Raw genomic sequence first — 61,303 nt, 5'->3', positions numbered from 1 at the left:
ATTTTAAATTCTGATTCCTTTAGTAACGAGGATTCAGCACATCATACCTTGATTAATTAAAGAGAGATTTAACACATGAAAGAAAGATCAAGATCAAATCTTTAGGACGCTTCTTTTCTTCCAACGGAAGGAACATAGATAAATCTTACTACATTTTACCAAGAAATAGCTCACGTGTTTGCTTGACAAGAGATGGAAACATAACTTCCCTTCGTACGATATGTTATTAACTTTTTTGATGAAAAACTTGCCTTGTGTCAACAAACTGTCAGACTCAAAACTAACACAGCCTATAATAGATTTTGGAGGATAGAAAATTTGAGCATATTATATTTTGAATTAAGAAGCTATTTATTTTTTCTTTTGGTAAAGGTTAATGTCTTTAATAATTGTTTTTTTAGCTTTTGAAAGTATTTTATGATTTATGATTTCCTTCAAGTGGTCACTTTACTAAAAATCCACCATTGGAGATCCTCTAAGACAATGTAGTTGCAGCCATAAAGTTAGACCTGGAAACAAATTGAATGAAACGTTGTTCCTATTTGTTTTGTTAGTTTAACCTTAATTGCAGTAACTATTTGTTCATGAATATGCAAACAAACATGAAAGCATATTAATTAAAAAAAAAAAAAATGGATTGCTCTTGTTCCTTAGCATATTGGTAAACAAATTGGCCACAATAACAAAACTGTATTTGCAATTATGAATGAACCCCAGAAAATGTACTGGATCTAAAAAAACAAAATGACTAATAATTACTGACATGGGGTTCATACTCTTGTAAAGAAACATATAACAGCATGATGAACCAACACTCACATACTGCTTACGTCTTCTTCCATATCCTCAAGAATAACGTACTTTGCAGGGACGTTATTTCGAGATTCTTCGGCTTCATCTCCACTTGCTTTTCTGTTCTGAAACTTTTGGTACCTGATATGTGTCATTCAAAGAACATGAAGTTAAAAAGTAATATAGCCATGAAAAACGGAAAGCACTCAAAGATGCATACTGAGTATATCATTAATGACAGTATAGATTAAGCAAACCATAATTAGCGGCAACAAACTTATAGAATAAAAAAGGTCCGTCCAGATGACAAAAAAAGCAAAGGAGAAAAGGGGCCCAGTCACTTACTTGTACCAGTTGAATAGGCTCACGCCGAACATAATTGTAACGAGACCAGCTCCTTTCAGCCATGTAAATTCATCATGGAAATAAAATACAGCTACCTGAAAATATATAAATAGATGTTAGTAGTATAATAATAAGATGAAAGCATACATCAAGATTTCTGATTAGTTAGAAATATTTATTCAAATACTAAATTCAAGACTTAAATATCTGTCGTACCAGTATTGTGACAGCTTCCTTCACAACTCCAGCAATAGTCACTGTTACTGCACTTGTTATTGATACAAGAATGTATTCTGTCAACACCTGTAACAAATGAGACACAAATAAAAGTTAGGATAATAATAATAATTAATAATACTGTAATAATAGAACACTTGAATGTTAGATACAATTTTAGATTCAAAATCCCAATCTTTTTACATAGTAACTGATAATTTTAGCCACCGATTACCATAAAAAAGGCAAGAGTTCCCCCAAAAAGCATCAGGAGGCCACTACGGGTGATATGCCATGAGCTATCAAAATAACTACTCTTTCTAAACTCATCCCAGGGATCCAATATGAAAGAGAACAAAGCAGTTGCAACTGCCATTACTGGAGTTACATAGCTCATAAGCTTCAGGGGATTCTTCAAACCTGTTTACAAGATGATAAATAATATATGAATACGAATATATATTATGTATAAAAGTTGAACTTGTAAAAACTTAATAGCAAGAAAGGTACTTACCATACACTTCTTTCTGTAGATTTGATAGGCGTCAGCGTTAAGTAATTAGTTTTTTAACAAAGAAAAGAAAGATAAATATCAATTGAAAATGATTGATAATAAAGCAGAAGCTAAATAATTGCAAACAATAACTGGAACTGAAAACATACAATACCTGAAGAAGAATTTGAGTCATGCTCCAGCGGAAACCAGACATAACAGCAGCAAGCATGACAAATATGAAACCCCAAAATTCAAATGCAGTCTCTTTCGCAACTGCAACAACAATGATGTAATCAAGGTGATGACAGATTATTAAAAGTATACACGTATAATCATGATAATGAAATGGAGAATAGGATCAATTGGGATTCAAACGTATTAAAGAAACACTAATCGTGTACAACAACAAATAAGAACTTGCACCACAAAGTTTTTCAAAAAAAACAGGTCACATATACTTGTTTAAAGGATATTACCTGTTAACAGGATCCCAACAGATATTATCAAAATGATGCCTAAAAGTTTGACACTTGGAGTCTCCAACCTACAAAGTAAATTTCATGTTAGTTGCCACAAGGTAGATCACTAGTTCACTACCTCGTTGTAGTTGATGAGTAAAAAGAGATTTGCATTTCTAACATTTTCATTAAAATCACATTTGGCCAAAAGCTGCCTATGACCCTATGTTTTGGGATGAAGGGGTTATAAATTCTATATGTTTTGGGATGAAGGAGTTTAAAATTCTCTCTTATACAACTGCCTAATTTATTCTAGTTAAACTGATACTTATATTCACTGTCAAGCCCATCCAAAAAGGACCGGTTGTATCTCAAGATAACTCACGTTATGATGATTATATTATATCAAAGTGTGTGGTGCTTGTTAAATAGAATTGGATATAATAATGTAGAGAAGCTCACTTTAGAATGTCAAAAATGGAAAACCAATTCATGCTTAAGATGGATAGATATGCATCCATTTATTTTTTTTTCATTAACACAGTCGCACATAGTTACACAAGTATAAAAATTTCGGCTTGCAGTGTCAAAATATAATGATTATTTCACCTGCAACATACTAATAGTACATTGTTATTAATTTATTATAGTGAGATGCAAAATATAATAGGAAAAGAATAAAAAAATAAAAATTGATTTAGATGACACTCTTGAAAGAAGCCCATTTGAAGGGGTGGAATAGGAAGGGGAAAAGATAGAAAGTAAACAATACCTGAATGCAAAAGCAAATATTAAGAGAAATATAGGAGAGGCAGACTTGCACTGCAAACAAGAGAAAATGTGATTGGTAAAAACATAATGACATCTTAATTTGAGATAAATAGAGGCAGAGTAATTCATGCTTACAATACATGTATGTTGTATTTAAATTTTCAACACAAAATGAATAGAGAAAGATGACCAACCATAGTGGCAAATGTAACAGTTATAAAAACAAGGGATGCATTGCTCAAGTTGATATCCAGTGCCGTTGCAAAAGCCGTTGGTACAACTGTGAAAGGCAAAGTCCATCTGTTGCATTAGTTATTAGATATGTTAATAAAAATTTGCAATACATGGAAAGATCTCAAGTTATATACATCAAATCTTATTATTCCATCAAAGGGCATAAGATAAAAGTATAGATATTAAACATTTATGATAAGGGTGGATTGACAACATATGTATTATTAGACACTGAAACAGTGGAGTGAAACAAGTAAAAGACTGATTTTCTCAGAGTTATAGGAGATTCAGATAAACAATCAAAATACTGCAGAAGTTAATAGTTGGAATCAAAACTGTTGAGTTAGGCCTAACAAGCTACTTTATTTAAGCACAGAAAACAGCCAACAACAATTTGGCCTAAAAACTACTTTTATACATATTAGCATAGAAATAACCCAACAAGTTATATATGACCAAGGTTTACTCTAATCAAACGAATATTTGTGTGGTGACTCAACCTGCTACTTGTGCAATATTAATATACAGTAAAAATAAAATGTTTCCCTGTATAATGTCTACAAATCATATAAATTCTAGTTAAGATTTTATAGAGCTCATAATTGAATTATTCAAACCTATGGGAAGTCCATTAAGTTACATCTAAATATATGAATACACTACCTAACCCTTACAAACTCAAACGCTCAAGAATAACACATATCGAAGAATATATATTGTACTTGCTTACTTTTCACAAAGTAGTCCTTCCATGACATATGTACGGTTGGTTCAAATCTTTTTGACCAAAAGTATGTGATTCCTTTCGATAAAACTGCTTGCATTGCAAAATGAACCGTATTCATCAATAAGGGAGCAGGAAATCTTCCCATATCATCTCCCAGTAAAGTCTTATTATACCTGTTACAAACAACAAACACATTATGAAAACACAACTCAAAACGAAAGATATATATCAAACAAGCTTCCAATCTCAAACAACAAACTTTTACTTACAGTGTCAGTAACGTACTGAATATGTACCACATAAGTATCAAAAACAACGTCTTGACTATATCTGAAACAGCTATAGAATTCTCTGATCTTGACCTAACATCTGTATCTTTGTAAACCAAATCAGTATCTTCAATATCAAAAGATGCATAATTCTCATTTTGATTTCCTCTTCCATTCATATTTACACCACTCAATCGAAACCTATCTTCATCCCCCTCACTCTGTAAGCTGACTTCTCGCAGCACCGGCAGTTCAAAACTATCGTCTACTTCAGATTTTTCGACAATCTCAGTAGTTTCATCTACAGCCTTTAAATTGTGCATTCCATCTTTTTCACCCCATCCAGAGAACGAAGGATCCCGATGGAAACCAAATCCTTCGCTGCGGACATTCTTTCCTGTGTTTAAATCACTTTCTACCATTTTGTTCACAAATTGTTGTCACGTCCATCTAAACCCTAACCCCCATTACATCCACTTAATTGATCACTGCCACCAATACAATTAGCTCTATATAGTATCAAATATCAGCTTTAACCTAATTCACCCAATAGTCCTCAAGTCCAACTGATCAAATCATAACAAATTACATATATTTCAGCCAAATATTTGAATAAATCATCATCATCAATATACATATATTAAACATTGAAGCTCGGAATTAAATGAAACGCAAATTTATGGAGGAGCATACCTTCGGCAAGTTATTAGATGGAACCGGTAGATATATAGATAGATACAAATACACCGTTTGAATTTGTTGCAGGTTCGCACATATAGATGCAGATCTTTGATAAGGAGATACAGAGATCTGTAAGAAAATGTCAAGTATGTAACTCGTATGTTATGATGGTTAACACATATGGTCCTTTAAGTACTAAATAATGTACGTTATGGTCCTTAGTACATTTTAACTCTTAAATAACATTACTAGTAAATGAAATCAAAGGGACCAATGAGAGCGCGACATGTGGCGCGAAAATTACATGTGATTAAAAAAAAATCAAAAAATTTTTTTTAGAAAAAAATTTCAAAAATTTTTTTAAAAAACTTTTTTTTTCAAATTTTTTTTACAATCACATGTGATTGGATTTGACATGCATAATCACATGTGATTGGGTTTACAATCATATGTGATTGACATGCAGAATCACATGCGATTGTAGAAAAAAAAATTTCGAAAAAAAAAAATTTCGAAAATTTTTTTTTCAAAAAAAAAAATTCGGAAAAAAATATTTACGAAAAAATATTTTGTAAATTTTTTTCAATCACATGTGATTTTCGCGCCACATGTTGCGCTCTCATTGGTCCTTTTGATTTCAAGCAAATTAATGGATTCAAGAGATTATAACTCTACATAACATATGTTTTAAAAAAAATAAAAATTAAATGTGCTACATAACTTTTGTATAATCTCCCAATATTTTATTTAAATTAGTAATACTTTATTCTATTTAACTTATATTAACAAATCCATCGATTCGTCAACAAATTAATTTTGTTACCACCCTCATTAAATAACAAAATCGGTAGGTTTAGTAGCTTAAATTGAAAGAAAACATAGTATTCCATCATCAAGTGAAGTATGGTACATTTTGGATTTTTTTCTTTTCATTGTTTTTTTTAGATAAACGGTACTAAATAATATAAGGGGTATTCCGGTGTTCTTCGGATCCAATTCAATCCTTCTACGACCAAAACTCAATTTGTGGAAAACCTTTGATGACTTCCTTATGAAAACATCCATTTTTATATGAGTATAGACGGTATCTCTTTAATCTTCGTGATATTGACCACATTTCTAATCCCTATTTGCATTTTAGTAGGTTGGTCTGGTTCGACCAAAATGCACTTTTTGAAACAATTATAATCATTTGTCAAAATACTTGTTTGTAAAAAATAAAATAAGGGGCAGCGATCTAATTAAAAGAAATTCTTTTATTCACAATCCCCGAATGTATCTAACTAGTTGATACTTTCAAACCCCAATGTCGTTAGTAAAAGACCACTGACTAGTTAGGGGGTCATATGCAAAGCCAGCCATCTCTTCAACCTATACAAATGCAGTCAGTTAACTAAACAAATATATGTATAATTCTGTATATGTATAAAAAATCAAAAAGTCAACTCATTGTTAAAATCAATCAAATATGATATATTACTCTGTATTATTTTGAAGTATAAATAATATTTTATGTGTCTTCCATAAATTACATCACTTTTGTGTTCTCTGATAGACAGGGGCGGTTTTTAATGGGGACAGGCGGGGGCAGCCGCCCCTAGTGGATTTGCAATTTTCAGTGTAAAATTTTTGGATTTTTCGACTTTGCCTCAGTGGATTTTTTTTTTTGCCCCAAAACCTATATATTTTGCCCCAAAACCTTTAAATTTTGTCCAAAAATCTCCAAATTTTACCCCAAAACCTTCAAATTTTGTCCACAAATGTTAAAATTTTGCCCCAAAACCTCCTTAATTTGCTTAAAAACCTCCATTTTTTGCCCCAAAATCTCCATATTTTACCCAAAAAATTGTCACGGTTTTTAATTTTTTTTTGCCCCCGGTGACTTGGAATCCTGGTACCGCCACTGCTGATAGATGTTCATGTTTTTCTATTTTAAGTTTCAAAGTGCAATATAGATTATGTCTATAAGAAGTATCTTTAAAGATAATTCAAGAGGTTATCTCTATATCTTGTAATTACTTATTTATTCGATAAAATTGCCACATGAGCAAATAGTATGACCTGAATAGGTTTAACTCATATAATTTGTATTGAATGAATATGTAGGGGCATATTTCTTTTGCATTGCTGTAACGACCCGTCAAAATCGCTATTGACGCGGTACGTTAATCATTGATTTCACAGTGAGATTTTGACCTTTATATGATACGTTTTGATAAAATATTGCATTCATTAAAATAAGTGACGTTCTAAACATAGAAAGTTATAAACATGTAGGCGACTGCTTAAGTATAAGCAAATCCCTAAAATACACAAGTCTTTATTTTACAGGTTGACATCGCAGTCAAATTATTTATTACACAACGTAGTTTTGTTTCGAATGCAATAAACTTTATACACAGCATGAGAGACTCCATGCAGGCAACAAGCACATCACAGCGAAAGAAGTCTAAGAACCTGAGAATAAAACATGCTAAAAAGGTCAACACGAATGTTGGTGAGTTATAGTTTTAATTGCTCGAGTCATAAGTATATAAAGATGGACCACAAGATTTCATCAAAAGTTTAACAATAGATTCTACATAACAGAGCACCCTGGTAACTAAACTTAACGCTATAATAATAATTACCCTATTCGTTTTAATACACGCAAACCAACGTGTCGTAAACTCAAATAACATACATCCGTTAAAAGGCTAACGCTACTAGCTCGGACGGGGATGTCAAGCCCTATGGATCCATATATAATTATTCGCGCCCACCAGTCCACATCCTATGTACTGGCAGCTACTAGTTACCAAAGCTAAGGAATTTTCGGTTTAACTCAGTGTAGAATTAAGTATGTACTCGTTTCCATTGCGTTTAAAATAAATTGCATGTATTCTCAGCCCAAAAATATTTAAAGCATTTAAAAAGGGATCTATAAACTCATTGTTCAATATTGAGATTCAATATTGTAGGTAAATTGCGTAGACGTAATGATAGTAGACGACTGTACGGTTGGCCTTGGATTCACGAACAATACTCCCCATCTATGCCCATAATTTCCATAATTTTTAATTGGTTTGAAACCCGAATTAAAAATACCCGTGTATCACCTTGTTTCCATATATTACCTCTAACTAGAAATTATACGGAGTAATTAATAGATATATGTGTGTGTTCGTTCACATCATTAAGATGGAGTATAGTAATGAGTTTGTGATGATTTGGGAATAAATTTAGGGGTGATTTATAGGCCGTATCATAGAGAATCGGTTAAGAGAAATCCAATTGAAATATGACACGTTTTACGATAGAGTCTTTGTTTGTTGTCTCACGAGTGACACTATGGTTTGGAATTAAACGGAAACTATAATTGCCATCTTCCTCTTATTTTAATAATTATAATTATTATAATAATAATAGAATAATAATAATAATAATATATAATAATATATTAAATAAATAAAATAAAACGTGGTGAAGGAGTGATAAAGGAGCTGCCACTTTTGAAAACCAATCCGTGACTTTTTGTTGTATTTTTGTCCTCGTGTTTTCACGAACTGGTATTTCTTTTAATAAAAATCGAAAAGAAAACGAGTGTTTCTATTTTAATGAAATATATTTGAAACTTTTAAGTATATATCAATACTTAATATAAAAATACGTTGTACAATATTATTTTTCAATACAAACGACTACTACTAATTTGGCTACGGAATAAATATTAACACTGTAATCCGGACGGAGTATGATACAGTATATATTGTCAAAATGAAAACTAGTTCTCATATCTATTAATAATACTCCGTAAATCATGTATCCATCCACTTGATGGACTACTTTTTAATTTTTAACATTTACCAAATTATATATTTCTTTTTATTATTTTATATTTAGCTTTTTATATTTTATTATTATTATTTAATCTTATTCTTTATATATTTTATTCAAATGTTTTTAACTTCTTCCAAAATTTCAAATGAATTATTGTAGTAATGTGTCTTCAACTATTTTCTGTTTGACTAAATGAGCTTGTATACAAAACATGTCAAAGTTAAAATCGTATTTTAGTTATTATTATTGTTTTATATGTTTTCTTAATGAGTAAAGAGTAGTAGGAAAATACTAGATATAATCTAGTAACTTAAATTACGTACTAAAAGTAGCAACTAATTCTTTAGGTTTGTTCAAGAAGTTTAAAATTTAGTAAGGTTACTAATCGTAGTTTAATGAGATCACTATATCATAAAACAATTTACATATATAGTTTACTTTGGGTTAAAAAAATTTGACAGGCTAGGAGTTGGTCAACTAGAGTTGGGGGAATGATTTTTTGGGCTTCAAACTTTGTTAGTTAATTCCTACTTAACGAGATGTCGTTTATCGAAACCGTAACCCGAGATGATTTTCTGTTAAAAGTTCAAAAATTAAAACTAAAAATCTTAAGCGTAAGAATATGCTACAAATAAATATTAAAGTAAATGTTTATGAATAAAAAGAATATGAATGTCATCTAACAAGAAAAAAATTATAAATCACGTAACGATCGTTAAGAAAAAAAAAATCAGGGTCGTTACATTGAATTTATTTACAAATTGTTGTTCATGAATCGTCGGAATTAGTCAAAGGGTAAATGAATGTGTAAACTAGTTCAAAAAGTTTTAAGACTCAACATAATAGGTTCGCTTATCGTGTCAGAAACATTTTATCCTGTAATTAATTTATTAATGCCATTTTTCTGGGTCATCACAGTACCCCACCGTTAAAGAAAATTTGGTCCCGAAATTTTGAGTAGTACCTGTTTTTTGAGCGATATCAGTAAACAAATGTGGATACTTTTGCTTCATTTGATCTTCATGTTCCCAAGTAAACTCGGGTCCTCAACTAGCGTTCCAACGAACTCTAACTATCGGTATTTTACTTTGTTTTAATTGTTTAACCTCACGGTCCATGATTTCAATAGGTTCTTCGATAAAATGGAGTTTATCATTGATTCGTATTTCGTCAAGAGAAATTACGACATCCTCTTCCGCTAAACATTTCTTCATATTTGACACGTGAAATGTGTCGTGAACACCCCTAAGTTCTTGCGGTAGCTTTAATCGATAAGCAAATGTTCCAAAATTTTCGGTGATTTCAAAGGGTCCTACGTATCTAGGACTTAGCTTTCCTCGTTTACCGAATCATATAACGCCTTTTCAGGGTGACACTTTCAACATGACTTTGTCGCCCATTTGAAATTCTAGCGGTTTTCTTCTTTTGTTAGCATAACTCTTTTGACGACTCATGGCCGTTTTCAATCGTTATTGTATTTGAATGATCTTTTCAGTGGTTTCATGAATAATTTCTGGTCCAGTAAGTTGTCTTTCTCCTACTTCACTCCAACAGATAGGAGATCTGCACTTTCTACCGTAAAATGCTTCAAATGGTGCTGCGTTGATGCTCGTATGATAGCTGTTATTGTATGAGAATTCTGCCAAGGGTAAGTGTCGATCCCAACTGGTTCTAAAGTCAATCACGCATGCCCGTAACATGTCTTCTAAGGTTTGTATTGTTCTTTCACTTTGACCATCTGTCTGTGGGTGATAAGCGGTGCTCATATCTAATCGAGTTCCCAATACTTTTTGTAATGACTGTCAAAAATGTGATATGAATCTGGTGTCGCGATCAGATATGATAGAGATAGATACACCATGCCTGGAAACTACTTCCTTCAAATATAAGCGTGTTAATCTCTCCATACTGTCTGTCTCCTTTATTGGTAGAAAGTGAGCTGATTTAGTAAGGCGATCAACTATCACCCAAATAGTATCATGACTACTTGCAGTCCTTGGCAATTTCGTAATGAAATCCATGGTTATTCTTTCCCATTTCCACTGAGGAATTTCTGGTTGTTGCAATAATCCTGACGGATTTTGGTGCTCAGCTTTGACCTTCGCACATGTCAAACATTTGCTTACATAAGTAGCAATTTCACTCTTCATATTAGGCCACCAATAGAACTTCTTGAGATCATGGTACATTTTTCCGTTTTCTGGGTGAATTGAGTACCTTGTTTTGTGTGCTTCATCCAGTACTAGTTGCCTTAGGTTACCATATCTTGGTACCCATATCCTACCAGCAAAATACAGGGTTCCATCGGCTTTTACTTCAAGTTTTTTTTCTAACCCTTTGCTCATTTCGCCTTTTTCATTTTCTTCTTTTAAAACTTCTAACTGTGCTGCTTGAATTTGCTTTGTGAGATCAGTACGAATTGTAATGTTCAAAGGTCGGACCCTAAGAGGTTTTACTCTTTCTTTCTGACTTAGGGCATCAGCTACAACCTTAGCCTTTCCGGGGTGGTAACGAATTTCACAATCGTAGTCGTTCAATAACTCTACCTAGCGACATTGCCGCATATTGAGTTGTTTTTGATCAAAAATATGCTGAAGACTCTTATGGTCAGTGTACACTGTACACTTGGTTCCATATAGATAGTGTGCAGCGACTCGACAAAATCGTCATTGATGGCGCCGTCTACTTAGGTCCCGTTACGTGGTCATAAGTCTTTAAAACAACGTTTGACCAAAAGTATGTCGCATTCATTTCAAAAGTAAAGATGTTTCAAGGTTTACAAAGTAGTTCGACAACTAGTTACATTACAAATTTTAAAGTACAATTGAAACATATGCGACACAATTTAAAAGTAGCCAAAAGACGCTCCACGTATGCAAGTATACTCGACATCCAAGCAAGTATCAAAAGTAATGAGTTGAAGCATGTATCACAAAACGTTCAAGGACCTGAGAAAAACATAGAAATCTGTCAACGAAAACGTTAGTGAAATCATTGGTTTAAGTAAGTAAGTGCAAGTGAACTACAAGATTTGTAACATTGATATAATAGTAATACATTCTAAAAGTTAATATTCACGAGCACCCAATTATCAAGGCTTAACATTCCTTCCATAGAACCCCATCACAATAGTGTTAGAACATACACTGTTTCTCGAAAATATATTTCATTCGTAAACGGTAGCGAACCGTCTGAATGAGGATTTGTCAAACCCATATGGATCCATACAACATAAGTTCTTGCTTACACCCGACAAGTGTAACTAATGATAATCGAATTGAGGATTTTGTTCTAAACTCGTATGTAGAATGTTTGTTTTCCTGTACTTGTGTTCACTTAGTAAAAAGTAACGTTTATATTTTCTCATCCCAAATGTAAGTTCAAAAGAGTAAAAGTGGGACTATGATCTCACCTTGAGTGCACGTATGTAAAAGTACTTCAACAAGTAAACGTGTGCAAAGAACAATGCTAGTCTTGACCTAAACAAATAGGTCGTATTAATATTCCTATGGCTCGTTACGGCTCGATTACTATAGCATGTGAGTTAAGTTGTCACGTTTCATGCAAGATAAGCATGTTAGAACGATTGCACAAACATTTAGTTAAGTTTGATTAAAAGTCAACTTGGGTCGGGTCAAAGTCAACAAAAAAGTCAACATGTTCGGGTCGGGTCTCGAACTATTTTTCTGAGGTTTTTAATCATATATGAGCATGTTAGAACAAGTTACATGTGAATCGGAGGTGCGTAGCATAGCAAACATTTTTCGTAAAATGGCAAAACAAAACAGTCACTGGCAGTGCAACTGGATGGCATCCAGATTTGCTGGACGGCGTCCAGTATTGAAGGACTGGACGGTGTCCAAGAATCTAGACGGCGTCCAGATTGGTATACAGGTCTGCTATGCTGAAAACACACAAGTGCAAGAACCAAAACTCAACCAAACACAATTTATGACCCGCAAACAACCAAAACATGTATCTTATATCATCGGAAAGGTATTTTGACGAGGAAAACAACTAAGCATATTTCATCAATCAAGCTACCACTTACAATAACCAAAACCGCATTAAATGCTCAACATTTATTACATTCAAGTTCATAAATGCGGTTTGGTGATTCGGGAACTTACTACCTACATATAATATGCCATTTCGTAGGTAATCAAGCATACAATTCAACTAAACACTTACCAACAACAATTCATGGCATTCAATGCATCAAATGTTTACATTTAGTTCTATCAAACCCTAACCAACATCACCAAAATCAATAATTAAGTTTATGAAGTTTTCTAAAACAACCTACACATCAAATTGAAGCTAGTGATACTAGTAACACAATTAAAACATGAACCTTTAACATCTAACAACTTTTAAGCAACTAAATCTCAAGAACAACACACCAAAATTTAAGTTCATGCTAGTTACTTCAAAATAACAAGATCGAGCATACAAATCATATATTCATGTTAGACTTGAGCCATACACACTAATTAACACTTTTATGAGTTAAAAACATCAAGAACACAAAATCTAGTGATTTTAGAAAGTTACCCAAATGTAATGAAATCGGTATGGAATCGAAGAGGAAGATGCAAGGATTCCAAATATGTAATTTGTTTTGCAAAATACTTGCTAGACCGGATTTGGATGATGATTCTTTGGTTTTGATTTTGAGAGAAAAAGTTGAAGTAGTAAAGAGAAAGGGATGAAATGAATGGATGAGAGGAGGTTTGACTCTTTGACCTAGTAACATCTTTGGTCATTTGGTAAGTCTAGTCCCTCAAGTTTCATTCGGGTGTGTGAATTACCTAAACGAGATAATTTAAAACGCGTATCAACGGGAGATGTTATATATATATAAACTTTAAAATAGGTACACGGAAAGTAAACGGAAAAAGGCGAGATGTTACATTACCTACTCCCAAAAAGAAATTTCGTCCCGAAATTTAAGTAGGCGTAGTAGTCGTTGTTTCTTCCTCGAGATCTTGCGTTTCCGAATTCACGAATAGATGAGGATACTTCCTTTGCATTTGATCTTGTCTTTCCCAAGTAAACTCGGGTCCCCTTTTGGCGTTCTAACGGACCATGACAATTGGAATTCGGCTTTGTTTTAACGTTTTGACGGAGGTGTCCACAATTTCAACCGGTTCTTCCACGAAATGAAGTTTGTCATCAATGGTAAGCTCCTCGAGAGGGATGACGATATCGAGTTTGGCAAGGCACTTTTTCAAGTTGGATACATGGAAAGTAGGATGAACGGAGCTCAATTGAGGCGGAAGATCTAAACGATAAGCAACGGTTCCAACACGTTCCAAGATTTCGAAAGGACCAATATACCGCGGATTTAGCTTCCCGCGTTTCCCGAAACGGATTACACCTTTTCAAGGTGCGACTTTTAACATTACGCGATCACCGACTTGAAATTCAAGGTCGTTGCGTCGTTTGTCGGTATAGCTCTTTTGACGACTTCGGGTCGTCCTAAGCCTATATCGGATTTGAATGATCTTCTCGGTTGTTTCATGAATGAGTTCGGGTCCGGTGATTTGTGTGTCGCCTACTTCGGCCCAACAAAGAGGTGAACTACATTTTCGGCCATATAAAGCTTCGAATGGTGCGGCGTTAATACTCGCGTGATAACTATTGTTGTAGGAGAATTCGGCGAGAGGCAAGTGCTTATCCCAAGCTTTTCCAAAGTCGATAACACAACCTCGTAGCATGTCTTTCAAAGTTTGAATTATGCGTTCGCTTTGTCCGTCGATTTGTGGATGATATGCGGTGCTCATGTCTGAACCTGTTCCCAACGCTTCTTGTAAAGTACGCCAAAATATAGAAGTAAATCGGCCATCTCGGTCGGAGATAATCGATAAGGGTACACCGTGTTGGGCTACGATTTCTTTAATGTAAAGTTGTACAAGTTTCTCCATATTGTCGGTTTCCTTCATGGCCAAGAAGTGCGCGGATTTGGTGAGACGGTCAACAATAACCCAAATAGTATCATAACCGCCAACCGTCTTTGGTAGTTTGGTGATAAAATCCATCGTTATCCTTTCCCACTTCCATTGCGGGATTTCAGGTTGTTGAAGTAGTTTGGACGGTCTTTGATGTTCGGCTTTAATTTTGGAGCAAGTTAGGCATTTTCTAACGTAAGTAGCAACGTCCCTTTTAATGTTCGGCCACCAATATTGTTCTTTAAGGTTGTGGTACATCTTATTGCCACCGGGGTGAATCGAATATCTTGACTTATGGGCTTCGTCTAAAATAAGGCTTCGCAAGTCCCCATAATTAGGCACCCAAATTCTTCCGGCGAAATATCGGAGTCCGGTTTCTTTAACTTCGAATCGAGAGGTGAGGACGTTCAAGTGTTCGAGAGAGATGTTTTCATCCTTGAGAGCCTCGTCTTGGGCTGCACGAATTTGACTATTGAGGTTGGTGTGAATGGTGATGTTTAAAGCTCGGACACGAAGAGGCACCGCCCTTTCTTTTCGACTTAAGGCATCGGCTACTACATTTGCCTTTCCCGGATGGTAACGAAGTTCACAATCGTAATCGTTCAAAGTTTCAATCCACCGTCGTTGTATCATGTTTAGTTGCTTTTGATCGAAGATGTGTTGAAGGCTTTTGTGATCGGTGAAGATAGTACGTACTCTTGGTTCCATAAAGATAGTGTCTCCACATTTTAAGTGCGAAGACAACGGCTCCGAGTTCGAGATCATGTGTCGTGTAGTTCCGTTCATGAATTTTCAATTGTCGAGAGGCATAAGCAATGACTTTATTTCGTTGCATCAATACACACCCAAAACCATGTTTCGAGGCATCGTAATATACAACAAAATCATCATTGCCTTCGGGAAGTGACAAGATAGGAGTGGTGGTTAGCTTTGTCTTCAAGATTTGAAATGCAGATTCTTGCTCGGTTGACCAAATAAATTTCTTTCCCTTGTGAGTTAACGCGGTTAGAGGACGAGCAACCAAGGAGAAGTTTTCGATGAATCTATCGATAGTATCCGGCGAGACCCAAAAATTGACGAATGTGAGTAGGAGTAGTAGGAGTCTCCAATTTACTAATGGCTTCGATTTTTGTGGGATCGACTTTAATACCTTGATCACTTACAACATGACCGAGAAATTGAACTTCCTTCAACCAAAATTCACACTTGGAGAACTTGGTATAGAGTCGTTCTTGTCTCAAGAGTTCAAGCACAAGTCGGAGATGTTGTTCGTGTTCTTCTTCGCTTTTAGAATAGACCAAAATATCATCGATGAACACGATAACGAATTTGTCGAGGTATGGTTTGCACACGCGGTTCATAAGATCCATGAACACCGCCGGTGTGTTAGTGAGACCAAATGGCATTACAAGAAATTCATAACTACCATAACGAGTCCGAAAAGCGGTTTTGGAGACATCTTCCCCCTTAACCCTTAATTGATGATAACCCGAGCGGAGATCGATTTTTGAATATACACGAGATCCTTGTAGTTGATCAAAGAGGTCATCGATGCGAGGAAGGGATATCGGTTCTTAACCGTCAATTTATTTAGTTCACGATAATCAATGCATATTCGTAGGGATCCGTCTTTCTTTTTAATAAACAAAATCGGAGCGCCCCATGGTGAATGGCTAGGTTGGATAAAACCACGGTCAAGTAGTTCTTGGATTTGACTTTGCAATTCTTGAATTTTGGATGAGCAAGTCTATACGGTGCACGTGCTACGGGTGCGGCTCCCGGAATAAAATCGATTTGGAATTCTACCGGTCGATGAGGTGGAAGACCCGGCAATTCGTTGGGAAATACATCGGAAAAGTCACTAACAATTGGCACATCATCGATATGCTTCTCATCAGACTCGACTTTCTTAACGTGGGCAAGGATCGCAAAACAACCCTTACGGATTAGTTTTCTAACTTTAAGGCACGAGACGAGGTTGAGTCCGGTACAACTCTTATCGCCATAAACAATCAAGGGTTCACCATTCTAGATAGGAATTCGGATTGCGTTAAGATTACAAAGGATGTGAGATTTCGTTTTTGCTAACCAATTCATACGAATTATTATATCGAAGCTTCCTAGTTCAATGGGTATCAAGTCAATTTCAAACTCATTACCCAAAATGTTTAACGTACACCCCCGGTAATATGTGTCAGCGCTCAATAGTTTCCCGTTAGCCACTTCAATGGTATAAGTGGTATCTAGTGGAAGTGGTGGAGTGCTAAAAGAATGAGTCAAAGTCTTGGATACAAAACTCTTATCGGCACCCGAATCGAATAAACAAGTAACATAAGTGTTGTTGAGAAGAAACGTACCCGTGACTAATTCATTATCATCTCGGGCTTCCTCGGTGTTAATGTTGAAAGCTTGGCCACGCGTGTTGGGGTTATCTTTCTTCTTCGGGCATGCATTTCTATAATGGCCCGTTTGGCCACATTCGTAACATGTGACCGTCTTTGGTGCATTGGGCCCCTTTCGAGCGACGGGGGCGACACTTTTACATTCGTTGGCCTTCTGACCAACTCCTTGGCACCGATGGCAAATTAGCTTGCCACATTCATCAAAGTGATGCTTGTTGCATTTGTTGCAAAGAGGTAGGTTTCCGGCATAACCCTTCTTGCCGTCGGAGGTGAAAGGCTTCTTGGCAAAGTTGTTGTTGCTTGATTGGGGGGCTTCCCATTTTCTTTTGTTGTTACCCGACTTATCCTCGGCTTTATGTGCCGGCACTACAATTTCGTCCACCGTTTCTATCAATTTGCGGGCCATGTTCAAAGCTTCTTGATGATTAGTGGGTTTGGATGATATTACTCCGTGTTTGATGCTCTTTGGAAGACCATCCATGTAAAGTTCAACCCTTAAAGATTCTGGGTTCACAAGGTTTGGGCACATCAAGGCTGGTTCAGAAAATCGTTGATTATAGGCCTTGAGATCGTTTCCGACCGCTTTCAAAGTTCTTAGCTCTTGTTCGAACCTTCGGGTTTCTTCACGAGGGAAATATTTGACGATCATCTTTTCCATTAAATTGGCCCAAGAGAGGGCGTGAGCTTCATCGGTACCCACCGATTGAACATAGGTGTTCCACCATGTGAGGGCAACACCGGCGAAAGTGTGAGTGGAGTATTTGACCTTATCTTGGTCCCGACAACCGCCTATGCTAAAAACGGCCTCCGTTTGTTCGAACCATCGAGTGAGAGTAACCGGTCCCTCGGTCCCATCAAAAGTATGAGGTTTGCACCCCATGAAGGCTTTGTAGGAGCACCCCTCGTTTGAATTACCGGCTCCATTGTTGATGTTGTGGTTGTTGTTATTGTTGTTGTTGTTGGATGAGTGACCAGCCATGGCCGCATCCACGGCGGTGGCTATCATTCGTTGTAGAGCTTGTTCGGGAGTCTCATGGCGTGGTACACGGCGAGGAGGCATTGTTCCTTCAAAACACAAGAATACCGTTGATTAGTATTTCCAATAATACTAATCATGATATGGAATAAGGATAGAGAGAAAAATTTTCCTTGACTCGCCTTAAATTCTTTATGTCATAATGTCGGAACATTTATACGAGTCACCGTAACATAATCCCGGAAATTATATTACCCTGATTCATATGTGCATTCGACATCATTTCATATAGTCAAGGTGGCGCGTCAATCAAATTAAACAGCGTGAGACTAAGATGAAAATAAGAGTAGATATGAGTAGAAACGTTCGAGTATAAATGTACAAGTAATCAAGTAATTCCTACTTCAAGTCTATATGCCGGTTGTAGTCTAGACTCACTAATGTACCCTATGACTCGGGGTTGACACCAATGAACTCTAAATCCCTACAACCAACGCTCTGATACCATCTGTAGCGACCCGACAAAATATGTATGTCGCATTCATTTCAAAAGTAAAGATGTTTCAAGGTTTACAAAGTAGTTCGACAACTAGTTACATTACAAAGTTTAAAGTACAATTGAAACATATGCGACACAATTTAAAAGTAGCCAAAAGACACTCCACGTATGCAAGTATACTCAACATCCAAGCAAGCATCAAAAGTAATGAGCGGAAGCATGTATCACAAAATGTTCAAGGACCTGAGAAAAACATAGAAATCTGTCAACGAAAACGTTGGTGAAATCATAGGTTTAAGTAAGTAAGTGCAAGTGAACCACAAGATTTGTAACATTGATATAATAGTAATACATTCTAAAAGTTAACATTCACGAGCACCCAATTATCAAGGCTTAACATTCCTTCCATAGAACCCCATCACAATAGTGTTAGAACATACACTGTTTCTCGAAAATATATTTCATTCGTAAATGGTAGCGAACCGTCTGAATGAGGGTTTGTCAAACCCATATGGATCCATACAACATCAGTTCTTGCTTACACCCGGCAAGTGTAACTAATGATAATCGAATTGAGGATTTTGTTCTAAACTCGTATGTAGAATGTTTTTTTCCTGTACTTGTGTTCACTTAGTAAAAAGAAACGTTTATGTTTTCTCATCCCAAATGTAAGTTCAAAAGAGTAAAAGTGGGACTATGATCTCACCTTGAGTGCACGTATATAAAAGTACTTCAACAAGTAAACGTGTGCAAAGAACAATGCTAGTCTTGACCTAAACAAATAGGTCGTATTAATAACGGTAAATACGATTGGTCAAAGATGTTCAATTAGTCCTATGGCTCGGTACGACTCGATTATTATAGCATGTGAGTCAAGTTGTCACGTTTCATGCAAGATACAAGTATAAAAGCATGTTAGAACGATTGCACAAACATTTGGTTAAGTTTGATTAAAAGTCAACTTGAGTCGGGTCAAAGTCAACGAAAAAGTCAACACATTCGGGTCGGGTCTCGAACTATTTTTCTGAGGTTTTTAATCATATATGAGCAGGTTAGAACAAGTTACATGTGAATCGGAGGTGCGTAGCATATCAAACATTTTTCGTAAAATGGCAAAACAAAACAGTCACTGGCAGTGCAACTGGACGGCGTCCAGTATTGAAGGACTGGATGGCGTCCAAGAATCTGGACGGCGTTCAGATTGGTATACAGGTCTGCTATGCTGAAAACACACAAGTGCACGAACCAAAACTCAACCAAACACAATTTATGACCCGCAAACAACCAAAACATGTATCTTATATCATCGAAAAGGTATTTTGACGAGGAAAACAACTAAGCATATTTCATCAATCAAGCTACCACTTACAACAACCAAAACCGCATTAAATGCTCAATATTTATTACATTCAAGTTCATAAATGCGGTTTGGTGATTCTGGAACTTACTACCTACATACAATACGCCATTTCGTAGGTAATCAAGCATACAATTCAACTAAACACTTACCAACAACAATTCATGGCATTCAATGCATCAAATGTTCACATTTAGTTCTATCAAACCCTAACCAACATCACCAAAATTGATAATCAAGTTTATGAAGTTTTCTAAAACAACCTACACATCAAATTGAAGCTAGTGATACTAGTAACACAATTAAAACATGAACCTTTAACATCTAACAACTTTTAAGCAACTAAATCTCAAGAACAACACACCAAAATTTAAGTTCATGCTAGTTACTTCAAAACAACAAGATCGAGCATACAAATCATATATTCATGTTAGACTTGAGCCATAGACACTAATTAACACTTTTATGAGTTAAAAACATCAAGAACACAAAATCTAGTGATTTTAGAAAGTTACCCAAATGTAATGAAATCGGTATGGAATCAAAGAGGAAGATGCAAGGATTCCAAATATGTAATTTGTTTTGCAAAATACTTGCTAGACCGAATTTGGATGATGATTCTTTGGTTTTGATTTTGAGAGAAAAAGTTGAAGTATTAAAGAGAAAGGGATGAAATGAATGGATGAGAGGAGGTTTGACTCTTTGACCTAGTAACATCTTTGGTCATTTGGCAAGTCTAGTCCCTCAAGTTTCATTCGGGTGCGTGAATTACCTAAACGAGATAATTTAAAACGCGTATCAACGGGAGATATTATATATATAACGGACTTTAAAATAGTTAAACGGAAAGTAAACGGAAAAAGGCGGGATGTTACATAGTGTCTCCATATTTTGAGTGCAAAAACTACTGCTCCAAGTTCCAAATCGTGCGTCGTATAGTTCCTTTCGTGAATTTTTAGTTGTCGTGAGGCGTATGCGATAACTTTTGTGCATTGCATTAATACGCATCTTAAACCTTGGTGCGAAGCATCACAATAGATCACAAAATCATCATTTACTTTCGGTAATGACAAAATGGGTGTAGATGTTAACTTCTTCTTTAACAGTTGAAATGCGGATTCCTGTTCCGTGGACCAATCATACTTCTTTCCCTTTTGAGTCAACGCAGTTAAGGGTTTGGCGATTTTAGAGAAATCTTGTAGTAACCAGCAAGACCTAAGAATTGGCGAATTTGTGTTGGAGTCTTCGGTGTTTCCCATTTACTAATGGCTTCAATCTTGGCAGGGTCAACTTTAATTCCATGTTTACGGACAACATGGCCTAAAAATTGTACTTCTTGTAACCAGAAATCACACTTCGAAAATTTTGCGTACAGTTCTTCTTCTTGAGTACCTCTAGTACCAATCTTAAGTGTTGCTCATGTTCTTCCTTGTTCTTCGAGTAAATCAATATGTCGTCGATAAAAACAATGACAAATTTGTCTAAATACGGTCTACAAATGCGATTCATTAGATCCATGAATACTGCTGGAGCATTAGTCAATCCAAAAGGCATGACTAAAAATCATAGTGACCGTAACGGGTTCTGAACGCGGTTTTAGGAACATCTTCTTCCTTCACTCTCAGCTGATGATATCCGGAGCGTAGATCAATCTTAGAATAAACACTTGATCCTTGCAATTAATCAAACAAATCATCAATCCTCGGTAATAGGTGCCGATTCTTGATCGTTAATTTGTTTAATTCTCGGTAATCTATGCACATTCTCATAGATCCATCCTTCTTCTTGACGAACAGAATAGGAGTACCCCAAGGTGAAAAACTGGGACGAATAAATCCACGATCCGATAATTCTTGTAATTGGCTTTGCAGTTCTTGCATCTTGACAGGTGCAAGTCTATATGGGGATTGGGCTATAGGTGCGGCTCCTGGTACGAGATCAATCTGGGATTCTACACATCTGTGTGGAGGTAGCCCCGGTAATTCTTCTAAAAATACTTCGGGATATTCTCTCACAACCGGCACGTTATCAATGCTTCTTTCTTCAGTATCGATCTTCTTCACGTGTGCCAGAATAGCATAACAACCTTTTCTTATAAGTTTCTGGGCCTTCATACAGCTGATAAAGTTCAGCTTTGAGTTGCTCTTCTCTCCATAAATCATTAATGACGTTTCATCCTTACGAGGGATGCGGATCGCTTTCTCAGCGCAAACAGCTTCCGCTCTTGTTTTGGACATCCAGTCCATGCCAACGATTACGTCAAAACTTCCTAATTCTACGGGTATCAAATCAATTTTGAAGTTTTCACCAGTGAGATTTATTTCACAACCATGGCAAATTTTATCGGCTTTTATTAGTTTACAATTAGCTAATTCAATAGTATATTTATCGTCTAGAGGCAATGATGCACATTTCAGTTTAGAACTAAAGTCTTTACACATATAACTTCTATCAGCACCCGTATCAAACATAATAGAAGCTAGTTGATTATTAACGGTAAACGTACCCGTAACAAGATCAGGGTCCTCACGTGCTTCGCTGACATTAATGTTAAATGCCCTCCCACGTGAGGGTTCTTTGTTCTTCTCCTTATCAGGGCATTGATTTATAAAGTAACCAGGCTTCCCGCATCCAAAACATTTCTTGACATCGGTTAGTTTTGTCTTTATTTCAGAAACGGTGGCATAACAATCTTTCGCCACATGTCCTTTCTTGTTGCACTTATCACATACCACCTGGCAATAACCTGAATGATGGGTGTAACATCTTTTGCAAAATGGATGGGTTCTTTTATAGTTTGGACTAGCAGTTGCCCCATCTTGTTTACCTTTAAAAGTCTCTCGCCTCTTCAGGTGAGTACTTTTGCCCTTATAGTCTTCCCATTTGCTCTTTCCTTCAGTTGTCTTGACTTCGGTAATTGGTGCCTTAATCGAACTCTTCGTGATCTGGTCCATGAGTTGGTGTGCCATTCTCATGGCTTTCTGCATCGTATTCGGTTTGGACGATGTAACATTTCTGTTAGAACCCCGGGAAAGGAGTAATACGAGTTTCCCTAGCCTTATGGAGGATTCTTTATACGAGGCTATATAAAGGATCCAAGGCTCCCTAGATTAGCTAAGCTTAGCCACTGTTATGTAGAGATTTTCAAGAGAGCCGTGGAAAGTCAATCTTGACTGATTGACTTTCTCTCTCAATCTTAATGGCTATTCTTCACATTCATTGATATTCATGTGTCAAGGGTCCTATCAATTGGATTCAGAGCCTAACCTTCAACGAAGCGAAGGAGATCCCTTTGAATATTATGAATGTTTTCCCTCCACCTTCAAACCTTCAAACACCAAACACATACATCTTCAACCAAATCTTCAAATCTTCATCATCTTCATCATGAAGATATGAAGATCTTCAAATTTTTTTTTCGAAAAATTTTCGGGAAAATTTTTCAAACCTACCTTTTATCATTTACCGAATCCTAACAGAATCTCACCAAAACTTATCCAAATCACTGTTCCAAATTCAAATATCACAAACAAATTTCACACATACATCTGAGATCATATTAAATTCATTATGATTTCATCTCAGATTTTACAACTTCAATATTTCAATTCACTGCTACAGTGCTCGATACTTATATTCTTCGTGAGCAACAATTAGGTGTTTCTTCAATTACAGATTACACAACAAATTGAAGTGAGCTATATGATCTAGGACTTCTATCTATGATTCGTGGATCATCAGAATCAAATAACATCAACAGATTCATGCTTATTGATCTCGAGTTCATTATTTTTCTCCATAACGTGACCGATTTAGACTCCGGATGATTCGAGAAGCATTTAGGAAAAAGTGAAAATACAAAAGTGATTAGAATCATTTCGTGATTCTATCTCTAAATTTACAGATGCTAAATCGATGAATGGTGCTCGAATTTCGAAGTTAAAGCTTCAATTGAAAAGTTAACTGAGATGTTCATGATCGAATTCACGAAACCTGTGATGTTTCAGGTTATAAGGATGATTTTCGAAGGTTTATAGAATGATTTTCTACAAGTTTCATGTAGGATTCATGGCCTGAAACAAAGTGTATCGAAAAATCAATTTTGAACTTCAAAGTTCATTACCGAAACTGTTCATGATTCGATTCAGTGATTTGAAGCTGTAATGATTGAAGTTTCCTACTGAAATCATCTAATCGCTGCATATTAATTCTTTTGAAGTTGATTTTCGACAGTAACTTGATGAATTGATTATGCTTGTGACGATCAGGTTCAATATTCATGGCGTACTGTTCATGAATGAGATTCGGTATTCATAATGATTCGGTATGACTCATTCAGTAGAAGATAATTTGATTTGAGCCTAGGTATTTGCAGTTACACATTCGGTATTGAAGGTAATAGTGCATTCGGTATTGTTGATTATTGCACATTCTGTTACAGCAGTTATTATTTGATCAGATTCAGACTTGGTATATGGATGTTATGATCATGATATTCGGTATGAATCAGACTCGGTTCTTCGTTAGATATTGATGGTGATTCGGTATATCATTCGGTATATCATTCGGTATATGAATCACATTCAGCTTATGCTACTGTTTGCCTTCTTATTCAGTTTGTTTGTTACAGACTCGGTATGTGGAGTTTGTTACCGAGTATGAACTTGGGCTTTAAACCTTTGTTGGCCCAACAACCGAATCTCATACATGTTTAGTATTATTTCATGGCCCGATATTTCCTTGGGCCTACCGAATCACTATTGAGCTTAAATTCAGTCCACTTACCGAATCTGGTGGATCTTATGTGACTTTTACAAAATCAGTCCCTGACAAGTTTCTGACTTTTGCAAGGACAGTCCAAATAACGAATCTGACTCCAATTTTGACAGTTTTGGCCCCTGACTTTTATCAGATTTTTCAGATATGGTCCTTTACCGAATCTAGCCTTCCAAAGTGTATTTTTTCACTGTTTTCGAGGCACGAATTCACACGGCTTTTTTCATGCGTGTTCTTTATGATATTTTGGAGATTTGCCGAGCACGTCAACCATTTTATACAATGACACTCTTATTTCATTCAATATTCATGCGAGCATCATTGTGGGGGAGATATGCATATGGTTGATGTGCGTGTGACTTCAATGCACGTACGGTATTGGACTCGGACTTCAAAGAGACAAAATCAAAGCATTACTTGTTTGACGAGTGAGCAAAGGAAAATGAAAAGGACTTCCACATCCTTGGGGGAGTATTGGAGACGTTAGGAACTTCGAAGGAGCCAACGATCAAAGCCAACTATATTGATACCAGCAATATATGAATAATTGAGGCTATCAAAGATGTGATGAGTACACACTTGATTGGCCGTATGCCCCATACATTCCGGGGGGAGTTTCTCAAGTTTTTCGAGCTTACTAATCAAGTCAAGTGTTGGGGGGGAGCTAAGTGATTTCAAAGAAGATCTTTCTCCATTGGGGTTTAGTCAAAAGCCGGGACTTTAGCAATTTTCCGATAATCGTGCTAAGTTAGAAGATGCTTGTTTCAAGATCGTTCTTAGTTCACGTAGGAAAGCCCAAGTACTTTGAAGGGGGAGATTCTAAGACTTCGAGGTATTCTTCATTAACATGAAGTGATGCAATGATGAATGTCTACATTGCGCATTCCGCTGTGCAAACTCAAAGACCGTTGAAAGAACAATGATATCAAGATTTGAAGATTCAAGATCTTCATCAACGGCCGTACATCATTCAGGGGGAGTTAGTTAGCAATAGTTGATTCCTTCCTTGTAATGTTGTATGTTTACTAGGGAGTTTGTTTTTGGAAACCCGTCTCACTCCTGGGGGGAGAATGTTAGAACCCCAGGAAAGGAGTAATACGAGTTTCCCTAGACTTATGGAGGATTCTTTATACGAGGCTATATAAAGGATCCAAGGCTCCCTAGATTAGCTAAGCTTAGCCACTGTTATGTAGAGATTTTCAAGAGAGCCGTGAAAAGTCAATCTTGGCTGATTGACTTTCTCTCTCAATCTTAATGGTTAATCTTCACATTCATTGATATTCATGTGTCAAGGGTCCTATCAATCAATGATAGGTCAGATCATGTTGAGATTGAGAGAAATGATAAGATAAAGAGAGATTCAGTATGTAAGAATGAGACTCGGTATTAGATAGAATCGGTAAAATTACATTCCACAGCTTCTAGAACTCGGTTACAATGCAATGGCTATCTAATTAGGACTACTTAGGTTCCTTATATAGCCCTCTTCTAAGGAACCTTCATTTAAGCTTATTTCACATTAACACTATACAACTTCGGGGTCCTAACAATCTCCCCATTAGTGTTAAATGTGAACTTTACAACATAATCCTATTTTGTAATCTTGAGAGGTCCAAACATTAGTTTCCATCGTGTGCCATCTGGTTTTGAAACTTCTACTTGATTTTCTGAAATTTGCTTAGAAGGTTTCCAGATACCCCACGCTTTTCTTGGATCTCCCTCATGTAATGGATATTCATCCATTTCTTTGAAATATCTTCTCTTTCTCTGTCCACGAAGTATCTCAAACTGTCTTGTACGAACCCGGAGTTTCAGACGATCTCTTATATGCTTTATGAATTCTCCAAGACACATTATCATATCAATGTCATGGAACTTGCTTTGATGAATCTTAAGATACTTCAGTGCAGCCTTAAGTGTTCCATCTGAATATTTGTTCAGCTCTTCAGTACGCATGAACACCTTTTCTTTTTGAGAATTTACAAAAACAAACCCTTCGGGTTCGAATTGCATTTGAAACATCCTCATATCCTTCAGTCCCTCTGTAAATTGATTCGGACACGTAATTCGAATCTTTTTCCTTTTTGCTTCGAGACCTATTTGAAAATCTTCACGTCTCATCAGTTCAATTGTCTCCATCATGTATCTTTTCACAGCTTCCAAAGCTTGAGCCTTAGCAAAAGGTCGTATGGTGATGATACTGAGGTAGTTATAGATGTGAATGATGTCAAGCATATCTAGATTATGAAAATCTGTTTTAGTGAACTTGTACTCTTTCTCATTTTCTCTGATAACGTGGAACTGACTGATGACGTCTTTCTTTTCGCATATCTCTACTCCGACTCGAGTAATATTCAACACTTCTGAAATACGATATTTTGTTTGAAGCCACAGATCATCTTCATCTTTGTTGATATGTTTCCTCCACATAAACTCATACCAATTCCTTTCACTTGCTGGAAGCAATCGTGAACCTATATAAGTAAACCTTTTACTCCTTGGTAATTCATTGATGCGGAAGATCTTGTAAGCATTTTCCTCGATGAATGTGTTTCGTAATGTTATAAAATCATGTTCTACTCCCAAAAATAATCTTTGCTCCTGATTCTTAAAGAATATTCCATGGTTGTATTTGAATCTGGAATCCACTGTTTCACTTGATGTAGATGTACCAGAAGTTGAACTTTCATTAGCATTTGTTGGATTTGAACTCGATGAGGGTGTAGAATTTGATGAATGACCAGTAGGATTTGTTGCATCATCATTAGGAACATCATCATCTTCAATATGATCAAAGATCTCATCTTCATTTGGATTAACATAAAGATTGTCTTCATCGTCATCAGAAGAATCCATTTCATCATGACTTTCTATTACTGGTTCAAGATTCTCTTCATCTACAATATCTACATCTTCCAGAATTGAAGATACTGATGATAACTTGCTTAGAATGACAAATCCATCATCATCCGTCTCTTCAAGATAGAAATCACTCAAGTTCAAATCCTCATCTACCAGTCCACTATCAGCCTCATTATGAACAATTGGAATTATAACTTGCTCAGGCTCCTTATCATCAATTTCATCATGTGTAGTAACCATTTCTGATTCCATCTGAACTTGTTGAGCTTGTGAAGCTGATGAAGACCTTACACCACCACCCTTAGTTGAAATGTTTACTGTTAGATATTCTCCATCTACTCCTATCTCCCCCTCATGGCTATTCTGAGGATTAGAATTGTCATGTTCATCATCACGGTGAGGACTCAACGGAGAAGAGCAGGAATTAAGTGGATATCGAACACGAGCACGAAACAATGCTTGAAGCGAAGTGCGTCGAAGAACATCTAGATTGACTCTAGAAAACATACGACTGAAATATTCTTGCTCCAAAGCATCATAGAAATGTGGTAAACGAGAGGGTAAAGGTGGAAAAGTAACAATAGGAACACCAGCAGCAGCAACTGTTGAAGGCGATGTCGGTGGAAGTGTTTGAGTTGCCGTGAGGGCAGGTAAGGATGATTGTGCGGTATTATTCTTATATGTAGGGCTATACATACTACTAGTCAGATTCGTGATATCCCCTTCTGATGGAGGTTGGGTAACAACCAGAGTTGTCACCGACGAAGTTTCTTTCGAAGCATCCGCCTCCATGACTTTGGTCTCATGGGACTCTGACAGAGTAGTAGAACTACCCGTCTATTTAGTTCTCACAGAGATATTGCTATCCCCGACTGCTGAAATCATTGATATACCATGAGGTGGCACATCTCTTTCAGTTAAAGACTCTTCCTCCAGACCCTGAGATTCAGAATCCGGAAGAGAAGTGGTTTGAACCAATGTATCACTTTCATGAACCAAGGGAACAGTCTGCTGGAAGTCTGATAAATATCCCGAAGGATTGTCATGTTGACTCGTTTCCATGGGACGCGGCAGATCTTCCTCATCAAGATAAGCCGGACCTCGAGACCCTGTTGTACGTTGAGGCACAGGAGGATTTCCAGCCGATACGCAGGGTGCGTTTTCAAGATTTTTCGGCTCCCCTTCGGCCGTTCTGGACTTCAATGATTGAGTGTCCTCAATCGATTGAGTCAACGCAGACTTTACTGCAGAGGAAGACTTTACTTCCTTAGATTCCGAAGCATCTTGCTTTGTAGGATTTATTCTTAAGTCCTGTTTAGATTGGATGGGCTTAGTGGTCTTTTTACCATCCGTGCGTTTAGATCTCTTGTCTACTGAAGCTTGCGCTTCATTTAGTGTAGGGCTTACTGTTATTCTTGGATGTGATACGGAGATGGGTGAAGGTGACCTAATTGGCTCTAGGTCTTGGTCCGTATCACCAATGGTTGGAGTAACTGTTTGGAGGACGATGGGTGTCGAAGTCCTAGATCTAGTTACTCGTTGGGTTGGCGGAGTCTGAATCATCTCATCAGGCATGTATCGAGTTCTCTTAGGAGAATGTTTAGGAGATGATTCAGATGCTGTTGTTGAAGTGTCACTGCTTACTTCGGGTGTTATGGAAAGGGTTGGTTCAATCCTAGTTGAACTAGGTTCCCTGATCCTCACGGGTTGAGCTTGGTGTGCTACCCTAGATCGTTTGAGGTTCACCCTAAGTGGAGGATTAGCTGGCCCGAGTGGTTGAACTACAGGTTCCTCTACAACCTCTGGGGCTGGAACCACGGCAGGTTCAACTTGTTCTTGTTGTACCGGGTTCGGAAGAGGTATTCCTACAACCTGAAAATAAGAACGCATACGAGCGTCTTGGGGTTCAGCTAGCCTCACTAGCCAATTTGGAATTGGCGCAGTGAATTGATTATCAGACACCATAGGGGTGTTCATCTTCAGCTCTCTAAACCTTTTCATCTGTAATCCATGTGTACCTGGTACAAATATATTTGCGTTTCTACAAGCATTTATAGCATCATGGATAAAGATACAGAAAAACCTTTCGCAAGGGATGTATGAACCCCTTGGCTTTTCAACCTGTGCCTGAACCAAATCCCATATAAGTTCTGCATAATCAGGATTCTCTACTCTTGTGAATGAGTAGAAAAGTTTGAGCATCGGCACAGTTAAGCTATCAGATCCACTTCTTGTCATCAACAAGCATCTGTTGATGATTGAGAATATCACATACCATCTGGAGTGTAGATACTTCTTTTGAAACTTAGCAGGTGGAACATTAGTTGCTCCAACATATCCAAGAGAAAAGATTGAAGACATCATCTGCTGTGTGGCAGGAAAAGCAGGAGCATTCTGTACAAGAGGAAGTCTGAATATCCTCCTGAAGTCTGCTTTTGTGATACTCCTGAATCCTTGTACTCCCCTCAGCCTAAATTCAAATATGGCTGGTTCACCCTGTGGATTAGTAGCATTTGGTTGTGTGGCCTCCACAAATCTGATTAATCTGTTAAGAATATCCAAGTCTGTTTCTGGAACACTAACTGTGGAGCTCAGAGCAGGCCATAAAGTATGACTCTCTAGAATTGCAGTCCAATAATTGCAGGGAATATTGGTTTCAGAATTGATAAAGTGATTATTCGCCATTTAGCTGTATACATAAGAAATAGAAGACCACAAAATGTTATCATAAAGCACATTTCTCTATTCTTATTTCCTTTGAAATCCTTTTTATATTTTTCAAATTTTATAATTTTTTTATGACTTTTCTAAGATATAAAAATCATTTATTCCAAATATGAACAAATAATTGACAACCATGACATTCATATGATATTCATCTTAGTACAAAATCATCATGCAAAGTCAATTATATAACACAAGGAATCAGAACAACACTTAGTCAATTTTCAGCACAATTCAAGCAGATTCGGTATTTATGAAAACTTTAGATTCTGTAACCAAATAAGCTTGAGTTTTCATATCAGAAAGATATAGAATAAACATGTTAAGTGTTTGAAGATAAAAATTAGAAAATTTCAATGTACCAAATTTCAGACTCGGTATCAAGAAAGAAAACCAGATTCGGTATCTTCAACAATTAACAGAAAGTCACTCAAACATGCATATTCTATCACATATTATGTAATTTCACAACCATGATCAATTAACCATTCAATTTCAAGTATATTAACATGTTAATTGTATGAACAAACTCGGTATCAGGATAAGAACACATTCGGTAGATACAGAATTCATCAAATAAGCAATTAAACATGTAATCAGGCTCGGTCAAATGATAGATCAGTCAATTTAACTCAGATTAGACAAGATTTCATGTTGATTTTCCAAATCAATTGAGTTTAATCAAAGATTAATTGAAATCGACTCAGACTCGGTATAATCAACAAGATTTCAAAAATTAAAGGTCATAATCCAGTTATTTTTGATCTTTTCTGGTTGATAAAAACTTAATTATCTCAGATCTACAATTATATATCTTAAACATTGATTAAAATGAACAATTACCAAGAATTTGAAGAAACAGAATGACGGGCTCGGTAGAATTAGGCAGATTCAGTATAATCAACAGATTCGGTAGGTAATTAATAACAGTAAGAGAGTAATGTTTGACTTTGACTCTCCTTTTATAGATACCGAAGGTAAAATACCGAATGGTTTTACAGAATGGGCCTAATATACCGAATACAGTCCAATTTTTCAAAACTTTAACAATTTAACTCCAAATCTTGACAAATTGATTTTTTCTCTTGAAATCCATTTCAATCTTTTCATGAAAAACAATTCTGAGACAATTTTTGAAAACTTTGAACTTACCGAATCTGTACTGTTGGTTGTCAGACTCGGTAAAATGCTAAAAATAGCATTTATTCAGTAAATATATTTTTTTTAAATTTTATCTTTTCCAATTTTTATGAATTTTTCAAAATAAGATTTGTACTTAAAAGAACTTTGAATTTTATACAAAGTACAAATCTTCAGTGATACCAATTGTTGACACGAGTTACATACTGAGATGTATACAAGTCATAGTGAATTATTTCAGATAAAAACAAAGAAATTTTGAATTTACTTTTGAAAAACAATATTTTTGAATAATTTTCTTATTTTCTCCCTTTTTCTCCCCCTCAAATTTGATATAAAAGAAAGTAAATCAGCATTTTGATTATGTTCCCAAGAAAATGAATTAACTCCCCCTTGAAATAGGATATCAATGAGTTATCTCCCCCTTGCGTAACCATTGAACAAATATATCTAGGAAGTTATCATTAATCTAAAGGCAGTCCCTTAAAGAAAAATTATCTAAAGCACTGAAACTTAGTTGCTCCCCCTAGAAAGTATCTACTCCCCCTAAACACAAGATCTCAAAAATAAGTCCCAACAGATCTAAGGAATATCAAGCATTATACTCTACCATGCCAATCTCTTTGATCAAGAATTTTAGCCTAAGTTCATCTAAAGGTTTAGTGAACATGTCAGCTAATTGCACTTTAGTAGGCACAAAGTATAACTCTACATCCCCTTTCTCTACATGGTCCTTAATGAAATGATAACGAATATCTATGTGTTTAGTTTTAGAATGCTGAACCGGGTTGCTTGTTATTGCAATAGCACTTTGTGAATCACAATAGATCGGGGTCTTAGAAATCTTAAAGCCATAGTCCAAGAGTTGAGTTTGCATCCACAAAACTTATGAACAACAGTGAGCTGCAGCAATGTACTCAGACTCAGCCGTTGATAAAGACACACAGTTCTGCTTTTTGGATGACCAACCAACTAGCCTATTCCCCAACATCTGAATTGATCCAGATGTGCTCTTTCTATCAACATGACAACCACCATGATCCGCATCAGTATAAGCAGTGAGATTGAAATCGGATCCATGAGGATACCAGATCCCAAGGTTAGGTGTACCTTTAAGGTATTGAAAAATCCTAACAACCGCTTTGGAGTGAGATTTCTTAGGGTTGGACTGAAAGCGGGCACAGACAGTTACAGCAAGTGTAATGTCTAGTCGACTTGCAGTTAGATACATTAAAGAACCAACCATGCTTCAATAAAGTGTAATATCAAAGGGTTCCCCATTAGTATCAGCATCCAGTAAAGTCCTCATTGGGGTTGTCATTGGTTTTAAAGCAGTCATTTTAAAACGTTTTAGCATATCATTGATATACTTTGTTTGACTGATAAAAATCCCATTTGGTAATTGTTTTACTTGTAACCCCAAGAAGAAAGTTAACTGGTCAAGCATGCTCATTTCGAATTTGCTGGCCATAAGGTCACCAAATTCTTTGCATAAGGCCGGGAATGTGGAACCAAAAATAATATCATCAACGTAAATTTGAACCAAGAGAATGTGACCGTGGTTTTTACGGATGAATAGTGTTGTATCAATCATTCCACGAGAGAAGTCATTGTCCAGCAAATACAAGGTCTCGTACCATGCACGCGGTGCTTGCTTCAGACCGTATAAAGCTTTCTCCAAGTAGTAAACGTGGTTTGGATGAATGGGATCGACAAAGCCTTCTGGTTGATCAACATAGAATTCCTCTTGAAGATAACCATTCAGAAAAGCAGTTTTGACATCCATTTGAAACACCGTGAACTTCATATGAGAAGCAAATGCAAGGAAAAGATGAATTGCCTCAATCCTAGCAACCGGAGCAAACGTTTAGTCATAATCAATGCCCTCTTGTTGTCAGTATCCTTTGGCCACAAGGCGTGCCTTATTTCGAACCACAATTCCATCAGAATCCTTCTTGTTCTTGAAAATCTACTTAACCCCTATTGGTCGTTGACCCGCTGGTCTTGGAACTAATCGCCATACTTTCAATCGTTCAAATTGATTGATCTCGTCTTGCATTGCAACTACCCAGTATGGATCTAGTAAAGCTTGAGCAACCGTTGTTGGTTCAATCTTACTAAGAAAGGCTGTGAATAGACACATATTCTGAGTAGCCCTTCGAGTTGAAACTAGAGCAGATGCGTCACCAATAATAAGATCTATTGGATGACTTTTAGTCCATCGGGTGTGGGGAAGAGGTTGAACACCAATTGTATCCATCGGAACATCAACCGTTGTTAACGTTGAGCCTTGATCTGCTTGATCTGATGTAACATTATCTAATGGATTCAATAGAGTATCTGGAGAAATAGCTGGAGTTGTATCAAATGATGAATCTTGATCTTGTTCAAGATTATCAGTAACAGGAGGTTGGAGGGAGGATGAAGAAGCAACAGGTGAATCAGTTGGTGTTGAATCTTCATCAAAAAGACTTTGAAGAGTCTCCACAGTAGTTGACTGTGATGGTGTAACCGGTAAGGCTTGAACATTTGAATCCCGTTGAGGAGTATAAAGACTATCAAACAAGATATCCAGTTCCTCTGATGTAATCGTAGGAACACCCTTCTTCGAGAAAATTGAGTTTTGTGCGAAAGAAGTAGTAGCCAGGTTAGGATCAGGTTTTGAACTGAGTTGTTCAAAAGCCATTCCCGAAAATTCATTGAACTTGACGTTAATGCTCTCTTTAATCATCTTTGTCCGCTTATGATAAACACGATAAGCAACTTTGTTCGAGGAATAACCAAGAAATATGGCCTGATCGCCATGAGGATCAAACTTTCCGAGGCTGTCAAAATCGTTAAGCACAAAGCATATACAACAAAAAACACGGAAAAATTTGACATTCGGGGGTCTACCATATAATAACTCATATGGAGTTTTATCAAAACATTTGTTTACAATACAACGATTTTGGGTATAGCATGCAGTTGAAATGGCCTCCCCCCCACATTTTTGGAGGTAATTTGGAGTAGGCAAGCATCGTTCGTGCTGCTTCGCACAACGTACGATTACGTCATTCGACTACTCCATTTTGTTGAGGGGTCCGATCAGCAGAGAACTGATGTTCAATGCCTTGGTCTTTCAAATAGCTATCAAGCGGGTCATTCTTAAATTCCATCCTATTATCAGTTCTGATGCTCTTAACATGTTTGTTAAAAGAGCGTTGAATCTTTTTAATGAACTCAATGATAATGGCGGGGGTTTCTGACTTAGTTCGCAAAACAAAAATTCATGTAAACCGGGTATAGTCATCAACAATGACAAGCACATGTTTCTTGCCACTGAGGCTAGAAATACGCATGGGTCCACATAAGTCCATATGCAATAATTGCAAAGACGATGAAGTACTGGGGTTTTGCTTAAGCAGATGATTGGTCTGTTTTAGCTTACCCATCGCACATGATAGACACACATGATGCTTATCATATTGAAATGTTGGAATACCATCAACTAAATCTTTAGAGACTAGTTGATTGATACCCTTGTAATTCAGGTGTGACATCCGATGATGCCATAACCATGAATTTTATTTGGTAGAACGAGTGGCCAAACACATGGTTGCATGTGATGGTGCATCATTGAGGTTAATAGTATATAGTGAAGCACAACGTTTACCAACAAGAAGATCATTCCCTTCGGTGGATTGCACCGAGCATTGTCGACGTTTAAACAAAACTTTGAGATCTCCATCGCAGAATTGGCTCACACTAAATAAACTGCACCCCAAACCCTCAACATATGAAACCTGTTTGATTGTTATGCCATTTTGCACAAAATCTCCGTAACCCGTTATTGCTGCAATCTCATCGTTTCCGAATGTAACCGTTCCTAGGAATTTGTCAATGAAGTTGACAAGCAAGGATTTATCGCCCGTCATGTGTCGAGAATAACCGGAATCGATATACCAAACACAGACATCGAAACCCTGTAAATTTGAATTTCCTAGAGTTTAGGTACCCAAAGTTTTTTGGGTCCTTTTCGGTTAGTACCAGCAATAGACTTTGGATTAACAACAAACTTTGGATCAATGATGAAATAATCACGTAAAGCATCATGCAGTTTAGACAATAAAGCATCATTTAAAACCACATTACATGAAGCATCATACGCAATATCAATCTTTACATCGTTATCAGAAGTCTTAACACACAATTTATTCCAAGTAGATGTTTTGTTCACAGATGAAAATTGAAAAACATGAGATGATTTCCTAGGCCGACTAGCAGATTGTTTTGGTTTGGTTGCTACTTTCTTAGTCGTGGACTTAGGAACCCATACAGATTTATAATTCAAGTTTGGATTATGACCTGTGACACGAAAAACACCTTTGTTAGTTAGACGTCCAAACTTTTCAGTTGACACATGAGATGACTGATTTTGCAGAATTTCCAATTTGATTGTACGTTCTTTTGCATCATACTCACTTAAATCAGGTTTAGAACTTGTGTTTGTTGTGGACTTAACTGATTTCTTTAAAAGACTCGCTTTTGAAGTTTTTGTCATAGGAATCATAGGAATCTTTTCAGTTAACACAGAACCATTTGGAGAATAAACCTTTTTAACAATATACTGAGTTGTAGAAATAACTTTCGAACCATGATTGCCAAATTGAGAACATAGAGGATTTTTAAGAATAGTAATGGGTTTTACATCCTTAAATGTTGTTGTTCTCTTCCCCTTCTTAGTAATCCCACCAGTACATTCAAGCACATTGGTTGCAACATTAGACGTTTGCTTAAGTGTGTTAGCCTGTTTCAGTTGAATTATCTTTTGTTTTAAGCTTTTAATCTCAAGACATAATTCTTCAGCAGAAACTATCACTTCACCCTCCTTAAAAGCATAAGTACATTCTTTCTTAGGCAGTGAAGGCAATTTATCACACAAATCAAGCATTTGTTCTAATGATTGGCACTTAAGTTGCAAGTCAATATTCTCCTGTTCAAGTTGAGCTACTCTACGATTCAAATCACGTACAGCAGGCAATTGCAAGTAATAATCATGCAAAGGATCAAGTTGACTTTCAAAATCTATCAAAGGTTCAATGTTCGGTTCATTCTGAGGTTATACTTTTTCATCTAAAGAATTTTGACCTAGAGAATCTATCTCAAAGAAGACAGTTAGTTCATGTGCTAGGTCTTCACGAAAAACATCATCTGGACATGCAGGTAAAGTTGGTAGAATTGGTTTCACATCAAAAATTGGTTCATCAAACACCTCATCTATTGCAGTAATGCTAGAACTAGGTTTGTTAAACACTTCATTCTCAAGCATTAAAATGTATTTCTCTAGCATGAGTGTTGGGATATAAACCAGTCTACGCTTAGGCACATAATCTTCACGTTGCATGTTCTTTTCAGTTTCAACAAGATTTTTCAAGAAATCAGGATTCGATTTACCTATCTTAGCATTGATTTTTTCATACATTAAGCTAATTTGATGGTATTTCCTAGATTTATGATTCACAATAATATCATCAAAATCAGCATCAGAAGCATGTACAAAATGCGATGGTAAACAGGCTTGAAAATAATCAGAATGATATAATCCTGGAATCTTTTTGGAAGCATCTTCCAAAATTTTCGGATCTTCATAACCCAACCCCCACTTTTCACCATGAATTGTTTTTGGTCTATTCATGAAAATCATTTGTTTTGAAAGTTCCATAACCATGATAGCTTTGGATTGCTCTGTTCGATAGAGTTTTTCCTCATATCGAGCAAGTTGTGCTTTCATTTGAAAAGATTCTTTTGACAATAAAGAAATTTCAGTGTTCTTTTCAATTATGGTATTTTCCAATTGAACGATTTTCTTGTTTAGTTTTGAAAGTGTGGGTTCATGTTGGTTTTTCAAATCAGAAAGATCTTTTTCTAAAAATTGAACTTTTTCTGCAAGTCGTTCCGATTTTAAACGATAATCAGTTCTTTTAATTTTAATCGGATGAATTGTCTTTTTCAGATCTTCCAACTTAGTTTCCGTAGAGTTGAGTTGGAGAGTCAATCGTTGCACATCCGTTTGCAATTTGGATGAGGAAGGTCTGGTCTCATTCATTTTGATTTTATCTTTTAAAACCTTGTTTTCAGATTTTAAGCCTTTGACTTCTTTTGACATTGAGACCAGATTCTTCATCAAGTCATTTTGCATTTTTATAAAATCAGGTGAGAATTCAGTTGATTGTACCTCATCATCATTGGATGTTGAGTCAGAATTCTCCATTGCTTCCTTAGCTTTGATGAGCTTTGTCACCTTGCAAACATTTGCATGTTCCACCTCTGAATCTGAATCGTCAGTCCAGTTAAACCAAGTATCATCAACTGGTTTTAGCTCTCCCCCAGTTTCCACAATCTTAGCCATCAACATTTTCTTCTTGTAGTAAGCTGCGTCCTTCTTCTTAGGCATCTTGCACTCACGAGAGTAATGACTAGCTTTGCCACAATTGAAACAAATTGAATCTTCCTTCTTGGAATCATCAGCACGTTGTTGCTTAGATTGATCAGCTTTCTTGTAGTACGAGGAAGATGACGAGTTTTTGCGTTGATTTCTTGATTTGCCTTTAAACTTGTGTTTGTTCAAGGGTTTTGTGAACATGGCTGCCATCTTGACTAATTCAAGGTGAGAATCATCAACATCAGAAAGATTCAAATCTTGTGAATCAGTTGATTCTTCTACAAGCACTTTCTTGGACAAGCTTTTGGAAGACGTCAACGATTTGCTCTTCTTTTTGGCAATTAGGGCAAGTGGATCGCCCGGAGAAGACTCTTTCCTTCCTTCTTGAAGTTTAGACACTTCAGGTTGGTAATACATAAGAACTCCAACAAGCTCATGAATAGTCAACTTGTCAATCTCTTTAGTAGATCGAACAATGGTTCCATAAGGAAGCCAATCAGCATTGAGCTTTTTGAGAAACTTCATGTTGACTTCAGCATTTACTTTTATGATCTTGAACCTTTTCAACTCATTGAGAACACCATTGAAACGATGATAGGTATCCTTGAGTGGTTCATCAGTTTCCTACTTGAAATCTTCATAGAATCCCAGAGCCTTATTCAATTTAGTAACGTCTGACATGTCATAACCTTCTTGCTGTCGTTTGATCTCATCCCATATATCTTTTGCTGTTGTGTTGCTATCAACATTTTCAAACAATTCATACGGGATAGCTTGCATAACAATATTCTTTGCCTCTATGTCACCCTGAGCTCTCTCACGCTTATCACCAGAAAGTTCATGGACTGGAATTGGCATACCAGTATCCGGATGATAATCAACAACTGGACCATCTCTCAGAGAAGCCCAAATGTACTTTGCTTTCTCACCCTTATAGTCTATGTACTGAGTGATACGGTGAAGCCACTGAGTGTACTTGCCATCAAACAACACTGGAGGACGGGAATCTGATCCAATGATCAAAGTATCTTGAGTAGACATCTTGAAAATGAGGTAGATTCGGTAAAGATTCTGTATTACACAAATCTAAGATGAAAAATCACAACAATCTGATCAGAATGTCAGATTCTGTATCAGATTCGGTACTGTATCAGATTCGGTAAAGATTTTGTATATCAGATTCTGTATAAGAAACTGATCAGAAATACAGGTGACACACCCAGATTCAGTATAGATTCGGTAATCCTGTAACCACTTAAAACAATGGATTAAGTGATACAGAAACTCAGATTCTGTATCTGACTCGGTAGTCAGATTCTGTATGAATTTGAAGTTCAAACTCAATTCAATCCTTTTGAATGAGATTCTGTAACCTTGCTGCACAAGGAAACAAGTTAGTATCACACAAAATATCAAAGATACCGAAAGTATAGGATACCGAATGTCAACTGTAGCAGTTGACAATATCGAGTCTAAGTTTAAAACTTAGAAATATGACAGAATCCTTTCTCAAGCCACACCAATTAGCTGCGTATAATCAAACCGAATGTGATAGAATCACGATCACACCACAATCTGCAACACTTAAGATGAATTTAAGTAATGAAGCAGACTCGGTATGACAATTACGATACCGAGTGTTGATCAAATCTTCAAAACTTGATGAATTGAAGAATTTGAACCGTCAGGAATATGATTTAACACCTCACGAACACAACTGAATCCTTAAATCTTCACAAAAATCCAGAATCAAGCTTAAATTAAGCAATACCGAGAGTTTTAGCCACAAACTCTAAAAATCAACTTGATTCTCCATAATTGAAGTTAAAAAGCTGTAATGATGATCGAAACTCTTTCTAAAAGACCTAATGCACCTTCGCTGAACTTATCACAAGAATCTGAACGTCAGATTATCAAATTCGATAATACCGAATGTGATTCAAAATACCGAGAGTATTCAGATTCTGTAATCTACAATCTCTGGATCGATATAGTGATGTAGAATCACTTCCTGGAAGCTCTGATACCAAATGATAGGTCAGATCATGTTGAGATTGAGAGAAATGATAGGATAAAGAGAGATTCGGTATGTAAGAATGAGACTCGGTATTAGAGAGAATCGGTAAAATTACATTCCACAGCTTCTAGAACTCGGTTACAATGCAATGGCTATCTAATTAGGACTACTTAGGTTCCTTATATAGCCCTCTTCTAAGGAACCTTCATTTAAGCTTATTTCACATTAACACTATACAACTTCGGGGTCTTAACAATTTCCTTTGATATTGATTGACAAACCGTCAATATACATCTCTATCTTTCATTTCTCATTTGGCACTAATTCGGGACATAACAAGGCTAGTTCCATGAAACGCTTTTCATAGTTCTTGAGATTTGCACCGAAAACCTTCAGAATACATAACTCAGATTCTATTTTTCTGATCTCGTTTTGAGGACAGTACTCCTCGATTAGCATCTTTTTCAATTCTTCCCAAGAGATATCGTATACCGTATCTACTCCTTCTGCTTTAGCATAATTGTTCCACCAAGTAAGTGCACCATCTTGCAATGTGCACAAAGCATACTTTGATTTGTCTCTGTCCGCACAATTACTGATTTTGAAAACGGACTCCATCTTTTCGAACCATCGGGTTAGACCGACCGGTCCTTCTGTTCCACTAAACGTCTGTGGTTTGCATGCTTGAAAAATTTTGTATGAGCATCCGTTTCGTGAGTTTGTATTCACAGCTGCTGCTTCGGCTGCTGCTTCGGCTGCTGCTTTTGCCACCTCGGCTGTAGCAATTCTTTCATTCACACGTTTCTCGACTAGTTCCTCAAACTCAGCATCCGACATTTGAGACATGTTTCTTCAATAAACACAACAGATATAATTAATCACGTAGAATATTATAGATGTAGCGAGTAATTAATGGTACATCATGGCATATTAATAATATGAACCCATTATTATAAAAGCTTTTTCTTCTTATTAGCGTTTTATAATTATTTCTAGGGTATTACCTACCCGTTAAAGTTCATACTTAATAGCTTAGTACAACAATTAACTACTACAATTCAAATAATATTATATTATGGAAAACTAATGTATTATCATTTCACGCTTTATTCTTCAATGCATTATTGTACAACGATACAATACCACTTATTCACATATGTTTATTTTACATAAAACATATGTAAGATAAAGTAAAGCACACTAATTAATATTGTACAATGCGTGAAGTGATGTCGTAGCGGAAATAGTTTTTAAAAATGGCGAGGCTTCTTGTTATCAGATACTGGAATAACGCTTATTTGAGCGGTACGTTTATATTTTCGTCAGGGTTCTGAGGTACTTGATACCTCAGTAGAGTTGGTAAGACAAGGGTGACTAGGGGTAGCAATGTCAGGAGCACTTTGTGCACCAACTGCTTTATTAATTTTTGGATTCGGTAATTTTGGATTGGTGACTACAGGTTCCTTTCCCTTGTTAAATTCTTTTTCATTAATCTCCTTTACTTCCTCCTCCTCCTCACCGATCTCATCTGATGATGAACTGTCTGAGTCGTCTGAGGGTGGTGCATGTAATGACCCGGAAAATTTCGACTAATTTTAAATCAAACTCTCGATACGATTTAATATTTTTGACACGATATACAAAGTCTGTTAGGTTGAGTCTCAAAAATTTTGAACTGTTTCATATATTCAATTACCCTTCGACTGTAAATAGATACAAATATTTATATATATATATATATATATATATATATATATATATATATATATATATATGAAAATTTGAAATATTATTTGAAATAATATATGATTTATTTGTGAAATAATTGTGCCGTTGGTCCCTCCATTTTACCTCAAAAAGCTAACAGCGTCCCTCAAGTTTTTTTTGGCTCACAGCGTCCCTTCATTATCACATTTTAAGATACTGCGTCCCTCCGTCAACTTTCTGTTAAAAAAGTCAGTTAAGTTATGTCATGTGCCTTGCATGTGAGGGTAAATTCGTCCTGTTACTCTTTTCTTCACTAAAATAGAGGGACCACCGGCGCAAAAAATGAAAAATCTTATAATTTATATATTTTTAATTTATTATTCTTAAAATGAAAAATATTTGATTTATAAAATAATTTATTATTATTATTATTCTTTAATTTATAAAATATATAAGATCCATTTTCTAAAAGAAAAAAATGGCAAAAAAAATATAGGAACATGAAGAACTAGTCACATAAAAAAATATTTGATCTATATACAAACACAAAATAAATAATAGCATTACATATGCAAAATGCTTTTTTATTTCAATTGATATAGGCAAGCATCTTAATTCCCAAAAATTAAATATTTGGTCATTCTATACAATTAAACAAGGCTGAAAGTGACTAATTATTCACAGTTTAATGATATCTCAAACATGATGTATTAGATTGACTGATTGAGACTTGATAATTGAATTGAAAGTGACTAACTATTAATTTAATTAGATGATAATATTAACAACAAACATATTATCTAAAATGTAAACCTAAAAATATATACCCAGATAACAAGATTCAAACTTTAATCCAAATTAATTGACAAAATCACATAAAGGAAATGACTTTAGCTTTTGTTTCAACATAAAGTTAAAAACTCACCTGAGAAACAGGACTATGAGACGGATCAGACAAATGAGAAGGAAATGAACCAGATTTATGAACCGGCCGGGTTGTTCTCTCTTTAACCCTCGCCGTCTCTTTCTCTCTCTTCATCTCTGTCGAATGCTGAGGCGACGGCATCTCATTCATCTCCCACAGTATCGCCGCCAGTTTCCTCGTCGATACCGCTCTCGACCTCCCACCACCGCCACCGTCGTAATTAGGTGACTCTAAACCGCCGCCAAGTTTGGATTTTGACGACGGCGTCATCCTCCACGACGGAGCCGGAGTACTGGATCTAGACCCACTTGCCACCCGTGTTTTCCCAACCATAATTGCACGCTTAAATCGGTAATTATGAAATTTAGATGATGAAGAATAATAATAAATCAAATATTTTATAAATTAAACAATCATATAATTATACATATTTGGGGGTTTGAAGAATAATAATAATAAATCAAATATTTTATAAATTAAAAGTATATAAATTATAAGATTTTTCATTTTTTGCGCCGGTGGTCCCTCAATTTTAGTGAAGAAAAGAGTAAAAAGACGAATTTACCCTCACATGCAAGGCACATAGCATGACTTAACGGACCTTTTTAACAGAAAGTTGACGGAGGGACGCGGTATCTTAAAATGTGATAATGAAGGGATGCTGTGAGCCAAAAAAAAATTGGAAGGACGCTGTTAGCTTTTTGGGGTAAAATGGAGGGACCAACGGCACAATTATTTCTTTATTTGTTGGAAATAAATATGTAAATTAATATACGATTTAATGAAAACTATTATTATAAATATATATATATATAATTATGTATATAAATATTACTTGTAAAAATATAAAATTATATTAAGATCTATTTGTTTAAAAAAATATAATATATTTATTTTAGTAGTTAAACTTGCCATTTAAAACTGTTTATATATAGAAAGAGAAAATATTAAAAATAAATGATTTCGAGCTTAAATAGTAAACAATTGTAATACTTGGTTGAATTTTCGTTAGTATTCATATAGATCTAATACGAGTTTATGAAGATTTAAAATAAAAGTTAAATTGGAAATCGATTACGAAGATTATAGATTTGACAAAAATATTTTTACCTTTTTAGTTTGAGTTTTAGTACTCCGTACATATTATTTGGAACAGAAAATAAATAATTAACGAACCATTTTGATCAGGTTTAAAATTGTTAATGAATGAAATAATTAAATGAACTTAATATAAAAATTTAGAATTTTTAGGAAGACTTTTAGATATTAACTGTTTAGCAAAGAACCACGATATATTCTCCGTGTAAAATTGTCGGCAGAAGTAACAAAAGTGTGGCTGCTACTTTCTTTTACACATGTTTATTTTTATTATTTTATTATTGATATTAACACTACTTTATCTTATATCATAGATTTATGTATATACATATAACATATGCAAATTAATGAAGTGGAACACCATAACTGCATTCCCTATTCTTCTTGTTCCTGTCCACCGGCCACCTTGCCACCAATCCCGGCAACCACCACGGACCACCTTGATCTACACCACAACCGGCCACCATAACGACAATGAACAACCAACAACTTAAAACCCATCTTAGAATAACATAATTGATCACCATCTTCACAACCGAAACAATCACATCTTCATCACCATTGCTACCACTGCTACAGTTTCTGTTTTAGATTAACACCAACACCATCTTCTTTGAAACCCACCTCACCTCCATTTAACCATCACCCACCATTCAATCGGCCGCCTTCTATCTCTATGAAAACACTCGATCTAACCACCACCGATCATCACCCTAAACCGTCTTGTATCACCACTTCGAACCTCACAACCTCCATCACTAACCACCATCAACAACCATCAGCTATTTCTCTCTCTCTCTCTATACATATCTCCTCTCTCTCCTATTTCGGTTTCATTGAAACTACAAACAAACGCCATGGTTTGCTGCTAATATACTTCTGCTACTATTAAGCGTGAACAGCTGCAGCTACAACTGCTATTCCTATTTCTTCGTACCACCATGCCAACCATCGAACCTGCAACAATACAATTGCTACTTTATATTTTTTTGGTTTCTCTTCAACCCTCAGACCGCCACCAATATTTTTTTTTCTGTAAACCACAACCCACCGGGAACCTCTATCACCACCACCGAACTCACCACCACTCAACTCATCAACAACCTATTGATATACTCCCCTTCCCTGTTTCATGTTAAACCCACGATCACCAACCATTACCATCCCAATTCACCACCACGTTATTGTTACTGCTACCACCGCTATCTGGTATTCAGTTTTGAAATGACCCGTCCAAATCCATAAGGACGAATAAAATAACATATGGTTACCTCGCGAGGTATTTGACCTCTATCTGCGTTGATCAAGTATCATTATATTATACTAACTCATGCATCAGTTCCCAACACTACTTCGAAAACATTCATACTTCAAACTCGAAGGTTTCAGATTTTAGAAACTAAACAGTTTCTTTTATGATATAACACAGATATCGCGAAGAGATAATTGATTTCAGATAAGAATAATTATGGAAATATCTCCAGAAATATGGAGGATATTTATAATGGAAGATACGATGATATCTTAGAATTTCTAATATCAGGGGATGATGAAGAATATCGTCCGTAGGGGTTTAAAGTCAGGAGCAAGGTATTCATTAATGACTTTAGTAGATACTGAATCATTTGGATTCTTTGAAGGTAGATTTCGTCTTTGTGATTTGTCCACAGCCTCCTTCATACTTTGCTCAATTCGTTTTTCAGTTCCAAATCTTCTCTTTTTCTGAGCTTTGCCAACACACCATTCGTTATCATCAAACTTTTTACTATTAAGGTCGTTTACAGTTTTTGCTGCTTCATCAGCATTTTTCAAAATTTCAAGAACTAGTTCACAGTTTAGGGTGTTTTTCAGAAACTTCACATTCAAAGTATGTAAGTCCAGGGGATAAACGTTATATGTACACATATATCTATTGGCGTAGACATGCTGCGAGGTTTTCAAAATACTGATTGCTAATTCCCAATGATTCGTATGGCAATTTTCGTTACAAGACGCAGATGAGTGAATGATGGGATTTTGATAAATATAATAGTTTTTTGGAACATCAAAGATCAGTGAAGTTGTCGGTAAGTTTATTGCTAATGTGATGGAACAAAAATGGTTCCCCGGTAACGATGGCGAAAGGGCAACGTATTTATCAAGGTTATAATAAGGTTGTTTCTACTGAAAAGTTGAAGTTGACTTGATGGAGTTGTGACAAAACTGACTACTTTGGAAAGGAATTGAAAAGTCATTTTAGCTAATAAATGTCAAAGGGTCTGACACGGATACGTGTTAAACTATGATTTTGGTTTCGAGAGCTTTTCAGGCACATAACTGAGGGTAACATGTGGTTGGATCATCATCTCGATTGTTCATTATTTGAAGCGTCTTCAGAAATTTCGAAGGGTTCGAACACCGATTGTAATCGTTAATATACATATTATGTTCTAGCACAGTTTTGAAGTCAAAGTATAGCTTTGAAAGATGTAGGAATCTAAGAGTGATGATACTGGTTATATTTTGAATTGAATTCTGAAATTTTCGAATGAATATGGTTATTTTAATTTTTATAAAAGAATGTATATTGTTGTGAAAGTTGGGAGTACAATGGATGATTTACTGAATCAGATTCTAAGAACGTAACATATTAATTGTGAATTTATATATCTCTCGGGTATTACCTACCCGTTAAAAAAATTTCACAATTATTTTATACAGAGGAATTTTATTACAGTCTTTATGAAAATATATTTGTGTATATTTTCTTCAGATGTTGTAATAACCCGACCTTAACCATAAGGACGAATGCAATAACATATGATTTCATCGCGAGGTATTGACCTCTATATGCGACATTTTTCAAAAACTGCATTCGTTTTTACAATACAAACCATAGCTTTTATTACAAATACAAGGTTTAAACATCTTAATAATGATTATCGTTTAACGATAATCTTAGACTTACAAACTTTACATGTGATAATAACAATACGACTTCCAACATATTTTACATTACAAATCCTCCGATATGCAGTTTTATTTTTGACCCAAATATGCATACTCAAGATCTTGCTTAAATTCAACATGCTGCAGCGGAAGCTTTTAGTTATCACCTGAGAATAAACATGCTTAAAACGTCAACATAAAGTTGGTGAGATATAGGTTTAATGCCGGCAGCATTATAAATATAGACCACAAGATTTCATATATAAACGTTTTAATAAAAATATTCTAAGTTGTTGAGCACTTGATAACCATACTTAACATTTAATCAACGTCGCATATTCCCTTTATTATGAAATCTTACTACACCGTACCAAGTGTAGTCACCGAAACGAAGTACTGTGCAACCGTTGAATACTGGTCGTCCAGTCCGGTTGGGGTTGTCAGGCCCGATAGATCTATCAACAGGATTCGCGTTTACAATACCTCATGTAAATAATAGTTACCAAGTTACAGGGAAGTATGCCAGTGGTATAACTCAATGTAGAATATATATTTTTAATCACTTGTGTCCATAACGTAAATCATAAAATGCATGTATTCTCATCCCGAAATATTTAGAGTTTAAAAGTGGGACTATATACTCACTTTTGCCTTGAAGGTATTTATCACGACTTGGTCTCCGATAGATATCACGAACCTAACCATATATAATATATCAACATATTTTCTTTTTAAGTAATCGTTATATATATATATATATATATATATATATATATATATATATATATATATATATATATATATATATATATATATATATATATATATATATATATATATATATATATATACTTTTAATACTTTTAATATTTTCTTAGTCCGTAGTTAGCAGTCCGATGTTAGTGGTCCACAATTAGTTGCTTAAATAAAATAAATAAAGACCCCATCGTATTCGTATTGATCAGAATTAATCTCGACCCATGGTACCATGTTGTCAAGTGACGTGTTGCGTACATAAAGTACCGTGTTGTCAAATGACATGTTGCGTACAATCATGAGGTCTTATGATTAATCTTCTCGTGTTGTTTACGGGTGGTCCTGAAATATATAAAATCAAATCATAAGTAAATATATATGAAATATCATATTAATTAGAAAATATATGATTAATTTAATTTTTCTCCAAATATTTTCGTAGCTAAACTAGCTTCGGATACCCGATCTTGTTTTAGTCGTAGTTTCCTCATTACAACTCCGTTTTTGTTGGTTCAACTTGCCACTTCCTTGGATCGAATCAAATTTTAAGAATATGAACTGAAAATACCTTTGGTTGTATTCAAAATCACAGGTTATAGGTCAAACTTTGGTGAAACTTATGAAAGTGATCATTTTCCATCATAAAAACAACATTTAATGATCATTTTTCTAAAAATACTTACACTTTGAGTTAAACCATGAAATTTTTATGTGTTAAAATATTCATAAGAAATATCATTTTTCCAGAACATAAACTTCCAATTCAAAGTTCAAGATAGTTTTTAATTATCCAACCCAAAACAGTCCCCGATTGCACTCCGACGACGTAGATTCAGTTTTTAAGATGTTCTTTGTAAAACCAAGTTATATCTTGTTAAGTTAGCATATCATTATGATATATTACAGGTCTTGAAGTGTTTTAAAAGTTAAGTTATAAGGATCTATTTAGTTTGCAAACAAGTTTGAAATCATTCAAACTATGTTCTTGTTGTTAAAATTTTACAACACAAAATAAGATAGCTATATAAATATGAATTGAATAAGGTTATGAACAAGGTTACTACCTCAAGTTACTTGGACAAAGTTACTGTAAAAGATGAGAAAAATCCTAGAACCAAAAGAGTGGTGGAGTTGGATCAAAAGGTTGGAAGTAAACTTGTATTTTTGGAAGGATTATTGAAGTTTTCTTGTAAGGAATTTATTATGATGATTAAGGCTTGTTTTTGAAGCTAGATCTTCATGGTTTTTTGCTGAGATTGTGAAGAACACTTAAGGTTCCTAAGAGTGTGTTTTTGGTTAGAGAAAATGTGTAGTAAAAATGAAATTGGAATGGAGTATAAATGGTGATGAAAAGATGTATAAATTTGTAATATTGTGCAAAAGTCTTGTAATATGCCAAATTGATTAATCATGCATGCTAAGATCCAAAATTGGATGACTCATGGCTGCTAATAAAGTGATTGTGATGTGTATATACTAATAGTAAATATGTATAGGAGCTGGGTATGATACGAATACATATACTCTAGGTATACGTGTAGAAATTTTGAGGAAACGGAACGAGAATTCAAATATAGCTATCTTTTGTTAATATACTTATATTGTTTTATGTATATAAGCCCTTTAAAAGTGATTAAATACATATTTATACGATACTTGTATAAGTATTATAGGTTAAAGGTATATATGTCAAATAACGTTACGTATAGTTATCATTTTGAAAACTTAAGTTAGTAGTCTCAAAGTATACTTATAACTTATTGTTATTAGTACACAATGAGATATTAAACCATTCTTAGATCATGTTAAATATATATAAATACATATATATACACAAACGTATAATTATCGTTTGTTATATAGTTCGTGATATCATCGGTCAAATTGGACGGTCAAACGTTGTGTAAAACTCTTTTCAAAAACATAAGTCTCAACAATTTAGATTGCTTATCATGTTGGTAAGGTTTAATTTATGTAAATATTAATCTTATAAGTGTAAAACGATCGGAAAAATCCGGGTCGTTACAGTACCTACCCGTTAAATAAATTTCGTCCCAAAATTTTAAAATTGTACCTATTTTGCGTTCTCGGGAAACAAATGTGGGTACTTTCGTTTCATCTGATCCTCTTGTTCCCAATTAAACTCGGTACCCCTTCGAGCATTCCAACGAACCTTAACGATTGGTATGTTGCTCTGCTTGAGTTGTTTAACTTCACGGTCCATGATTTCGATTGGTTCTTCTATGAATTGTAGTTTCTCGTCGACTTGAATTTCTTCAAGAGGAATGGTGAGATCTTCCTTTGCAAGACATTTCTTGAGGTTTGAGACGTGAAATGAATTATGTACTCCGGCGAGTTGTTGTGGTAACTCGAGTCGATAGGCTACCGGTCCGATGCGTTCGATGATCTTGAACGGGCCTACATACCTTGGGTTCAGTTTACCCCTTTTACCGAAACGTATTACACCTTTCCAAGGTGACACCTTTAACATAACCATGTCACCAATCTGAAACTCTAATGGTTTCCTTCGGACATCGGCGTAGCTCTTTTGGCGACTACGGGCTGTTTTCAATCTCTCCTTGATTTGTACTATCTTCTCAGTCGTTTCGTGTATGATCTCGGGACCAGTTAATTGTCGATCTCCTACTTCATTCCAACAGATAGGAGATCTACACTTCCTTCCATACAATGCTTCGAATGGTGCAGCTTTAATGCTCGCATGATAACTGTTATTATACGAGAATTCTGCTAATGGTAGATATTTATCCCATCCGTTTCCAAAATCGATCACACATGCCCTGAGCATGTCTTCAAGAGTCTGAATTGTTCTTTCACTCTACTGGTCAGTTTGTGGATGATATGCGGTGCTCATATCCAAACGAGTTCCTAGTGCCTCCTGTAGTGATTGCCAGAACTTTGATGTAAATCTACTATCACGATCAGATATAATGGAAATAGGTATTCCATGCCTTGAAACAATTTCCTTTATATACAATCGTAATAGTTTCTCCATTCTATCCGTTTCCTTTATAGGCAAGAAATGTACAGATTTGGTGAGACAATCAACTATTACCCAAATGGTGTCATAACCCCAAGCAGTCTTAGGCAACTTTGTGATGAAATCCATCGTAATACCATCCCATTTCCATTCTAGAATTTTAGGTTGTTGTAGTAACCCTGACGGCTTCTGGTGTTCTGCTTTGACTTTGGAACAAGTTAAACATTCCCCAACATATATTGCAACATCTGTCTTTAAATTAGGCCACCAATAATGCGTCTTAAGATCTTGATACATCTTTCCAACTCCAGGATGTATTGAGTATCTTGTCTTATGTGCCTCATTCAATATCAACTTCCTTAATCCACCCAACTTCGGTACCCAAATACGGTTTGCAAAATATCGAATTCCGTCTTCCCGTATAACGAGTTGCTTTTCATACTTCTTCATTATTTCATTTCCTATGTTTTCTTTAGTAAGGGCTTCTCGTTGAGCCTCTTTGATTTGTGAGTTGAGATTCATGCGAATTTTTATGTTCATCGCTCGTACTCGAATTGGTTCCCGTTCCTTTCTGCTTAAAGCGTCGGCCACTACGTTCGCTTTCCCGGGATGATAGCGAATTTCACAATCATAGTCGTTTATCAGCTCGACCCACCTACGTTGCCTCATGTTCAGCTGTTTCTGATCGAAGATATGTTGAAGGCTTTTATGATAAGTAAACACAGTGCATTTAACCCCATATAAATAGTGTCTCCATATCTTCAATGCAAACACTACTGCTCCCAATTCTAAATCATGCGTCGTATAATTCCGCTCGTGAATCTTCAATTGACGAGATGCGTATGCAATAACTTTCTTTCATTACATAAGGACGCAACCAAAACCTTGTCGCGAAGCGTCACAATATATCTCAAAATCATCGTTCCCTTCAGGTAACGATAAAATAGGTGCCGTAGTCAACTTCTTCTTCAGTAATTGAAATGCACTCTCCTGCTCAGAGGTCCATTCGTACTTCTTCCCTTTTTGCGTTAACGCTGTTAATGGTTTAGCTATTCGGGAAAAATCTTGAATAAACCTTCTATAATAACCAGCTAAACCCAAAAATTAGCGTATCTGCGTTGGTGTCTTAGGAGTCTCCCATTTTTCAATGGCCTCAATTTTAGCTGGGTCAACCTGAATTCCTTTGCTACTAACAACGTGGCCAAGAAATCGCACTTCTTTCAACCAAAATGCACACTTAGAAAATTTTGCGTATAACTGTTCTTTTCTTAACAATTCTAATACCATCCTTAAATGCTGCTCATGCTCTTGCTCACTCTTGGAATAGATAAGAATATCGTCAATGAAAACGATAACAAACTTATCTAAATATGGACTACAAACTCGATTCATGAGATCCATGAATACAGCTGGCGCATTCGTTAATCTAAACGGCATGACCAAAAATTCATAATGACCGTAGCGTGTCCGAAAAGCAGTTTTCGGAATATCTTCTTCTTTGACGCGTAGTTGATGATAGCCCGACCTTAGGTCGATTTTCGAGTAAACACATGATCCTTGCAATTGATCAAATAAGTCATCAATTCTCGGTAGTGGATACCGATTCTTGATAGTTAACTTATTTAATTCACGATAATCTATACACATTCGGAAAGATCCGTCTTTCTTCTTGACGAATAAAATCGGAGCTCCCCACGGTGAAGTGCTCGGTCGAATGTAACCACGGTCAAGTAATTCTTGTAACTAGCTTTGTAACTCTTTCATCTCAGATGGTGCAAGTCTATATGGAGCACGAGCCACTGGTGCAGCTCCCGGTACTAGATCTATTTGAAATTCTACAAATCTAAATGGAGGTAATCCCGGTAATTCTTCCGGAAAAACATCGGGAAAATCTCTTGCCACAGGCACGTCGTTGATGCTCTTCACTTTTTCCTTCGTTTCGACTTTATTAACATATGCTAAGATGGCATAGCACCCTTTCTTCAAGCACTTTTGAGCTTTCAAACAACTAATGAGTTTTAGCTTTGAGTTACCCTTCTCTCCATAAATCATTACTGGCGTTTTATCCTTACGAGGAATGCGAATTGCCTTTTTGGCGCACACAACTTCAGCTCCTATTTTGGACATCCAGTCCATGCCGACTATTACATCAAAACTTCCTAATTCTATGGGTATCAAATCAATCTTAAATGTTTCTCCGGCTAAATTTATTTTACAATCACGGCAAATTTTATCGGCTTTAATTAGTTTACCATTGGCTAACTCAATCATGTACTTAGCATCTAGAGGTAATGATGAACAATTCAATTTAGCGTAAAAGTCTCTACACACGTAACTTCTATCGGCACCAGTATCAAATATAATAGATGCGGATAAGTTATTAATGGTAAACGTACCCGTAACAAGCTTCGGGTCTTCGCACGCCTCTCTAGCATTAATAACAAATGCTTTTCCACGTGCAGATCCGTTATTCTTCTCTAGATTCGGGTACTGACTCTTATAATGACCCTGTTTCCCACACCCATAACAAGTAACAGTGGCCAAGGCAGTTCTATTTGCATTGGTGGCAGGAGTTTTGGTGCCATTTGTATTTGTAACAGGAATCCGACAATCTTCAGCAAGATGACCCCTTCGATTATAATTTTCGCACACCACATTACAATAACCAGAGTGATGTTTGTGGCATCTGTTACATAAAGGATTTCGTCCCTTATAACCTGAGTTCGAACCGCTACCCGCACCTTGCGTGGTTTCTTGTTTCTTGTTGGATTGTTGATGATAACCTTCCCACTTTCTTTTGTTTCTCGATGTCTTGACATCGGTGTTCTTATCCAGAATAATCTGATCCATCAACTCGTTCGCAATGGTGATAGCTTCATGAATAGTCTTGGGTTTGGATGCTGTAACATTTGCCTTGACCTTTTTAGGCAAACCGTCTTTGTACAGTTCAATCTTCCGTTCTTCGGTTGGTACCAATTCGGGACATAGCAAAGATAATTCCATGAATCGCTGATTGTAGTTAGTGAGTTCAGTACCAACAACTTTCAGGCTTCGTAATTCAGCTTCCAACTTCCTAACCTCGTTCCTTGGACAATATTCGTTGATTAGCATTGTTTTGAATTCTTCCCAGGGAGTATCATAAGCTACATCTCCTCCTACGGCCTTCACATAGTTTTTCCACCACGTGAGTGCACTATCTTGTAAGGTGCACGATGCATACTTGGTCATGTCCTTCTCAATACAACCACTGATTTTAAACACAGACTCAATCTTTTCGATCCACCGGGTTAAACCGACCGGTCCTTCTGTTCCACTGAATGATGAGGGCTTACAACCTTGAAAAGTTTTGTAAGTGCACCCCACACGAGGATTTGGGTTAACTGCAGCACCTCTTGCAGCCTCGACCCATAACATTCTGTCATTCACTCGCTGATTGATGAGTTCCTGGATTTCTTGTTCCGTCATTCGGTTCAATCGCGCCATAATCTTCAACAAGAATGAAAAAAAATAATTATTCACATGGAATATTATAGATGTAGTATGTATTTACAGTACATCGTAGCTTATTAATAATATGAACCAGTTATTATTATAAAAGCCTTTTCTTCTTATTAGCGTTTTATAATTATATCTAGGGTAGTACCTACCCATTAAAGTTCATACTTAATAGCTTAGTACGAAAATCAATTACTACCACCCAAATAATACTTAACCATGGAAAATTATTGCATTTCATACTTCACTATTTTACATATGCTTATCTTACATCAAACATTAAGCAAACCACACTAGTAATATTATACAAAACGTTATATGATCCCATGGTTTAAAACAACAGCGTATCATTTAACCAAAAGCGTTTGTGTTCAAAGGAATCGCTTAAAGGTTATCATGGTTGTCTCCCTGCGTTTTGGCTGAGGGGCTGAAGAACTGGATGCCGGGATAGAACTAATAGGAATAGTGGGAATAGGTGTGGAAGTATCTGGTGGAGTTGGTGCCACAACATCCTCTCTAAACTCGGGATTTGGATTTTCCAATTCAGTAGCCTTTCGTTTCTTTCCTCATTCGAACTTGTCTTTCGTAATTTCCTGTATTTCTTCCTCCTCAGGATCACCTTTCGGTTCCTCTTCAATTGATTCATCCGGAACTTGTGAGTCTTCCCCAAAGGTGTCGTTTTCATCATCGGATAGATTAATGACTGGAACACCATCTGATGATTCTGGTTCAGAGTCGCTGAATGTGATAACAAGTTCTAAGCTAGACATCTATCACATAACAACTAGCATGTTAGTATCACATAATATTTACATATTAATTTTTAACCAACAAGGATAAGCAATAGTTTTCTAAATCAAACACGGTCAAAGTCCAGACTCACTAATGCATCCTAACAAACTCGATAAGACACACTATGCAAATTTTCTGGTTCTCTAAGATGAACGCTCTGATACCACACGTCATGACCCGACCTTAACCATAAGGACGAATGCAATAACATATGATTTCATCGCGAGGTATTGACCTCTATATGCGACATTTTTAAAAAACTGCATTCGTTTTTACAATACAAACCATAGCTTTTATTACAAATACAAGGTTTAAACAACTTAATAATGATTATCGTTTAGCGATAATCTTAGACTACGACTTCCAACATATTTTACATTACAAATCCTCTGATATGCAGTTTTATTTTTGACACAAATATGCATACTCAAGATCTTGCTTAAATTCAACATGCTGCAGCGGAAGCTTTTAGTTATCACCTGAGAATAAACATGCTTAAAACGTCAACATAAAGTTGGTGAGATATAGGTTTAATGCCGGCAGCATTATAAATATAGACCACAAGATTTCATATATAAACGTTTTAATAAAAATATTCTAAGTTGTTGAGCACTTGATAACCATACTTAACATTTAATCAACGTCGCATATTCCCTTTATTATGAAATATTACTACACCGTACCAAGTGTAGTCACCGAAACGAAGTACTGTGCAACCGTTGAATACTGGTCATTCCAGTCCGGTTGGGGTTGTCAGGCCCGATAGATCTATCAACAGGATTCGCGTTTACAATACCTCATGTAAATAATAGTTACCAAGTTACAGGGAAGTATGCCAGTGGTACAACTCAACGTAGAATATATATTTTTAATCACTTGTGTCCATAACGTAAATCATAAAATGCATGTATTCTCATCCCGAAATATTTAGAGTTTAAAAGTGGGACTATATACTCACTTTTGCCTTGAAGGTATTTATCACGACTTGGTCTCCGATAGATATCACGAACCTAACCATATATAATATATCAACATATTTTCTTTTTAAGTAATCGTTACATATATATATATATATATATATATATATATATATATATATATATATATATATATATATATATATATATATATACTTTTAATACTTTTAATATTTTCTTAGTCCGTAGTTAGCAGTCCGATGTTAGTGGTCCACAATTAGTTGCTTAAATAAAATAAATAAAGACCCCATCGTATTCGTATTGATCAGAATTAATCTCGACCCATGGTTCCATGTTGTCAAGTGACGTGTTGCGTACATAAAGTACCGTGTTGTCAAATGACGTGTTGCGTACAATCATGAGGTCTTATGATTAATCTTCTCGTGTTGTTTACGGGTGGTTCTAAAATATATAAAATCAAATCATAAGTAAATATATATGAAATATCATATTAATTAGAAAATATATGATTAATTTAATTTTTCTCCAAATATTTTCGTAGCTAAACTAGCTTCGGATACCCGATCTTGTTTTAGTCGTAGTTTCCTCATTACAACTCCGTTTTTGTTGGTTCAACTTGCCACTTCCTTGGATCGAATCAAATTTTAAGAATATGAACTGAAAATACCTTTGGTTGTATTCGAAATCACAGGTTATAGGTCAAACTTTGGTGAAACTTATGAAAGTGATCATTTTCCATCATAAAAACAACATTTAATGATCATTTTTCTAAAAATACTTACACTTTGAGTTAAACCATGAAATTTTTATGTGTTAACATATTCATAAGAAATATCATTTTTCCAGAACATAAACTTCCAATTCAAAGTTCAAGATAGTTTTTAATTATCCAACCCAAAACAGTCCCCGATTGCACTCCGACGACGTAGATTCAGTTTTTAAGATGTTCTTTGTAAAACCAAGTTATATCTTGTTAAGTTAGCATATCATTATGATATATTACAGGTCTTGAAGTGTTTTAAAAGTTAAGTTAGAAGGATCTATTTAGTTTGCAAACAAGTTTGAAATCATTCAAACTATGTTCTTGTTGTTAAAATTTTACAACACAAAATAAGATAGCTATATAAATATGAATCGAATAAGGTTATGAACAAGGTTACTACTTCAAGTTACTTGGACAAAGTTACTGTAAAAGATGAGAAAAATCCTAGAACCAAAAGAGTGGTGGAGTTGAATCAAAAGGTTGGAAGTAAACTTGTATTTTTGGAAGGATTATTGAAGTTTTCTTGTAAGGAATTTATTATGATGATTAAGGCTTGTTTTTGAAGCTAGATCTTCATGGTTATTTGCTGAGATTGTGAAGAACACTTAAGGTTCCTAAGAGTGTGTTTTTGGTTAGAGAAAATGTGTAGTAAAAATGAAATTGGAATGGAGTATAAATGGTGGTGAAAAGATGTATAAATTTGTAATATTGTGCAAAAGTCTTGTAATATGCCAAATTGATTAATCATGCATGCTAAGATCCAAAATTGGCTGACTCATGGCTGCTAATAAAGTGATTGTGATGTGTATATACTAATAGTAAATACGTATAGGAGCTGGGTATGATACGAGTACATATACTCTAGGTATACGTGTAGAAATTTTGAGGAAACGGAACGAGAATTCAAATATAGATATCTTTTGTAAATATACTTATATTATTTTATGTATATAAGCCCTTTAAAAGTGATTAAATACATATTTATATGATACTTGTATAAGTATTATAGGTTAAAGGTATATATGTCAAATAACGTTACGTATAGTTATCATTTTGAAAACTTAAGTTAGTAGTCTCAAAGTATACTTATAACTTATTGTTATTAGTACACAATGAGATATTAAACCATTCTTAGATCATGTTAAATATATATAAATACATATATATACACAAACGTATAATTATCGTTTGTTATATAGTTCGTGATATCATCGGTCAAATTGGACGGTCAAACGTTGTGTAAAACTCTTTTCAAAAACATAAGTCTCAACAATTTAGATTTTTTATCATGTTGGTAAGGTTTAATTTATGTAAATATTAATCTTATAAGTGTAAAACGATCGGAAAAATCCGGGTCGTTACAGTACCTACCCGTTAAATAAATTTCGTCCCGAAATTTTAAAATTGTACCTATTTTGCGTTCTCGGGAAACAAATGTGGGTACTTTCGTTTCATCTGATCCTCTTGTTTCCAAGTAAACTCGGTACCCCTTCGAGCATTCCAACGAACCTTAACGATCGGTATGTTGCTCTGCTTGAGTTGTTTAACTTCACGGTCCATGATTTCGACTGGTTCTTCTATGAATTGTAGTTTCTCGTCGACTTGGATTTCTTCAAGAGGAATGGTGAGATCTTCCTTTGCAAGACATTTCTTGAGGTTTGAGACGTGAAATGAATTATGTACTCCGGCGAGTTGTTGTGGTAACTCGAGTCGATAGGCTACCGGTCCGATGCATTCGATGATCTTGAACGGGCCTACATACCTTGGGTTCAGTTTACCCCTTTTACCGAAACGTATTACACCTTTCCAAGGTGACACCTTTAACATAACCATGTCACCGATCTGAAACTCTAATGGTTTCCTTCGGACATCGGCGTAGCTCTTTTGGCGACTACGATCTGTTTTCAATCTCTCCTTGATTTGTACTATCTTCTCAGTCGTTTCGTGTATGATCTCGGGACCAGTTAATTGTCGATCTCCTACTTCATTCCAACAGATAGGGGATCTACACTTCCTTCCATACAATGCTTCGAATGGTGCAGCTTTAATGCTTGCATGATAACTGTTATTATACGAGAATTCTGCTAATGGTAGATATTTATCCCATCCGTTTCCAAAATCGATCAAACATGCCCTGATAATGTCTTCAAGAGTCTGAATTGTTCTTTCACTCTGCCCGTCAGTTTGTGGATGATATGCGGTGCTCATATCCAAACGAGTTCCCAGTGCCTCCTGTAGTGATTGCCAGAACTTTGATGTAAATCTACTATCACGATCAGATATAATGGAAATAGGTATTCCATGCCCTGAAACAATTTCCTTTATATACAATCGTAATAGTTTCTCCATTCTATCCGTTTCCTTTATAGGCAAGAAATGTGCAGATTTGGTGAGACGATCAACTATTACCCAAATGGTGTCATAACCCCAAGTAGTCTTAGGCAACTTTGTGATGAAATCCATCGTAATACCATCCCATTTCCATTCTGGGATTTCAGGTTGTTGAAGTAACCCTGACGGCTTCTGGTGTTCTGCTTTGACTTTGGAACAAGTTAAACATTCCCCAACATATGTTGCAACATCTGTCTTTAAATTAGGCCACCAATAATGTGTCTTAAGATCTTGATACATCTTTCCAACTCCAGGATGTATCGAGTATCTTGTCTTATGTGCCTCATTCAATATCAACTTCCTTAATTCACCCAACTTCGGTACCCAAATACGGTTTGCAAAATATCGAATTCCGTCTTCCCGTATAACGAGTTGCTTCTCATACTTCTTCATTATTTCATTTCCTATGTTTTCTTTAGTAAGGGCTTCTCGTTGAGCCTCTTTGATTTGTGAGTTGAGATTCATGCGAATTTTTATGTTCATCGCTCGTACTCGAATTGGTTCCCGTTCCTTTCTGCTCAAAGCGTCGGCCACTACGTTCGCTTTCCCGGGATGATAGCGAATTTCACAATCATAGTCGTTTATCAGCTCGACCCACCTACGTTGCCTCATGTTCAGCTGTTTCTGATCGAAGATATGTTGAAGGCTTTTATGATCGGTAAACACAGTGCATTTAACCCCATATAAATAGTGTCTCCATATCTTCAATGCAAACACTACTGCTCCCAATTCTAAATCATGCGTCGTATAATTCCGCTCGTGAATCTTCAATTGACGAGATGCGTATGCAATAACTTTCTTTCATTGCATAAGGACGTATACATCTTTTATGAATCAATACTTCGTTATTTGTTGATGCATGATGCTGGTGTTTGTGAAATTCTTGTGAACTTCTCAAGGTACGAATGATGTTATTTGAAAAGTTTCGAGTACATCGATGATGAAAGTGTAAAATTAAACATATATTTGATTAATACACTTGTTTTATTATGAGATGAAATTCATTGAATTAAAACAGAGATTGTAGTTAACGATGGTTAAGTTGCTGACGAAGGACGTACATTATTGCATATTTGTAATATGAATTAACCGAGTAGTTAAGATTCACACACAATAGTTTAGTACGGAAAGATTTATTTTTATCTCAAAATTTATATATATATAAAATATACATATAATTTCTTCGAAGGGAATGAGTTAATTCTTCGTAACTCGTTGATACAATATACGCGTTATTGATTCATAATGATGTCCACAGTGATTCTTGAACTGATGGAGTTTGTGATGTTATAGGTACTACTGATTCTGATGCTGCTGATGGCACTGACAGTGCTGGTGATACTAACGGTACTGTTGATGCTGTTGGTAAAACAAGTCTAGCTTGTAAATCACGCACCATTCTTGTCAGGGTTACTACTCTTCCTTCTATCATTTTGGTTCGCTCATCTGATTTATGGTTAGGGTTAGAATATATAATCTCTAAGACTTTGGAGGTTACCTAATCTCCGCGGAGTGTTTCTTCAATGAAGTTATGAATCGATACTTCATCGTTTGTTGTTGTTGCTATTCCTTGGTATTTATAGAGCGTATGACATTGGTGCTCATGGGATATAGGTTGTGATGTTGAAATGTGGAATGCGGATGTTACTGTTGGTGGTGGTGATGGTGCTGTTGATGTTGCGGATGGTGGTACTGGTTATGCTGCTGGTGCTGCTGCTGGTGTTTGTAATCTTTGCACCATATTCTCCAAAGCCACTACCCGAGCGCGAAGCTCGTTGGCTTCTTCTATTACACCGGGGTGATTGTCGGTTCAGACGAGCGGATAAATAAAATCTAGAATTTGATGTAGTATATAATCGTGACGAGATACTCTGGAAATGAGAGAGAAAATGATGTTTCGGACAGGTTCGCCGGTAAGTGCTTCAGGTTCTTCACCAAGAGGGCAATGTGGTGGATGGAAGGGATCACCTTCTTCTTGTCTCCAATGATTGAGAAGACTATGAACCCATCTCCAATTCATCCAGAATAGATGATGGCTGATTGGTTAATCCATTCCGGTCACACTGCTTTCAGAGCTTGAGTGGGATTCCATTTCGGAATCCGAGGGACTTGAACTGATGACGAGTTCCATTTCGTACGATTTGATAAAGGATTTTTCGATACAAAATGATTTTCCGGTTATCTGGTGGTATTCTAATTAAATAGAATATCTATATATATATAGATCAAAAGATTTCGTAGATTGCGGAGGAATTTACGGAATATGTCAGGAAAAGTTTACAGTAATAGATACGATAAGATATGATTTAGCAGATACGCTAAGATAAGAATTTTGTCTATACACTATCCATGCATTCAATGCAGCAAGACGTGTCTAGACTAAGAATGATAAGCAAGTAATTTCCTAAGGATGATAGATAGGTAATTTTCGACACGAAATGATAAGCATAACTTTTTACATGCAGACACGGTCGAAGTCCAGACTCACTAATGCATCCTAACAACTACCTGTTAGACACACTAATGCAAAACCTGGTTCGCTAAGACCACAGCTCTGATACCACCTGAAATGACCC

General features: G+C 35.9%; 1 protein-coding gene across 3 annotated transcripts; it reads right to left on the bottom strand.

Moving 5' to 3' along the window:
- Positions 1–639: 639 nt before the first annotated feature.
- On the bottom strand, positions 640–5,100 carry LOC139839879 (probable sugar phosphate/phosphate translocator At1g06470). 3 transcript variants are annotated; one of them, XM_071830076.1, is made up of 12 exons: positions 5,002–5,100; positions 4,309–4,874; positions 4,043–4,212; positions 3,273–3,358; positions 3,080–3,129; positions 2,326–2,393; positions 2,022–2,122; positions 1,868–1,880; positions 1,589–1,773; positions 1,354–1,440; positions 1,138–1,232; positions 640–933 (listed from the first exon to the last, which is right to left on the bottom strand). In XM_071830076.1, the coding sequence occupies exons 2-12, from the start codon at positions 4,728–4,730 to the stop codon at positions 816–818; spliced, it is 1,395 nt and encodes a 464-aa protein (XP_071686177.1). In that variant the 5' UTR covers positions 4,731–4,874; positions 5,002–5,100; the 3' UTR covers positions 640–815. The 3 variants fall into 3 exon arrangements, 2 of the variants coding, with proteins under 2 accessions (XP_071686177.1, XP_071686178.1); XM_071830077.1 differs by having other exon boundaries at positions 1,144–1,232; XR_011757144.1 differs by having other exon boundaries at positions 821–933; positions 1,050–1,232.
- Positions 5,101–61,303: the final 56,203 nt, after the last annotated feature.

This window comes from Rutidosis leptorrhynchoides, chromosome 4, assembly GCF_046630445.1.
Source record: "Rutidosis leptorrhynchoides isolate AG116_Rl617_1_P2 chromosome 4, CSIRO_AGI_Rlap_v1, whole genome shotgun sequence".
Lineage (NCBI taxonomy): Eukaryota > Viridiplantae > Streptophyta > Magnoliopsida > Asterales > Asteraceae > Rutidosis > Rutidosis leptorrhynchoides.
The sequence above is the reverse complement of the archived record's forward strand: the minus strand, read 5'-3'. Positions and strand labels throughout refer to the sequence as shown.

Bases quoted from the DNA above. Each gene is read 5' to 3' on its own strand.
- LOC139839879 (XM_071830076.1), bottom strand. From the start codon at position 4,730: ATGGTAGAAAGTGATTTAAACACAGGAAAGAATGTCCGCAGCGAAGGA. The intron at 1,441-1,588 runs GTAATCGGTGGC...CATTTGTTACAG, and splicing joins GAACTCTTGCCTTTTTTATG to GTGTTGACAGAATACATTCT. The intron at 934-1,137 runs GTAAGTGACTGG...GACACATATCAG, and splicing joins AGCCTATTCAACTGGTACAA to GTACCAAAAGTTTCAGAACA.